The 68976-nt window shown below is 41.4% G+C and overlaps 6 protein-coding genes, 1 long non-coding RNA gene and 1 other non-coding gene across 10 annotated transcripts; 3 read left to right on the forward strand and 5 right to left on the reverse strand.

Annotated features, from left to right (window-relative positions):
* Window positions 1–456: 456 nt before the first annotated feature.
* On the forward strand, window positions 457–10774 carry LOC103376054 (guanine nucleotide-binding protein G(I)/G(S)/G(O) subunit gamma-2). Its single transcript, XM_008306402.1, has 3 exons — window positions 457–559; window positions 6950–7071; window positions 9777–10774. The coding sequence occupies exons 2-3, from the start codon at window positions 6985–6987 to the stop codon at window positions 9903–9905; spliced, it is 216 nt and encodes a 71-aa protein (XP_008304624.1). The 5' UTR covers window positions 457–559; window positions 6950–6984; the 3' UTR covers window positions 9906–10774.
* Window positions 10775–12333: 1559 nt separating this feature from the next.
* On the reverse strand, window positions 12334–12416 carry trnal-cag (transfer RNA leucine (anticodon CAG)). The gene has a single exon. It is a non-coding gene; the product is annotated as a tRNA-Leu (tRNA).
* A 180-nt stretch (window positions 12417–12596) lies between these two features.
* LOC103376055 (dual specificity protein phosphatase 23-like) lies at window positions 12597–15271 on the forward strand. 2 transcript variants are annotated; one of them, XM_008306403.1, is made up of 3 exons: window positions 12597–12648; window positions 13774–14053; window positions 14862–15271. In XM_008306403.1, the coding sequence occupies exons 2-3, from the start codon at window positions 13784–13786 to the stop codon at window positions 15045–15047; spliced, it is 456 nt and encodes a 151-aa protein (XP_008304625.1). In that variant the 5' UTR covers window positions 12597–12648; window positions 13774–13783; the 3' UTR covers window positions 15048–15271. The 2 variants fall into 2 exon arrangements, with proteins under 2 accessions (XP_008304625.1, XP_008304626.1); XM_008306404.1 differs by lacking the exon at window positions 12597–12648 and adding an exon at window positions 12814–12897.
* An 87-nt stretch (window positions 15272–15358) lies between these two features.
* afdnb (afadin, adherens junction formation factor b) lies at window positions 15359–30390 on the reverse strand. Its single transcript, XM_008306409.1, has 23 exons — window positions 30295–30390; window positions 28579–28771; window positions 27911–28017; window positions 27656–27777; window positions 27459–27562; window positions 27252–27293; window positions 26909–27114; window positions 25912–26057; window positions 25254–25348; window positions 24869–25140; window positions 24457–24600; window positions 20722–20920; window positions 20537–20628; window positions 20375–20461; window positions 20193–20258; window positions 20016–20089; window positions 19107–19225; window positions 18869–19027; window positions 18637–18731; window positions 17545–17703; window positions 16599–17459; window positions 15755–15806; window positions 15359–15489 (listed from the first exon to the last, which is right to left on the reverse strand). Exons 1-23 carry the CDS (start codon window positions 30388–30390, stop codon window positions 15374–15376), a joined length of 3606 nt encoding a protein of 1201 aa, XP_008304631.1. The 3' UTR covers window positions 15359–15373.
* Window positions 30391–40904: 10514 nt separating this feature from the next.
* LOC103376060 (uncharacterized) lies at window positions 40905–46590 on the reverse strand. Its single transcript, XM_008306410.1, has 9 exons — window positions 46482–46590; window positions 46197–46290; window positions 45979–46032; window positions 45676–45721; window positions 45463–45590; window positions 45271–45385; window positions 42900–43022; window positions 42678–42815; window positions 40905–41545 (listed from the first exon to the last, which is right to left on the reverse strand). Exons 1-9 carry the CDS (start codon window positions 46588–46590, stop codon window positions 41426–41428), a joined length of 927 nt encoding a protein of 308 aa, XP_008304632.1. The 3' UTR covers window positions 40905–41425.
* A 1719-nt stretch (window positions 46591–48309) lies between these two features.
* LOC103376058 (beta-taxilin-like) lies at window positions 48310–54784 on the reverse strand. Of its 2 annotated transcripts, none has more exons than XM_008306407.1 (10): window positions 54680–54784; window positions 52160–52427; window positions 51753–51844; window positions 51485–51655; window positions 50079–50273; window positions 49647–49766; window positions 49485–49559; window positions 49299–49391; window positions 48977–49072; window positions 48310–48898 (listed from the first exon to the last, which is right to left on the reverse strand). In XM_008306407.1, exons 2-10 carry the CDS (start codon window positions 52386–52388, stop codon window positions 48386–48388), a joined length of 1584 nt encoding a protein of 527 aa, XP_008304629.1. In that variant the 5' UTR covers window positions 52389–52427; window positions 54680–54784; the 3' UTR covers window positions 48310–48385. The 2 variants fall into 2 exon arrangements, with proteins under 2 accessions (XP_008304629.1, XP_008304630.1); XM_008306408.1 differs by having other exon boundaries at window positions 52160–52406; window positions 54680–54771.
* On the forward strand, window positions 54682–59041 carry LOC103376057 (uncharacterized). The gene is made up of 5 exons (XR_521280.1): window positions 54682–54757; window positions 57742–57744; window positions 58180–58185; window positions 58314–58318; window positions 59030–59041. It is a non-coding gene; the product is annotated as an uncharacterized LOC103376057 (long non-coding RNA).
* LOC103376056 (transcription factor HIVEP2-like) lies at window positions 57753–68423 on the reverse strand. The gene is made up of 7 exons (XM_008306406.1): window positions 68241–68423; window positions 61420–65332; window positions 60691–60848; window positions 60348–60523; window positions 59949–60047; window positions 59072–59859; window positions 57753–58287 (listed from the first exon to the last, which is right to left on the reverse strand). The coding sequence occupies exons 2-7, from the start codon at window positions 65230–65232 to the stop codon at window positions 57868–57870; spliced, it is 5454 nt and encodes a 1817-aa protein (XP_008304628.1). The 5' UTR covers window positions 65233–65332; window positions 68241–68423; the 3' UTR covers window positions 57753–57867.
* Window positions 68424–68976: the final 553 nt, after the last annotated feature.

Genomic DNA, 68976 nt, shown 5'->3' on the forward strand with positions numbered 1-68976 from the left:
TTTTTTTGCTTGGCGTGCAGCTTTGCACTCCACCTTTCTGGTGCTAATTTAAAAGATTGCACAAATGTTGTTGCATTTATTTTTGCAACCAAAATTATTCATGGAAACTGTGCAAGCGTTATGTGTTGAAGTTAATTTTAGTTTTTTAACATATTTTTCTGGCACCCTTGCTACCAGATTTTTCACTTTTTCTTTATTTTTGTAATTGATTTTTTTCAGTGCAGACAAATACAAGAATGATCTCCTCACCAGACTCTCAGTCACATTCTCGTGGCTCTTCCATCTCCCCCCGTGCAGCGTGTTGTGGTTGTTTCTCCGTCGGTGTTTTCCTGCGAGCAGAGTTTGTGAGAGCGAGCTGTGACATTCTGACACACAGTGATCAGAGCACAGAGGCTGCACACAAGCGCCTCGGCGTAATTTATCTGGAATGCAGGAATGAAAGCGTGCAGAGCTCTGATTCTCTCCCTCTTTATCTCTTCCTCCCTGTTTGCAGAGAGCGTGGCGGGACGCAAACTGCTGACTGAACTGCAGGCCGAGCGCGGAGGAGAACGTAGACGAGGTAAGTCGAAGCAACAGGGCTGCTTTCTCAACACGAGCGGTCGGTGGAGGCTCCGCAGCCGCACAGAGTTTTCGAACAACTCATGACGGCGCCTATAAAGTTGACGACAGCTGAAGGCCGCCGTCCATCCGAATGCATTATTTATCAGGATGTCACAGTTATCAGCGTCTCGTGCAGCATCTCGGGATGGTATTTCGAGCAGCTGACAGATAGGAAACGAAGGAAAAAAAGAGGATTTATGACGCAGCCGAGCGGCAGTAAAATTCTAAAAAGACTTCTAAAAAGAGACTCTGCTCATTGTTCATTGTAAAGCCTTTTAGTTGCCTTTAAGGTAGCAGCCTTTCCAGCAGGGGCATCTGCTACATGTCACCGTCATCTCCTCACCCCTCCCTCCCTTTGTAGATAAGAAAATGTCAGGGTGGCATTTTCACACACTCCAACGATAATAAGCAGGAAAGCGACTTTGTGGACACAGTGACAGCTCGGCTAAATTGCTGGTTACCTTTTCTTGTGTGTGTGTTTTCGCATGCAAATCTCTGTTTTTTCCTCAGTTTTTGCTTTTTTTTTCAAACCATGCAAGCAACGTGGCTCTCTGGTTTGTCCATTAGCATCCTAATACGCTAAATTAAGACGGTGAGAGTGGTCTTTTTTTTTTTTTTCTAAATTGAAGGTTGGGGTGTCTCGAGAGAAGGATGTTAAGTATCTCGGGATCTTGTTCATGAGTGACGGGATACTGGAGCATGAGATGGACAGAAGATTTACAACCTCATCTACTTTCCAACCCTCAGCTATGGTCGGGAGTTCCGAGTAGCGACCGAAAGAATGAAGTTATGGGTTCAGTCTTAGGGATAGTGAGAAGTTCGGACATCCGGAGGGAGACTGGAGCAGAGTCGCTGCTTATTTGCGCCCAAAGGAACCAGCTGAAGGGGTTTGGGCTTCTGATTAGCATCCTTTGAAGGTTTTCCAGGCATCTTGAACTAGGAGACCTAGACTAGACCAATAACTCCCTAAAGAGACTACATATCTCATCTGGTCTGGGAACACACCAGGTAGAACTGGAAAATGTAGGAAAGAACGTCAGTAATGCTCCACTTATCACAAACCGACAACAATAAATAGAAGAAAATGGACAGAAACCAGTAGCGATTACATTTAGTAAAACCCAGCATGTTGCTTATGAGTTTGTGCTGCTCGTGTGTCTTTCAGATAAGGAGGGTAAGGAGTTCAGACACCCTGAGGGAGATCAACGTAGAGTATCTGCTCATTTGTGTCAAAAAGAGCCAGTTGAGGTGGTTCGGCAGCTGATTAGGATCCTTTGGAGGTTCTCCATTCATTTTGAACTGATAGATGACCCAGAGCTCGCTCATGTTGCCTGGGAAATTGGGGATAGGTTGCTGCCTCAAGAGAAGGACTTTAAGTATCTCAGGATCCTCATCATGAGTGACGGGATACTGGAGCATGAGATGGACAAAAGATTTACAACCTGATCTACTTTCCAACCCTCAGCTATGGTCAAGAGTTCTGAGTAGTGACCGAAAGAATGAAGTTATGGGTTCAGTCTTAGGGATAGTGTGAGAAGTTCGGACATCCGGATGGAGACTGGAGCAGAGTCGCTGCTTGTTTGCACCCGAAGGAACCAGCTGAAAGGGGTTCGAGTAGACCCAGAACTCCCAAAACAGATTATATCTGGTCTGGGAACACACCAGGTAGAACTGGAAAATGTGGCTGGGGAAGAACGTCAGAAATGCCCTGATTACCACAAACCGACAAGAATAAAGAGAAGAAAATGGATGGAAAGTAGTAAAGATCACACTTTGTGTTGCTTGTGAGCTTCGGCTGCTCATACGTCTTTCGGATAAGGAGGGCAAAGAGTGAAGACACCCTGAGGGAGATGGGAGTAGAATAACTGTTTATTTGCATTGAAAAGAGCCAGCTGAGGTGGTCTGGAAGCTGATTAGGATCCTTTGGAGGTTCTCCATTTATTTGTAACTAGTAGAAGACCCCGGGGTAGAACTCACTAGAGGTATTACATATCTCATGTGGCTTGGAAAATTGGGGGTAGGTTGCTGCCTCAAGAGAAGGAGTTTAAGTATCTCAGGATCTTGATCACGAGTGACGGGAAAATGGATCATGAGATGGACGGAAGAAATACAACCTGAACTTCCAAAAAAAATGTTTCTGCCAGTGGGTGACTGGGTTCAGTTTTATGGGTAAGTTGGACATCCAGAGGGTGATTGGAGTAAAGTCGCTGCTTATTGGGTGGTTTGGGCATCTGGTTAGGATCCTTTAGAGGTTTTCCAGGCACATTCCAGTGGTAGGAGACCTAGACTAGACCTAGAACTCCCTGAAGGGATTCTATATCTCATCTGGCCTGGGAACGCCACAGGAGGAACTGGAAAACATTGCTAGGATGAGGAACGTCAGAAATGCCCCGCTTCGTATACTGCCACCAAAAACTGACCCCAGATAAGTGGAAAAAACGCAAAAATGGATGGAAAGTGGTAAAAATCAGCACATTGCTAATGAGAAGGTTAGCTTCTAGCTCTAAAACAAAGCCTCACAGAGTCGCTAGCATGGCTGTAGTGTCAAATGACTTTTACCAGCGTATCTGTTGGATTTGCAGGATGAAGACTTTAACCAAATGAAGGCTTACAGAATGGTCTTGTCAAACAAAATGTCGTAGAGGAGATTTAAAACAGACACAACATGTAAGAAAACCCTCAAACATCTGGTAACTGAAGGAATTTTGCAAAGGACAATTACGCAGAACACCTACAAGAAGCCAAAGAGTTCAGTGTTAGCTTCTGATGCCAAAGGTGTGGTAACGTTTCCACTGTGATTTAAACCAAAGGAAGTCTTCGCACAACTATTTCACAAGGCAGGAGAAAGTTTCAATCAGACTCCCGCTCACTGTCAACGTGCAAACGAAAGTAAGAAAAAGTGAATCTGTCCTTGGTAGTTTTCTAATCGCTTCTAGGTATTTATCGAAGACATCACCTTTTCCTCTAAACTAGGCTATTGTACCACAGTATTTTATGTTAAAAAAGAAAAAAGAAAGACCTACTTTTATTACATGCATCCCAGAAACCTTAAAGAGTGACATGTATCCCTATCAATAGTCTGCTGATAGGTCGGCCTGTTTTGTCGTCTCCCCTGAGTGTTGAAACAATATTATGGCCTTGATACGAAAGACACCGAAAACTAATTTCAACTCGTCAATCACGGCTTTGTGGTGCGTCTCTGCCCTATTTTTATTTTGGCGAGGGACTGAAGTGAGTCCTGAGATATTTATTCATAATTCACAAACACTTTTTTTTTGACGTAGGAATTTATTTACTACTTCTAAAAGTGTGGATTTCTTCACTTCTTGATTTCTTGATTTTCAAAACCAAAACTGTTTAAATCATTAATTTCACATCACGTAACAAGTTTTAAAATTCCAACACAGTAACTCTTTTCATAAAGAGCACCACTGACAACAATAGATTTTGTTCTTCGAGCTGCTATGGCCCTACAAGGCGACGTTCTCCTCCACAAGAACAGAACGACCGGGATCGCTCAGCTGCAGCGACTATAAAACATTCTGTTTACGTTTCACTGTTAATACTGTGCAGTCTGCTGGAGGTTGTGCACATAAATCCTCTTGAAAATGTCATTTCGTTTGCACTGGCGCTGTTCAGAGATGTTCCAGCTCGGTGCAGAGGAAATGCTTCAGTTTAGGGGGGGAAAAAAAAAAGGGAATTAGTTAAATACTGTAGATCGTCTTTTAATACTTTTTATTCCAGTAAATCAAAAACAGCAAAAAGAGACACTCTTGTAGTCTGTTAGCTTCCAATTTGAGTGTAGAAACACTTTTTTGTGTCTGTAAAATGGACAAAAAACTCCTTAAAAGTTCAGGTAATTTATAAATTCGTAGATCAACACATAGTTTTTATCAGCAGTCTTTCCGATTGCGTTAAATTAAACTTTATTGGCATTACAAGTACAAAAACCTCAGGTCATTTAAGTCATTTTTTGAGCAGAAAGTGTGGAAAACAAGCCGATTAAAGCTTCTTGCAGGGTTTTTTTTGCATTTTTTTCCCCATATATGCAAAATTCTGACATCACATTGAGCTCTTATGGCTTGAGATGGACATTTTCATTATTTTCTGCTGCTTTGTAGATGAAAAAATCATTACAAATAAAAAAAAAATAACTGTAGAATCATGTCACATTACTTCAGTTGGTGCTTGCAGTGTATTTGTAGGATAAACATCTCTACCTCTGGAAACTAGCACAGTTTTTTTTAAAATGGCATCTTATCACATTTTGTCACATGTAGCCAGTCGATGTGTTTACAAGCTCTTTCAAAAGCAGCCCAGCGTTAACAAATCTAATTCTTATGTAAGATAACCTGTGACTCTGTGCCGAGCTTTTAATTGTGGCAGCAGTTCACCGGCCTGATGAGCAGATGTGCCACCGCGGAGCATTAATATTCATGATGTGCTCCAGAACCTGACTGAGATCAGTGGTGACGCCACGCTGGGTCGCACCGCCGCGCAAACAGCCGGATGACGGAGGGACGATTGATCACACGCAGAGGATGAGTCTGTTTTGGAGCTGGATGCATTTAATCAGAGAGGTTTTAGGAAGCATCTGAGGACGCTAAATTATAACTCAGACGACAAAAAGTGACAAATATTAGGAAGAAATGGGCGAAAAAACATAACGAATGCAGATCTCCGACATTGAATCATCCAGTGAAGGAATATGTTTGTAAGAAAGGTGTTTGGTTGCAGGGATTTATAGAATCAAAGCTGTTTCTGAAGCATTTAAATAGTTTAAAATGTATGATCCCAAAACAGTAATCATGTGACACAGTAGGACTTTTTCAATGTGTTTGATCCCTTCAAACAAATGACGTGAAAGATTTACAGATTAGTCACGTGCAGGTACATTTATCACACCTTCACACGAATCAAGTTAGCTTCAGGAGTTCCACATCAGGCCAACAATTACAACAGATCTTTTATAAGGAGTTTGGTGTCATAATGCCAAGATCTGAAGGCCTTCGGAAACAAACGATGTGGCTATCGATGAGTCTGGCAAGGCTTTTATAGAGATCTCCAAGTGAACTAAAATCAAGCATTCCACTGTTAGAAAAATTATCTACAAGTGGCGTAGACTTCCAGCGGTTGGTCCAGGACTGTCTGAAAAAGAAACCTTTAAAAATATTCTCCATGAACCCTGAAGTTTCATTACAGGATCTGCTCGTAGCTCTGCAACTGTTCTGTCAAAGTACTACGTCTACAACTAGGAGGAGATTGTGATTTGCTGTCCAAAAAGAACATGAGAGCAAAGCTACAGTTTGTCAGTGAACATACAAGCTAAGCCTTTTGGAATAAACACAGACAACAGACATATTGGAGCAAAAACAGCTTATCAGGAGAAGAACCTCAAACTAACTGTAAAGCATGGAGGTGGAAGTATTATAGTTAACAGTCTGCAGTCATTACTTCAACAGTGAGTCAAAGCAAAGAAGGCTTGAAGATGACGTGAAGCCATCTGTCCAAAAGTTGAACCCGTGTTCGACCTTTCAGCAGGATAATGATCCTAAGCCCATGAATAAATCCACCAAGGAATGACTCCAAAAGAAGAAATGGAGGGTTATGGAATGAAAGTAAATGTCGTTTAGGGGGGATTAGAAACAGACCCTCGAACATCTTGTAGCTGAAGAAATTTAGCAGAAGACTGGTGGATAATTCTGCAAAAACATCTACAAAACATCTGCTAAAGAAGGCAATATTAGCTTCTGATAACGAAGGTGGTGTTACTTTTAAAAAACATGAAGTATGTTGATATTCGTTGTTGCGCAAATGATTGAAAAAAGCTCATTTTGCTTGTGTTTTTATTCTATACATCGGCCTTTACCTTTAGGCTCAGTATTAAAGATTTTATTAAAATGTTTTCAAATATGAAAAAAAACAGTTTTTTGACATGACTGCACATCAAATTATTGATTTATCGTCCTTCAGGTGAGACACAAACTCTGCTCTTATGTGTGACTAAGAAGTGTCAATAAGTACGTTTCCGTCAGAAAACCACCACCATCGCTGCAAAATAAGCGCTTTTATCTCAGAAACCAGCAATGTTTCTTATCCGTTTATCTATTTTAAATATAGTGCCGGACAAAGCGCCGCCCCCACACTCTCCTCCCCCCCTTTACTGTCAGGGGCTGCCTAGCAACTGACACCATAAATAATACGCTTGTGTGTGTGTGTGTGTGTGTGTGTTCACAGGCATGTGATAATAAACAGGGTATCTGTTACTAGCACTCCCCTTTGAATGCCTGTTACAGTATATGACAGGGCTCATCGCTGAACTAAGATGTCTGTCGCCGTCCTCCTGCAGACAGAGCACACCAGACCTGACCGACCACCGCGCCCATGGCGAGCAATAACACGGCCAGCATCGCACAAGCCAGGAAGCTGGTGGAGCAGCTGAAGATGGAGGCCAACATCGACAGGATAAAGGTGGGCCGGCGCGTTGAGGGTCACGTTTTACAGCCGTGGTTTTCCCTCCATTAACTTGCAGGCGTTTCGTACAGTTCCAGGCAGCTGCTGTTTTCAGTGATAGTGCCGATGATCAATGATGATCAACGTTTCATCAGCTGTTATCTATTTACTTTGTCAGATTTGATATGAACACCATATAAAGCAAGTGGGAGGAGGTCCAGTTTGCTTGTTATCTGATGTTTTTGTGGGTTTTTACATGTCAGTGAGGGCGTAGTGTTAAACTGAGGTCAGCTTAACATAAACTGTAAATGAAAAACATTTATCCTCCAACTATGATCTCAGTCATGAACTAAAACCTTTAAGCAGTAAAAATGGCCTCATAACCACCAGAATCTGTGCAATTATTCTTCTACTTTTGGACAAATCTGTGCAATATTATCACTTTTCTGTCAGTATTTCTACTCATGAAAGAATCAGTGCCATTGATACGAGGTGTGTCAGAAAACTTCCAGGATTGGTGTCACAAAAGATAGATTTCAAATCCAAACTACGAGTTTTCCCCTTCCAAGTAATCCCCCTGGAGTCTAACCCACTTCCCCAGCCTCCTCTTCACGCCGTCATGCACTCCTGGAAGGATCCTCCGCAGCTCCGTCGTCACAGCCATTTTGATGTCGTCCAAGTCTTCTAAACGGGTCCCCTGATGACCCCCTTGAGCTTGGGGAAGAGTAAACAATCCCACAGAGCCAGGTGGGGTGAGTAGGGAGGTTGCTCCAGCACAGAGATGTTCTTCTCAGCCAGGAACTGTGGGATGCTCAGGGCGTTGTGAGCAGGTGCGTTGTCATGGTGAAGCAGCCACGAGTTGTCCGGCCACAACTCTCACTGCAAACGCTGCAGGATCTCAGACGTGTTGGTTGATCGTGGTTTGAAATCTATCTTTTGTGACACCAGTCCTGGAACTTTTCTGACACACCTCATATGTTTTTATTGTTTATTGTTTATTCAACCATTTCCCTGAGGTTCTACCAAAGGGATCAATAACCTTCTATCTATCTATGTCCATCTGGACAACCTCAGCTCGTCCATATGTGTATTTTTTGTTTATAATATTCCTTCAATGTGTGCTCTGTTTACCGTTTGCTGCCGTATCAATGCAAATCACCCCACTATGGGACTAATAAAGGCTCATATCGTATAAAATGCAAATTATTTTTAACCAACTTCCTCTTGTATGAGTTTCTCCATCAGCTCAGTGTTTATTTTAGCAGCTTTAGAGGAGTGAAAGTTGCAGAATTGAGCTTTTTTACAGATGTGGTTTCCAGTCTGATTCTTGACTTCGGGAAAGTAGCTCAAAGATCCAAGAGTGGAAAACACGACATTTTATGCAAGTAGTAAAGGATAAATGATCACATGACAGCAGCTGTGGTTGCAAGTTTCAGTTTTCTTGCTTTAAAATGAAGGTTAACACAATAATTATTTTTCCTGCGTATGGTTTGTCGCTGGTGACCGAGATAAGACAAAAAAAGTTTTTTTATGCTATATTTGCTGACCTCAGTTTGACACCGTGCTCCTCGTGTTGCTAATAACGCTGATTAACATTCACAAGTGTGTCGTCCAGGACCTGGAACGTCAAACTGCAGAACTTAGAAAAGAATCATTCCATCCATCTGTCCCGGATGTGCCTGAATTTTTTCACAGCATAAGATATGGACGTGTATAAAGATATTTATGAAATTTGAGCTTGATATATTAAATACTTTCCAAGATGATATTTTTAAAAACTCACTTTAAGCATGTTTTTTGAATGTTTGAACGTCAAAAACTCAGAAACTATTAAAGTGAAAACAGTGAGAATTTCAAGATTTTATCTTCAATAGTTCCTGAGTTTCAACTCTGAAGATACTTAAAGAAAAAACTAAAAGTTGGTCAACGGGCGATCTAAAAAATATGTCCACAGTTTATGATTTTAAAGAAAGTTTCAAGCAGTTTCAAGTCCAGCAGAAGATGATTTGAGATGGAATAAAGTGTGTGTGTTTCTCCTACTATGATAAAAAATGCAATATGTCTGCTGTAAAGAAAACGTCTGCTCAGACTTGATATTTGATGCTGTTTGTTATGAGACAGCAAATGACATGAATCAGTGTTTTAATGTCCATTTACCATCCCTCACATCTGTATTTGGTTTAAACCACTGACCATGGCTCCAACTTTTCTCAGCATTTTAAAAAGAGCAGGTTTGGTGAAATGAAATGGTACTTTGGTTTGATTATTAGGTGGTTATTAAAACGAGACACGTAGAATAAAGTGATTTTGATGATTTTAATCTTGGATTTGGTTACTTTTCTCAGTGGAACACGTGATTTGTTCTGTTTTTAGAGTTTGCTGCTCTGATAAATGGTACAATTTGGATGATTTTTTAAAAAAACGCTTAAGACCTGAGCTCTGAGTTTAAACATTAAAACAAAAAAATTACAGCTGTGGCCATATAACCCAAGTTGTGATGTCTATGCATGTGGACACCAGGGCTTAAGAGGTTAAAGATAACATGCATTTTAAACCACAAACAAAGTTAAGTGAGTATTTACTTTGTGGCTGTGGTACATGTTTACTGTACAAACTTGGAGCAGCACAGGCTCTTCTCATCTCTCTCTGAAGGGAAATTAAAACCTTGTCTTTGTCCGTCGGCATGTACTCATAGATACGTGTGTGTTTGTGTGTGATCGCAGGTGTCCAAAGCGGCGGCGGACCTGATGTCGTACTGCGAAGCTCACGCCAAAGAGGACCCTCTGCTATCGCCGGTTCCAGCGTCAGAGAACCCGTTCAGGGAGAAGAAGTTCTTCTGTGCCATCCTGTAAACTTCAGCATGGCCCTTCAGCAGCCTGCTCGGTGTGACACTTTGAACGTGGACGTTCAAAATACGTAGAAATCTTCTAGTAGGAGGGCACGGCGATTATTGCCCCCTTTGTCGAACGGCACCTAAAGAGTGCACAAATTAAAACCACAGAGTTAACATGTAACCATTACAGGGGTTGTGATTGCTTTTTTTGAGGGGTGTGCGGCATGTTGAGGGGCTTTTAGATGACACTAAAGGGATGATGATGATGATGATGATGATGATGATGATGATGATGTGACGTGTGATGATAACCACCCAGAGAACTGATGGACAACCAGTCAAGTCTTCAGGTTGTGATGTGTACAAACAAACAAACAAACAAACAAAAAAAATAGATAAAATAAAAAAATATTTTGTGGTTCTTTTGGGACTTCCAGATGTTCTGTTAAATGGTTTGTGGTCGGCTCGAGCACCGTAGGACAGCAAACAAAAGTACGCCTACCACTAGACGCCACCTGATTATTGGAATGTTTTTTAAGTTGTTGTTTATTTTGTGTTTCTTCCGACTTGACCTAGATATCTTTCTATAACTGTACGTGAAGTCTCTCTCTCTCTCTCTCTCTTTTTTTTTACACCAACAGGTTAGTGAAAGCTTTTTTAATGGGATGTTTGAAACATTCGACTCTGTGACTCTATTTACACCTTTACCTTTCTGAAAAATCAGTCTCTGTGTATCGACATCTTATCTGGCAAATGTGATGCAGTTTGTCTCCTTCAGATACGAACCCTCTTTCTACTCTTTGTATAAAATGACTAGCAAGTAAACTGTGCTGTGCTGTGAGTTCTGAATGTTTGTGTTTGTATCATTAACTATTGCATGAAAATGGACAAACGGTCTTCTTCTCTCTTTTCCTTTCATGTGGAGATTGTATGGAACAGGGGCAGCCTCGATCTGGAAGTGAAAAAAAGAAATATTAAAACAAGAAATGATTCAATGCAGACTCAACAAGGACATCTCTACAGTATAAAGAACACCGGGGACAGATTCAAAACGGCATTTTCACAATCTTACAGTAATTAGATGTTTACTGTAGCTGCAGAAGGGATCAAACTTTTTGTGTCGATTGTTTGAAGTCGTAAATACAAACTAAACACCAGTTTAAATCTTTAGAAATCAGCCTGACATTATCGCCTCTGCATGTTCTGCTCAAACTTTCATACCTTTATCTTACCGTACTGGCATGCAAATACCATTTTTACACTTTTTAAAATTGTTGTTTGTGCCATTTTTGGCATCTCAAACTTTAGACAGTTTTAAATCAATGTTGAAAAGTGCTTGGTTTCCCATTCTAGGTTTCTAAAAATGGCTGCAGCAGTGCATCGAGCAGTTAATAATCAACTGCCCAAGCATTTGTTTTCACTATTTATAAAGAGCGTTGCCCCCTAGAGGTACTTGAACGCAACTGTGTGGAGGACGCGTACTTTCCAAATATCATTTGGTATTTTAAATGTATGCAGGAGCAAAAATATAAATGCAGCATGCAACATTTTGTTCAGTTCTATGGGAATACGTATTTGTTGTTCCAACACTCGGCATCTCGACGGAACAAATGTCATGAAACAACCAAGTACGCCCTGTATTGTAGTGATAATGACTGAGAGTCCAAATCACAAGTCAGTAACAAGTCACACATCTGCCACACTTTGAATTAAAGCTGCGCTTCGGTGCTGGTTTGCAGAACACCGTCCAATTCTTCCTGAAGGACTCGGGGAGGTTGACAGACCTTATTAGGGGACAGGGTCATGTTATCGGACATCAAGAGCTGTGCCAAACTTCTTCTTAAAAGACAAATTGTGGACCTTTAAGTGTCTGGCCATGACTCGCCCAACATGCCAACAGCCTTGAATCATTTGAATAAAGCTGCACTTTTAGGTTGCATTCTCCGGTAGCCAGCAAAGGTCGTGTCTGTATCCTGGTCATGCTACCAGCCCTGTAAAGCCACACCTGATGATGGTGTGAAATATCTCAATGGTTGAGGATTCATCACCAGTTGAGTACCTGAATATTAGTTTGTGCACAGTTGGATAAATTGAACCCTTTTCGAACAACTAAAATTAGATTTTTAACTTCTTTTTTTTTTTTTTTAATCTAAAAAGAAAACCATTTGCATTCTGCGTTTGTATTATTCCTCCTTTTAAATGTTAAATAAGAATTATTAGGCAGTAGCAAGAGCCTGTCAATTTAGACTTGCTGTGCCCAACAATGAGCACCATCACCCCAGTGGAAAACAAGTATTTTTGTTGATTGACCTAAACACACAACCATATTATAATAATAGTGGAAGGCACAATAATAATAATATCAGGAATGAACCAGAATTTTAAAACCATTTATTTGATTCATGTGCCATAGACTGAAAAACATGCAGGGTGTAAAAAAAGGTTTATGTCAGAAGTGGGATTCGAACCCACGCCTCCAGGGGAGACTGCGACCTGAACGCAGCGCCTTAGACCGCTCGGCCATCCTGACTTGTTTATATGCTCTCCCAGGCTGTCTTATGTACCATATCACCACAGACATATTATTTTTAAGATGATTTAGTTTTGTAGATATGATGTAAAAAAAGAAAAATACATGCGAAAATATGAATGAATGACGTTCGCTAAAACAACCATTCATCCGAACATGCTGTTCCGGGGTCATGAGGGTCTCCTGTCTGTCTGCTAACCACCACCAGTTGGCTAACTTTCCACCACTTGAAGTAAGTTGATTTTGCTTCACAGAATCTGATTTGCAATGACAGCTGTTATCCATCAAAGGCTGATGGATTGGCTGACACTGCCACACCTCAACGTGCAACAGACTCCAGCCTGCCTCGGTTATATAACATCTATACGTTGCTTTACTGTCGTAGTTAGCACGTCGAAGTAGCTAGCTAGTTAGCAGCTAGCTTAACCAACCAGCTAGGTGGCAGCGCGGTTTGACGAGAGCCTCAGAAAAATATTTATAGGTAATATGTGAGGTACTAATATTATTATTGCTGGTAATAGAGAGGAAATGAATGTTTATAGTCAAGCTGGCTCGCATTAGCAACGTTTACGAAGCTGCTAAAAGGCTGCTAGGTTAGTTTGTGTGTACATTAACTGAGCTAGGTGCTACCTTCATGTCTTGTTTTCTAACATTTCTATTAAACAGTGTGGTTTTTGGTGAGGCCTGCAGTGTTGTAACACCGAGCCTGTGTCTTGTTGCGTTGAAATATTTACTGCTGTCAAACTCAAGCTTCAGTGAACCGTCGAGTCTAACCTGTGGTGCTGTGCTAATGTTTACCAGACTAACACACTGACACTGTGAGACACTCCTGCTCATGTGTGTCTGTTTTTTACACCTTCCCACAGCTCTTAGATGCTTTGTTTGCATTATTAAACAAGGTCATATTTGCTGAAAATGCTGAGTACAAGATGCAAAACTCTAATTTATTATCAGTGTCTCCTGACTAAGCCACAGCTCCATGAACTTTGTGGTGCTTAAAAATGCAGGAACTGTCTATATTTTGTCTTTTTTGTTGTCTTATTAAGCTTATTGTTGCTTTTATTGTTTTATTAGTAGTTAATAATATTGAAATAATCCATTTTGTAAGTGTGGCCTGTTATGATCTTCTATTAACTTTATCTTAATTTTGCTTTACTTTGTTTTTCCTTTCTGTTAACTATTATTTTGCCTTCTATGTATCCTGCTTTTATATTGTCTGTCAAAACCCTTGTCTCTAAAAGTAAGTCTATCATTAGAACTATTTCCTGATCCCTTTATATATTTCCTAAATCCACCTGTGCTTTATCTAGAGATGTTGTATGAAACTGACTTCTCCGTCTCTGTTTCCTCTCCCCAGTTCGACACCCATGGCCTCCTCTGCTCCACACAACTTCTCCTGGGTGGAATCCGGCAAACTGGCCGGCCTGGCGTTGCCCAAGATGACATGTGAATACCAGTACCTGCTGGACAATGGCATCAAACACCTGGTTTGCCTGTGTGAGAGGAAGCCACCTTACTACGACTCGTGTCCAGAGCTGCAGCTTCACCACATCAAGATAGTCGACTTCACTCCTCCTTCACCGAGTCAGATCGACAGATTCCTCTCCATCGTGGAAGAAGCCAACTCTAAGGGGGAGGTAGGATCTCAGATACCGGCCAGCTGTGTTTGATGGATGTTTATGTAGTATTTTCAGAACTCTCCAGGGGTTGCACAGCACTGTAACCTAAAACATCTGGCATCAAGTTTACTTGACATTCACGAAAGCCCTGAAGCAGTAGCAGGGAAGGAAATATTTCACAACCTCCCTCCAAAGTCCACAAGAGGAAAAGCTTTAAAATAATTTATCATGATGGGATCTGATATACGTACATTTTACATTATTTGTGTCGTTTTTAAAGGATTTCTGATTTTAAAGGTTCCTCTTTAAAACAAAAAGCATTTCAACAAAGTTATTGTGTTGGAGTTGGTGGTTTTCTATATTTTGACAGCAAATATTTTATAATGTATATCAGTTATCTGTCTCCCTGATTACTAATAATTAGCATCACTGTCAGTCCTACAAAAACACATCAGTGAACCTCTAGTTAGAACACTAGCCTGCATACTATTTGTGCAACTTTCACAGAAGCTGTCAGCACCAAGATCTGCACAAAGCTCACCTGGTTGTATTTGTTTCTGACATAATTTTGTCTGACAATTATTTTTCCCATTTACAAATTCATCAATTGTCCCATAAAATGAGAGAAAATACGTCTCATGGTTTCTTGTTTGGTCTCATTAACAGTCTAAAGACCAAACACATTCAGCTAGCACACAGTTATGACATGAGAATGATTTCAGCTCTGTTTGTAAAGACAAATGCAAATATCTGTCTCCTCACTGCAGGATGTTTGCTTTGCTACAGTTGACTGAAGCAAATATATGCGGTCCTTGTTTGTCGTCAGGGCGTGGGAGTTCACTGTATGCACGGTCACGGGAGAACGGGGACCATGCTGGCCTGCTACCTGGTGAAGACGAAGAAGATTTCAGGGATCGACGCGATCAACGAGATCCGCAGACTGAGGCGAGGTTCCATTGAAACTCACGAACAAGAGAAAGCAGTGGTGCAGTTTTATCAGCGCACAAAGTAACTTTAATGGAAGGAAGTTTAGCAACATACAGCAACGATTTATACAGTAAATAAGCATAAAATAATATTAACTATTACTAAATTAAAAGTTTATTATCTGGAAAATATGAAAAACAATGTTTAAACTGTTGACAAATCTCCAAAAATGATTTTAACAGACAATACTGATCTTGAAATGACTAAGTCACACATTTCTACCATAAATGCATTCTCCTGCTGCCTTTTCGTGTGGTGCTGTACATTTGTTCTCCTCGCGGATTGTTAAATTTCTTTATTTAGACATTTTTTCTGTTCGGAGGTTTGTGCTTCCAAGGTTTTAGGCTTGTTTTACGCACTGGACGCCAGAGAAAAGAGATGCTGCCGCTCCTTGAAGGTGAGCTTTTCCGGAGCAGACACTCTCCTGATTTCCTCCCGCTGATTACTGCAAACACACAACAGAAATACTTGAATTTAGTTTCTTATGGGGACACACGCAGCCTGTGCTGTTTTTTAAAATATATTTATGCACGGTCATCTGCAGATTTGTTGTACTCAGGGATGTTCTTTCAAATTCTTTTGAAGTGTTTGAAAGAATTAAGATGTTTTCTTGCACATGGACATTTAAGCATCATGGTATGGAAAAGAAAAAAAAAGCTGCATAAACAGCCGAGTGTTCAGTCAGATTTAATTTGACTGTTTAGCTTCGTGTGCCATAAACTGTAAACTCACTCTCTTGATGCCACGTTGGGAACATCCCGACTTGGTCCACTTGGCTTTTGATCTGCAAAAAACATGGAAACGAAATGTCAGATGAACAAAAGCTGTTTTGAATAAAAGAAAATCAGCTTAAATTTTTATATTTTTTAATGTGTTCATTTATTATTACCTGTCTTTGTTTTGTCTTCGTTTGGGGAATGCTGAGCTCCTGCTTGCTTTACCAGCTCTTTACACTCCCTGTTGTTGTTCCCGCTGAGACTTTTCTTGTTCTAAACATGGAAAAAATACTTGGATATAGATTACTGTGTTTTATTTTTGAATATCTGCTTTAAAATCCACCGTTACAGAAGCACACGGATGAAATGTTTTATATGCTTTCCTTACTTAATATGTACATTTTCTAGAAAATCTTTGCTGCTAAGGTCATAAAACGATTCTAACGTAACATTTTAAGCTACTAATCACTTAATTATGTAACTTTTTGGTGTATTTTTCATAACGTATTGCAGCATTAGGTTGCAAAGTACACAAAAATCTAAATGATTTTTTTAAATCTCAGATTCCGTTCTAATATAATAATAGAAGCTATTATATGTGTAAATTTAAATGGAAAAATCAGAGCCTGTGTGCTTCTGGTGTTGCTCATAATGTTTTGTGCTTTTATAAGTTGTTTGGATAAAACTTTTATGCAATTTCCTGACTCAATATGTACATTTTCCAGATATTCTTTGCCACTAATTGAAGCACCTTTAGTATCACCGTCTTACGCAGGATGTTGTGAACTCAAAATCTACCCAAAAAACTCAAGCGTTGCCTCTATTCTCTCTTTAACCTCGGCCCGTGAGCTGCACTTCACCTGAGCTCTTTTCTCCAGCTGCTGCAGCGTCACCATCATGTTCAAATCTTCATCCTCCTCCTCTTCATCCTCTCCCCTCTGCTGAACCTCCTGCAGCCTCTTCTGAAACTGCCACTCCAGGCTGAGCTTCCGGAGTCGGTCGCTCTCCTCCGCCGTGCGCTCTGCTTTGGCCTGGAGCTCCTGCACCTCCTGCTCCAGCAGCTCCACCACCTGAAGCCTCTGCTGCTTCTCCAGCTTCTCCTGGGCCTCCCTCCTCCACGGGTCGGGCAGCTCCCGGGGGTCTTTCTGCTTCACTGGGCCTGAGCTCTTCTTCTGCTGACAGGGAGGCTCTTGGAAGGAGACGTGCTTTGTAGGAGTGATGCTCACTTGGGGTTTGGCTGCTTGTGGTCTTTGTGTGCTTCCTCTCTGCTGCTGTGATGACAGCGAGGGCTGAGGTAGCTTCTTAATCGCAGGAACTGGACACGCATATATATGAGGACTCTGTGTCTGTCCATTGACTTTCAGAGTTTGGCTCATCTTCTGGAAGGTGGTGAGTGGAGGATGTGACTGCGTGCTCACTGCTCTGGTTATGGGGATGTCGATGCGTATCGGCTGGACTGAAGGTGTCGGTGTGGAGTGCTGTGAGAAGGGGGTTCTCCAGACACCGGCGCCACTTGTGCGACTGCCCTGCTGCTGTTTTGTGGGAGAGCTGCTGTCAGAGAGGATGTCGTGGGTGGAAACGCTCGAGCGAATCGGGAAAGATGAATAGTGGCTGGCGGTTTGCTTTGCACCCTGGTCCTTCTGCACCCACGTGTTCTGCCTTTTGTCCAGCAGGGGGCCTCCACTGTCCATACACAAGTTCTCCTGCGACAGGGCTTGGCGCTTTAGAGGGAATACAGAGCGTTTAATAGCATTTACTTGGCTGCACTTGAATAATTTTTGTCTAAATGTTGACTTTTATTGCTACAGAGACATTAGGACTTACCATGAAGGTCCTCTTACTGGATCTCTGTCCATCCAAAGGTCTCAAAGACACTTTAAATGTTTGCTGCGGTCGGCTGGATTCAGAAACATTCTTGTTCTGGGATTTAGGGGTCGGAAGTGTCAAGTATTCCCTGTGAAGTGTCTGAATATGAATACAAAAACAAAAAATTGGTCCATTTGTGACACAAAAGCAGTGTATTTTTTACAATTACACCATCTTTCCATTCACTGTGAATGTTTAACAGAATCATAAATTGTATTTATTTTCTTACAAAATGTTTAAGCTACAGTCCAAAACATCAAAAGTGGAGCGGGAAAAAAAAAATCGCCTTTTCTGGAAATATAGACTTTTCTGGCAGTGTGTGAATAAGACCATGGCAAATACAGTATTTTTAAAGAGCCCATATTATGCTGTTTGGGTTTTTCTTTTTCTGCCTTTTTATAGCTTTTTTGTGCCTTTTAAAAAGGTCTGTAAACCTACAAAGTTATTCTCTTTCACAGAAAACACTGCTTCTTACCTGCCTGAAACACCGCGTCTGATGTCCAGGGTTTTCTTCCGTTACTTATTTACATCACCACGTAACGCATTTGCATAACTCCTTTAAACAAAGCGCAAGCAGCTTTATCGTAGTCTGCCATTATTGTAACACTAGAGCTCATTCTGTTCGGGCCACAGACCAATATGTAAAGGTTGGGGTTACAAAACATAACCACCTCGCTTTCGTCAACCCAGCCGACCCATCAGAGCAAACTGGCCGTTTTGGTCGAGGGGGCTTTAAAAGAGACAGGAGCTAAAACTGAGTGTTTCAGACAGAAATTTAAAAGAAGTGAAGAAGTAAAAAGAATTTTTTTTTCTTGAACATTACAGCATGTAAACAAATCCGAGTGGACCCTGATATAAAATTATAAACGTGTAAATGGGCTCTTTAAACACTGACAATGTGGATATTTTGGAAAGTTGGCAAAAGTTCCAATTTTTTGAGCTCAATGAGTTGAACTCCTTGGTGTCAACAAATGATTCTTGATTCTATTTCTACCGCTTTAGTGTTTCGCCACCACAAACTGGGGTCCTCACATCAGTGCAGAGGTTGATGCTGGAAACAGAAGCGTTGTGGTTTCTTCTAACAACAGGGTCAGCAGGTTCATCTTCATCCTCCAGGCCGATGTCTGCTGGAAGAAGGAGGAAGAATCAAAGTGCTGGAGCTGTTCTCATGACTCACCCACAAGCTTTTAACTGTATTTCACATTAAAGCTGAGTGCTGTAGGCTCCCAGCAGCAATAAGTGATCAGAACACTAGTGCACCCACCGGCCATGTTGGGGTTGGAGCGATACAGTTGTCTGTTTCTCTGCATTATCAGGTCTTTCTGCCTTCTGCTGCCTCCGTGAAGCTGCTCTGAGTGTCCAGGATCCATGACACCGTACAGCACAAGCGCCTTACCGTTTGGCTTAGCGTGGCCTTGATCGCCTTGTGACCCAACGAGAAGTATTAATTAGGGCACAAAGGGAAAAAAAACACAGAGATGTGGCTTGTGGCGTATTCGTACCAGTGGTTCTTTCTGGAGTTGGTTCACTCAGCAGAGCCCCCAGGCCGTGGTAGCTCGCTCCGAACTTGGCAACCTGCAAGGTCACAACGGGGCCGGTTTGCATCATGATCGCTGCTGCCCTGAATCAAAAGATGAGTTAGAAAAGCAAGAAAAGCTCAAAGATAACGTCGACCTTGGACTGAAACACTCTTTAAAGTAAAGAACGCGTCACTCTCAACCACCTACCTGCAGTCTGCCTGAAAAAAGGTTTTAGAACATTTTCTGAAAAAGAAATACTGCGTGCTGTGATTTAAGATTTTGCATGTTATATATTTTAATGTTTTAGTTCAGTAATTATGTGCAATAGATGTAAAACGTGATGGATTATTAGCAGAAATAAAAACATGAACCGAACATGAGAACCGAAAGATGCAAAATGCCTCAAACTTGTGTTTAATCTCTTTTTAAATTGTGCAGCTTTTGAATTCTCACAAAAGCTGTCATTGTGTTAAGTTAAATAAAGTAATAATAACAAATAATTAAGAAAAATTCAAACTAATAGGACCTTTTAATAAACTACTTCTGAGATTGAAGTAAGAGCAGCATCATTACACATTCAAGTTAAATAATAATTTTAAAAAAGCTAAAGGGCAGACATGATCTATATATAAAATCGCAGCCTTTGTGATTTGCTATTTGCATTGTTTTAAATGATTTTAATTTGAAATGGATTAACTGTAGACGAGACAAACACAACCTCACAGTGGTACGAGAGGAAAGATCAGAGATCAACAATATGATTAGGAATCCATGAGTATCTGGACTATATTTCATAGCAGCCATCTTGTAGTTGAGACATTTCATCCCTACAAAAGGATAAAAACGTCGTCTTTTCTCTGTGAACTGCGCTCGAGGCTGCTGTGTTTCTACCTTTCTTGGCTGAGTCCGACCAGGCTTCGACCGTCCACGCTGAGCAGCTGATCTCCAGCCGTCAACCTGCCGTTCTGCTCAGAAGAGAGACACGCGATGTAGTTTCCTTGTGCAGCTTCATAAAAAAATCATTTCACATCTCGAGTTCAGCTGGATCAAACAGGCTTTATCTCTCACCATTTCAGCCGGTCCGCCCCTCACAATAGATTTAACATAGATGCCAAGGTTAGCCTGGCCTGCTCCCTGCAGCAACGACAGAAAGACGCTGATCATTCACTGAAACACTTTACTGGTGGTTTCATGTTTGAATAGGTGCAATTAAGAAGAAATAACATTTTGATGGGAGTTTAGAAAGCCACCTTTGCAGCCACAATGCTGACCCCCATCCCACTGTTCAGAGGCTTGTTCAGTGTGATGGTCACAACCTCTGGCTGTCTGTGTGCTGCCTGTTCACAAAGATAGAAAGAACATGATTAACCTGAGCTTACAGCATATTTCAGCACATACAGGGTTTTATTTACCAAGTACGTTCTCTCTTCAGAAGCTGCAGATTCACTGAAGTGCACCATCCAGTCACCTTTAGGGTTCAGCTGGGATGTCAAAGAGCAGAGACCTGGGAGACAAAGATGTAAAATAATTAACCAAGAATTAATGTTAGGTTTTAAATATCATTCACCCCTCGCACATGAAGTCAGGATCCTTTTACCTTTCTGGCAAATTGGCTCCATAAACTCTGCAAACCCTTGAGGGATTCCTCTGACGGTGTCACAGGAGTATCCTCCCTCCGGCAGCAGGAAGGGCAGGTGGAGGTCGAGGCTCTCCTCCAGCTGGATGTCCCGTCCTTCGCTGCGAATCAGGTTATCTGCCGAGGCCTCGGCAGCAGCCACTACGGCATCGATCAAATCCTGCAGCGAGGACGACAGACAGTGGATCGGACAGCGGAAATATTTCAGGAAAAGGTCGATCCAGAGCATAGAGGAGATGGGCATTTGTCATCGTGTGACAAGGCTTCAGGGGAGGTTCATCCGATCTGCCTGCTGCGACTCCTGAAGATGATCCTGAACTCTCACCTCCATGCAGACGCAGCAAAATGTGAAAGCGTGACACTAAAGTAATATTATAACAACGACCCTATAAAGCCAGTGGTAGTACCAGCTGTAGAGACAGTCGTAATAAACAGGTTGAAGCAGACATTGTAGTTACAGTGAATAGCCATACTTGTGTTGCTTGAGTTGTTGCATTTTGTGCTACTTAATACTTTACTTCTATTGCATTAAAACTGAACTTGCACGACATTTATTTAACTCCTGTAGGCTAATTGTAAATACAGTATAGATATAAGCCATAGCCTGTTGCAAAAAAATCTTGGGGTGTGGTTTGATCATAAAAATATGCAATCCATCTTAAGTTTTGAAGACACAGAGAGCATTTTATGCACTTTTTACCTGCCTGAACCAAAAATGTATTGACTGACTGGACAGAACTCTGCTGCCAGACTTTTAACCAGAACCAAGAGAGGTAATCGAGTCACCACTGTTTCAGTGTCTTTACACTGGCTCCCACTATGTTGTAGGATAGAGTTTAAGATTGTATTTAAGGCCCTTTATGGCCACTCTCCCAATTATATATCTAACTGCAGCTCCCCAGCACTTGGAATGATATGAAATCAGGATGGCTCAGTCACTTACGTGTCTTGTTATCAGTGAAGCTTTCCTGAGTTCCTTTTACTGAAGTTTTAGTTTCCTTTCTCGAGTTTCGAGTTATTGTAGAATAAAGACACGTGTATCTTGAAGTTCTAGTGATCGGTGAATCAGTACTCCTGACTATAAGTATACCATGAGGACTAAAGAACACCCCAAGCAGCTTAGTGAAAAGGTTATTGAAAAGCACAGGTCTAATGATGGATACAAGAAAATTTCCAAGTCACTGAATATCCCCTGGGGCGCAGATAAATCCATCAGCAAGAATGGAAGGAATATGGCATAAATCTGCCTCGAGCAGGCCGTCCTCAAAAACCGTCTAAGAAAGATACAAGTGAGTGAGGCCACCAAGACGTCTACGAGTCCTCTGATTGAGTTACAACCCTGAGCGGCTGAGATGGGAGAGACTGCGTAAACAACAAGGGTTCTTAATCAGTCAGAACTGAATGGGAGAGTGGCACAGATATCTGGTGAGACCAAAATGGAGATTTTTTCGGCATCAGACGACCAAACACCAAACACACCATCTCCACCATAAAGCATGGTGGTGGCAGCATTATAGTGCAGGGATGCTTCTCAGTCGCAGGCCCTTGAAGGTTTGTGAAGGTACACAGTAAAATGAATGCAAAGTATAAGAAAGTATGGCAGGACAGCTTGTTACAGTCTGCAAGAGAACTGCAACCTGGGAGAACATTTGTTTTTCGGGATGAGAATGACCCGATGCAAACAATATGAATATTATGGAGTCAGAGGCCAGAGCTTAATCCAACTGAGAATTTATGGCTGGACTGGAAAACAGCCCTGATTGAGCTTGAACAGTTTTGCAAAGAAGAATGGTGTAAAATTGTCCAGATGTGTACGGCTGACTGAGGCCTGTCCGCTCAGACTCAACGCTGTAATTACAATCCAAGGTGAATCTACTACATACAGACTGGAGGACGGTGAATATTTATGCCTTCATGTATTTTACATTAGGATATATATTTTAAAATAGGTAGTTGTATGTACGGAGGCAGTAGTGGTGGCAGTTGTAGTTGCCATGGCTACAGTAGCCATGGCAATAGGGATGGAGACAACTTCACAAGTGCAGTTTAAAGTTGCTGTGCTATTATTTTTTTGCCTGCTTTCCCATGTTTTTGTTGCAGTACTGCTCGAAGTAATACCTGCAGTGTGCACCTTAGTAGTACTGTAACAGACAAAGTGGGAGAAATATTTGACACTAAATTCAGAGAGCGGCACATTTAAGTTGAAGCCGCAGAAGGCTCGTTCCGTTAGCCGCTGGTTAGCCGGCTAGCCTTTCACATCAACAGACACGGATGGTAACTTTACTTCGGATTCTGGATGTTTATGTTCTGTCGAGGACAGCTTGGGGGTATTGCTCAGTGTTTTACTTCAGGAAGGTAAGCATTTGCTGCTATGTTTTTATTTTTTCGGCTTATTTCACAGTAGTTTGTTTCCAGTTAGTGTTTCTGTGCTAGGCGAAGCTAGCTTCATGCGGCTGCTAGCATAAAGAGGCGGCTAACGCTGCTCTGTTTTGGTCATAACAGCTGAATTTATGATTTTGTGTAAGTAAGTGTTTGCTATTTTGTATTAAATTTGTAGTCTTTTTTTTTTTTTTTTTAAGTAACACAACAGCTAATTTGTCCTCAATTATTTTTACTGTTTAATAGCCTCCAACTAACTCACCCTAACACTAAAATCCTGCAATAAATCGTGTTTCTTGTTTTTTCTTACTAATATACATGCAAATGGTCTTGCAAGTGGCTGAAATAGCACTTCTTTAAAATGTTTTAAAACAAAAGTCATTGCTGTGTCTGTGTTATCTCATTCAAACAAACAGAAATAAATGCATCTCTTGGTTGTTTATGTGCAACACAAGCCAAGTATGAATATAAATGGATGCAACAGATGTTAAAGCAGATAAATATTGGTTAGTTATACATTTTAAAAGTCTGTGAACTTTGGTTGTGATTGATAAAAGAGGTGCCTGATTCAAACTAGTGGTATGTATTGTTAAAGAACTTTATGGTTTATAGCGATTGCAAATCTCAAATGCTCATAAAAAGCACAAACTGAAGCTGCTTTGGCTGATGTGTGATGCTTTCATGCTTTTGATATTGATAGTGATAAAATACAAGCACTGATCTTTGGATTTAGGTGTTAGAGACAAATTTGGGTTGGCAGCATATTCCTGGCCAGGTTGTGGTTGCATTTGTTTTGCTTTTTTTTCATGGAAAAGATGTTTTTCTGTTGGGTTATTACAATCCCAGCCTATATTGGAGTCTCAGTAGGTAGTTGTACGCTGCACATTTACAAAATAACCTCCCTGTTGTCTCAGTGAGAGGTTTGATATTGCTTTTTGTCACATATGGGACGGATATTCACAGCAAGCATTGTTCTCCACACCTCACATTCAGCAGGATATTAGAGAAATATGTCACGCCCAAAAGCAATAAGGTAAAATGACAACTCACTTTACTATTCTTCAGATATTATTAATCTTTGTTAATTATTCATACCGTTAAATATATTCTGCTGAAGCTCCTGCTCCCTTCACAAGCTCTCACTGCAAACCTTAAGCTTATGTCTGTGTTTGACACCAAATGGCCCTTAAATACCCAAAATATTCGGTATAATCAGTTGCGCCAGTATTTCTACAGCCTTTTTTCCTTTTTGCTGTCAAAAATCTCTTTGGCTTTGCGAGTATGAATGGAGTGGAAGAACAGGCTCAGAGTACTCACAGGGGGGATGTGAGGCTCATTGGTTGCATAGAGGTAGCCGGCGAGCAACGTCTGCAGCTGCAGTGAGTTCAACTTGAAACAGGTACTCTGGATGTCCTTCGCGTCCTGCGTTGAGTACTTATTCATGGTCAGGAGCGTGGTTGCCTAGAAACAGGCAGGCAAAGCTATTTTAACAGCTTGTACCAAATAGAATGTGTGCTCTGACACTGTAAATGAAATCTCAGAGGTCAGAAATGTATTATTTCACCAAAAAAGACATAAAATAGTTGGAGAGAAAGCACTTGATTCAGATTTAGTTTATTTTTTGAGGTAGAAACTTGTAGCATTTGGGTGGTATAAGACGCCGATCACCTATTTCTTATTAAATCTTGCTTTTCCTGTATTCTGACATGCACTGCAGGTAGCTACATACCTGGATGATGTGTCCCAAGTGGCAGTCGGCAGCCAGCTCCAGACCTTGCCGCTCTGCCCAGGCTTCGATGGTGGTGAGCCTCTGGCGGAGAGCAGCCCCCCAGTAGTGGGAGCGCAGGCCTGGAGCGCTGGCCTCCGGGCTCATGAGCTGGTTGAAGAGCCAGGCGCTGATGAAATGGAAGAGCTGGGAGAAGAGCTGGATGGTGAGGGCTGGGTTGACCCGACAGCGGCGCAGCAGAGACATGGCGTTCATCAGGGTGTTTAGCACCATCTCTGTCACGACACAACAAAAGAAGGTGTTTGGAAACTTCACAGCTCTTCCAAGGCTAATGTACTGAATATAATTATATCTGCCGACTTTATGAAGTGAATAATCAAATATGTACCTATACCAGCTGGCAGCGGACCGTGTTGCTCAGGATCGATCAGAAAAGTTGGCAAATGTTTCCTCAGCTCATTCTGTAGACACTGAAGCAGGTAACTTTGGGGAATAAAAACAAAATATGGTACAAATATGCAGAAAATACATCAGATTCTGCTCATTTTATTCTTGTATAAACATTTTTTCACACATTTCAGACACTTTTGACTTTTCTGTAGTCAAAATTCTCATATATATATATATATATATAAACGTGTGTACATGGAGTAAGTAAATTATTATTGTCAGATTTATAAACACATCTATTGACAATGTGTACAAAGTAGGAGGAAAACTGCTCGATAAAGTGACACAGGACTGCAACTAAAAACTGTTAATCTATTGCTTATTTTTGGATTTATTGATTAGTTGTTTGGTCTCTAAAAATGTTCTGAAAATATCTTTCAGTGTTTCCTGAAGCCCAACAAGACATCCTCAAATGTCTTATTTTGCCCACAATCCAAAGAGAATCACTTTATTAGCTTATTTAAAAAAAAAAAAAAAAAAAAATCATAATCAACTTAGCTGGCAATTAATGTACTAGCTGACATCTAATCTATTGATCGGTCCACGTTGAGGTTTTGGGATGATCCGTTGAGCGCGTGCTGGTCTGCAATCTGTACCTGTAGGCTTTATGAACCAGGTGGGACAGGTCCAGCTGGCCCTGCTGTGTCAGTGGGCCGAGGTCTTTGTCATGCTTGAGGAAGTTTAGCAGCTCAGAGGCGTTGGCCATCCAGAAGGCGAGAGCCCCGGCGATGGTCTGCTGCCTCTGCAAAGGCAGATACAACACACATAGCAGCGTCGTGTACACTTACAGAACATCTGCAGACAGGACTTTTTGCTCTGATGACGCACAGTTATACTTCAGCAGAGTTAGCTAGCAGCTCATTTACATCTGTTGTCCTACAGACAAAAAAACCACAACAACCATCGAACTACATAGAACAACGAAATATGTCAAAGATGATTATTGTATCAGTGTGGTAAATGCCATAAGTATGAGACAGTTATTGGTGCTGACACCTCTTTGCTGACTTGTCATGAAGCCTGAGGCCAGTTTTCAACGGCGCAAAGCTTCCTGAGAAAGCAGACTGATTGAAGGCTGTTTTTCTGAATTGCGGTTCCCCATCAGCTTAATTTAAACATCAGGCGTGCGTCTGAGCACAGTAGAAAGCTCTCAAAATTGAGGAAATTGTATGTTCTCAGGATATTGCAGCGATGATGATTGCTTGACTGCTATTATTTAGTACTTTATGGATTTGTTTATAGAGCGATTACACAAGCTTGAGTGCAGTCACACCTGCCTTTGACCAGGTTGTACTGCAGTAAGACAGATGAGGAAAAGCAAAGTGTGCACAAAAAAGCTTTGCTGCAGATGGCAACAACTGGTGCCTGATGCTTATAATATTATTTAGATTAAAGATAACATTGCTGACTTGTTGTTTGAAAGACAGGCTTGTGTAAGTTCGAGTGTCTAGATATTTTGCGGATGTCAAAGGTGTGACAACTTGTCAGTGTTAGTATCTGAAAAGTGATTTCTGGACAGCTTATTTGACTATTTTCTCATGTTGTGATTCACTTTCGCCCTTGCAGATGTAGCACAAGTTTTCCCGGACTTGCCTGGATGACCTTCGCTGTCATGGCCACCATTTTGTTGGTGATGGAGGTTACACCGTGCGTGCGTCCTGAGGGCGGAGAGCTTCGGCTGCGATGGCGCCGCAGAGCGAACCGGCCGGCGGCATAGAGGATGTACGCAGGTGAGAGCTTGAAATGAACCGTGGAGCTGTTGGTGTAATTTATGACTGCAGACAGGAAGGGCTCCTCAGCTGAAATGTAAACACGCCAGCAGGGGGCAGGAGGACATTATGAGAAGGGAAGGCAGTGAACTCACAGCTGGCATGTATCAAACTAAAAAATATCACAGTGGAAGGAAAGCTTTTTTGTTTGTTTGTTTCATACTCACAGTGATCACAGAATTTGATTCCAACTGGTAATCCAGGTTGATCTGAAAAGTCAGGATGAAACAAACAGAGAAATGCAGCTTGCATTAAATCATTATTTGATTTATGTTATATAATGTTGACCTTAAAACTTAAATATGTTGTCCTGTGTGTACTGAAAACACACAGTTATGTTCATGCACTCCACTGTACTGTTTACGATAACTTACCCACAGCAGCCTGCTTCTGCTGCCTTTTACATTCTGTGCAATGTTGTTGTGTCTCAGGGCTACACAAACAAATGCTGTTGTTGTTCAGTAGATTCTCAGCTGACCTGGATATTAATTTAAAAGGAGGGAATGTTATTTTGATGGTTAGGTACAGTAAGCCAGTGACTAGTAGTCTGAAAAATAATGAAAGATTTTACCCGCTCTCATCCTCTGACACCTTGTCAGCCCCGTTAGTTTTCTCTTTCTTCTTTCCTTTTCTTGACAGCGTCCTCTTAAAGTTTTGGATCACGCCTCCTTTCTGTTTCTCATGACAGTTTTCCTTTATTGTTTCAACACATAAACAGAGTATAAATAAGTTATATGTGGTGGAAGAAGTATAAAACTGCACCTGAAATCATCGGCCGATTAGCATATTACTTCAAAATTCAAGGTATTGTGGATTTTGGGGTTACCTCCAAACTGTCCTTGTCTTTCTTCAGCACAAAACGTCCCTCTCTGTTGTCCGAGTTCCAGTTTAGTTGTACCACTAAAGGCTTCTCATCTGGATGTAATTTGCGTTCTTATTCCACATACAGAACACATAAAAAACAGCAAGAGCATATTGTTAAATCAGCTATGCAGCTGCGCGTGGAACAGCTGGACAACATGTACTGTGTTGATCTTTTACATATTTGGTTAGAAATGCAATTGACAATTCTTTTTAATGCTGAGTAAACATCAGAAGGCTTTCAGTTCTTGTTTCATCTCTAAAATGTCAGAAAACAAGATAAAATAGTCATCACAAGTTCATTTTAGATGTTTTGTTGTTTTTCAAGCAGCAGTTATGTTTTCAATATGTGCATAAATTCAATATATATTCAATTTACTACCCTAAAAACATACTTAAACAGGAAATCTTTACGTTTTAGAGGCTGAAATCAGCATTTTACTTGACAAATAACTTCAACAATTTGATAAATTGTGACAAATGAAGCAAAGTACCACAATTACATAGCCTCATTAACAATATATAGTGAGAGTTATTACCTACATGTCCATCGAAGAAGCAAAGCAGCCGCCAGACGATAATCTAAATGCAGTTTCTTTAACCTGTATTCAACATCATGAATAAAGCGCTTACCTTTGTTGGTGTGGATCTCATACAGGGAGTAACTAGTCGTCAGCATTTTCATGTCAGGCCTGAATTTCTCTGAGAGAGTTTCAATGACCTCATGAGTTGGCGAGTTGCTGCAAACGCGCAGACACTTTGTGGCAACGTTGCCTCCGACATGATCCTCGAAGTAGAAGCGCATCACGCCGTGAAACTCCAGGTTCTGTCAGAAAACAGGCGACAGTTTTTAAGTGTGTTTTCTCAACCGTCAATTTATTCGTTTTTCCTCTGTACAAAAACACACTTCTCTATGTTAAAGTGTTCTGAAACCACTGAGCTGAATAGGCTTGGAGAATGAATAGGCCAATCTGCTCTTTAGAAAGTGCTGCAGTGGATTCAGGAATTTAGAAAGCTTTTAAAATGTCCCTGAGAGATTTTCCTGCTGCGCTTCCTACTTGTATTAAACCAAACAATAAACCGTTTACCGAGCTTTAAATCTGAACTTAAAAACAGAAATGCAGTCGATACTATGAGAGGAAATCTGTTTGATGAGATTAGTAGTTGGGAGTCGTTTGGCAGCTCAGGTTAAGAACATTCATGTTTAGTTGAGGGCTGACTGGAACACAGACAAATAGAAACTATGGCAGCACAGCGTGAGCCAAAACTAAATGTGTATTTCATTACCAAGGCCGGCTTTAGCATTTTCAGGGTCCTATGAAGGATCCCTATTCTGAATCTCACCGCACCAGCACCTAACCTGATGTAAGATTCCAAAACAGTTTAGTCCATATTTTTAGATTAGAGCCTTACAAACAAAATCCAAACAGAGACCCACGAGCAAACAGATGCAACACAAAAACAAAACAGAGCCTCAAACCAGGAGATGCTCAAACTGTGGAGCACCACATGCCAAATTAGAGGGGCATGGAGGATGTACGCTGTAAAAAAGTTTATGTTTTTAACTGTTTTTAATTGTAGTCTTTGTAGAAAATTACAGTTATAATAAATATTTCCTTTACTTACAAATAATAACTTGTAACATCACAGAAAAACATGAAATTACAAGTTACAAAACTATAAATAACATCTGCATCAAAAATCTGGATTTTAATAAACAGTTATTTGTTCTTTTACAACGCTTGACAGTAAAATAACAGCAAAAAATATTGTTTTCAGATTTTTGCCGTGCTTTGGAAGAAAAATTGTCTATACTACAGATTTTTTTAAAAAATGTGTTCTAATTTATTTTACAGATTTTATTATCTATTCCAACCACAGACAAAAAGCATTAATTTTACACTTTAAATGTAAAACAAATATATTCAAAAAATCCACATAAAAAACTGTATTTTAAAAAATTGTAATCTTTCATTTACAATGTGTGACTGTAAAATTATACTGTTGTACTTTATGCAAGCAACGTTTATTTCTTTAGCGTGGCAGCAGCATGTCACCAGCACATCCTACCACTTCAGAAGCTAGAACCTGAAAATCTGGTCAAGTTTACACTTTTTTTCCTTGAAAAGTTGCAAAACTAACTATCTAAATCGTTGAAGATTATTTCTCTGTCAGTCGGCTAGTTTAATTTAACTAATTTTAGCACTAAAATAGCATTCAGGTAACAATAATAAAGTACATTACAGCAGTAATTAAATGTCGTTGGATGGTGAAAGCAGCTTGGTGGAAAGTACAAAATCGAAGGTTACAGACGTTCTGTGTGATTTATTGATCATGTCTACAACCCACCTCATCAGGTTGGCTGATTTCAAACAGGTCCAGTCTGTTGTTGTTCCACTGTCTGATGACTTTGGCCAGTTTCTCTCGTTCTTCCTCCTCTGGCATTTTTTCAACTTTTCACCTAAAAAGTTTGAGTCTCAACTTGCTTGTGCAAAATTCCTCCAGAAAAAAAAGACAGAAAGAAATATCCTGTGACAGAAAAGTTGAGAAAATGTGTCCTGGGCGTTGCGTCTGTCGGGACCCCGCCCCTTCTTCAATCTATCCCCCATTCGTTATAAACTCATTGTCCTCTGCAGCGAGTCCTTAAACATAATTGCCTACTTTATCCTCACATCCTCATCCCCTCTTTAAGCCCCCACACCCCTCTGCCCTCATTTCACAGGTCAGTGCATCTTTGTTATGTGAGGCAAACTGTTTCCTAATCATACATCTGACACAAGCAAGTGATTCCCATCTTTCTAGTCCACTGCCAAGTTCAATCTGACATTTTCACTTGAGTTTCTCACAGTGCAGGATTTGATTATTCAGAATATATTTTTATGAGCACGATGCTGACAGCGTGCAGCAGTCCCAGAAACATTTTCACTGTCACCAGGAGAGATTTCCATCCTCCTTTCCGCGGCGACACGGGTATTTACGCTTGAGGGAATCCTACTTCTCATGCATACCAGTGATTTTCAGCACAATTTATGGTTACATGTCTTCCCATTCAGTCAGCGCTATGTATGTGGGGCAGCTTTTGTTGGCTGCTCTGAAGGCTTTCTGGGTAAACCTACAATGGAACAAAAGCCTCAACAAAAACAACCCTCAATTAGATATACAGTATAGCATTTTAAAAAAGCAAACAATCAAGGGTATTGTTGTCTGGATGTTGGGATATGCAGAGAAGGTCCTTCAGTGGGAAAAATATTGTAGTTTCTAATATGATGGTCCATTTGAGAAACACATACAAGGCTGCAGTCCATCAGCATAATTCTGATTCAGATTTTATTTGCACTTCAGAGAGCATAACTCCCGTCAAGGTTACATAATCTTCAACATTTTTCCATTTTTTTAAATAAACGAAAAGCAGTTTAAAAATGATAAAACAACATACAAATCCAGGTCTGCACCAAAGTGACTGATGTGGCCATGATTTCTGAAGGACTGCATCTAATTGGGGGGGAAACAGTAACATTGGTTGCATTTAGGAAGTTTGGTGGAGGCTGGATGAAATTTGAAAAGCAGTGTAATAAACAGAGAAAATATTAAAAATAAAATTAAAATAAACAGCCATATTTCCCTTGAAGAAAATCAGTGTCCCTCTAGGCATTACAGTTGAGGATTAATCTGGACTTCCTTTAAAAACAGGTGGTGGATGCATACTTTCAATTTTTTAAATCATTAATCATTTCATAAAACAGCTGCAGTTTAAAGCGAGTGTTACTCAAACTGGAGAGAATAGTGCATTTGTTTTGGAGTATTTTTATTTGCAGATACTGTGAACTAGTGCAGCAGCACTGACTCAAAATAAAATACAGCTTAACAAAGGAGCATGTCAGTGTTTACCTCTGTGTGCCCCACTGATGGGTTTTTAATGGCTCTTAGAGAACAAAGCAGCTCTGTGACACAGAGGTATAAACTATATAAGATTCTTTTCCTCGGATTTGTTGACAACAAGAAAATGTCGCCTAACTTATTCTTCAAGAATCCAAATATAAAGTGTGTTATAAACGACCACATGGTGGTGAAATTCAAATTGAATGTGCATCTGTAGAAAAAAAGACCAACCATTTGCTACCAGTTGCTTTAAAATGGGTTTTCAAGCTCTCCTGCCAAGTAACAGACATACAGCTGTAGACAAAAGTTTACATCCACCTTTTTTGTGACAAAAGCAGTGATTCCATCAAAGAAACTGAGGAGTCATAGGAGTCATTGGAAACTTAAGACTGCCATGATATACGTGATCTTTACACGTTTATCTTGACTTTAGTTCACAACTGTAAATAAAACCAAAAGGCAATGAAAACATCAGACAGATTTCTGCTGTTGATATCGCACAGTCTAGATATAAATAACTTTCAGAGCTGAAAATTGGCACTGTTGAGGTGAGAGGTGCAAAGATGTGCTTCATTCCCTCCCAGTGCAAATCACCAGTCAACACCCCATAATAATGTCACAAGTGTGTGATAACAGTTGTTCTTCCAGTAATGAGCGGGAGACAATAGGACATCGTGTGCAGCGTAAACACAGAGCATCTCTAAATAATCCACTAATGTTCCTGCTCTTCAAGGCTTTCATCAGATCATCAAGACGTTTCCCTCCTTTGATTTTTCTGCCTTCCTGTCAGAAAAAACACAAACACACAAAAAGAAGCATTAAGGATTCGAGCATGAATCTTTCTGCTCTTCCAGTTTTGACTTTTTCTTGCATTAGCTTTCTCTTTTCTATTATCTTTAAGATTTTTTGGAAAACAAGGAGCTGTCGTTGTTTTGTGGCCACCCATCATTTTTAGGATGTCATTGTTACTCTTACCACCCAATAGCATCTGCTGTGGATTAGAATGTCGCTTAATAGTGACAAACGTAGATTTCATCGTGTAATTTCAGTAAAACCCAGTTACCCTTTCAAATTCTCCACATCCTCGATAGTCTCTGGCAGCGCGACTCCGCTCATCTCAGGCAACATCGTCACCAGTGCACTGTACAGCACCGACATCACACCTGCAGCAAATATGGCAGGTTTTTTTTATTCTCAGAGCTCAAAGGATATGTCAAATTAGCATCTTTGGATTCTATTTAAACAACCAAATATATTCAAATGAATGGTGGCAGGTAGAAGAGAGTTTTAAGACTCACCATAAAGAATAAGAGGCAGCTCCATCCAGATACTGGCCAGTCTGTAGAGCAGGAACGGGGCCACGATTGCTCCCATGTCGCTCGCTGATGAACACACTGACAGACCCAGATTCCTGTCAGAAAGACAATGAAAATGAAGCTGGTATGAAGTCAAACAGAATTGATTTTTTATGTATGCTTGGTTCTAAACTCGACATTGATTTTCAACATATTTGACTTTTTCAGACCAATTTGCTGTTCATTTGCAGATGTCTCCTGTTTTAGTGAAATCCCTCCAAAAAAGTAATAATTTACATGTTAAACTTAAAAGAAGAACAGTTTCTGTTTTACTATTTGTTTTTCTCAAGTTTTTACAGGTATTTTGTTAGAACATTACGACCATTTCAGTAATAGATTAATTTTATCGTGTCAAATTACAGATTTGATATATTTAAGGTATTTTTCTGCTTAGCCTATTAGCTTCCATTACATGTGTGTCATTTAAAGTTGGCGGCTATTATATAGGAGCTAATTTTGTGTTTTAAAAGAAGTATCTGGTTTTGCATGTTGGCATGCTAACATTAACGAGCACTAATTCCATTTCACAGCTGAGGCTGATGGAACTGTCTGTAGATTTACACATATATGGTCATAAACTAACCACCTAGACTAGTTTAAACTGGAAAATGAAGCCTGATGAGGGAGTTGTTGGATTACCAAAGTTATTTCATTGAAAAATGAGGAGAGCATTAATGTGTTCACCACATATCATGGCAATGTGTCTAGTCGTATGAGATAAAGTCATTGAGGAACCATCAGTGTAAAAACTTGATAGCAATCCATGAAATACTTGTTGAGGTCTGGAACAAACAGGTTCACAGACTGAACAAATATACATGGAAATCAGATTTTAAAAATGAAAGGTGTGTGTAGTAAAGATGAGTGTTTTGTTGTTGTTTCCATTTTATATTTCCAGTAAAATCTGGTTCCAGTGTACTTGCTGGTACTTGCAGTCGGTATAAATGTTTGTTTTGTCTCCTCAACTGCAGAAGCTGCTTTTTCCCTTTGATTTGAATATCCTCTTAAATCTTGCGTCGGCAGAAACACTTTTCCTCTCTCCGTGTTTGTGTCGGATGTGCACATCCAGTACAACTTGCTTATTATCTTTCACAGCACATTTTAAAACATCCATATCCATCAGCGCTACATGGTTTCACACCTCAGAGGTGTCGGGTACATCTCTGTGTTTGCAAAGTTCACAGTCTCGAATCCGATGGCGACAGCAAGCCTCCCGATGATTGCAATTAACTTTCTTGAACGGGAAAAATCTGCAGGGAAGACAGAAGAATGAAAACAGGGTCCAAGTAGAAGCATCATTTCTATTTTATTCATTCATTCTACCTTTACCAGCCATGAAGCTACAGCTGCACCTACCAGTGGACAGGAAGGGGACGACGAGGCAGGCTACGCCAGCAGTGAGGTTAGCGAAGGCCATTAGAGAGCGTCGACCGACTCTGTCAACCAGCAGATAGAAGATGAAGCCGGTGGGAAGCTCCACCACAGCAGAGATGAAGAAATCCAAGAAGAGATTGCCGCCTGTGATCCCCAGACGCAGGACCAGGCCTTGAAACACAACAGTGCTCGTAAACCTGGAACAGAGGAACATCACATAAATCCATATGGTGTGTTAGCATCATGTAGTGTATAACAACCATATAAAATCACAATAACTCACATCAACGTGACTTACCAGGCATAAGTTAGAATTACTGTGTTTTTTCTTATAACCGGCGTCCTAAACAAGTCCAGAAATGATACCGGGTGTACCTCCTTCTTTTCCTCCAAGACAGTTATCTGAAAAATATCATAATGAACACTTGGTAAATTCGATTTCCAGATTTTGCCTGATGCTAATCACAACTCCTACAATTATCACTACTCTCAATATTTCAAAAATATTGCTGTACCTCTGGAAGATTTTGTGGCAAACATCTCCCATTGCATTTTGCGATGTTTGCAACAATTTTCATGGCCTCTCCGGCTCTGTTTTGTGAAAACAGCCAGCGTGGAGATTCGGGAACAAGCCTTTAAAAGCAGACACATCTTTGTATTAGATTTGGAATCAACATTGGTGCTTTCATGAAGGCAGAAACTAAACCTGGCATATGTGCGACAAAATGTGTTCGTACCAGTGGTATGAGATAAACAGGAGGCAGGGAAGACTCATGGCCAGCTGCAGAGTCCTCCAGGAGGACAGATAGTAAGCCAGACCAGGCAGGATGACCATTCCCATGGAGTAGAAAGTCCGACTTACCATGGACACAAATTTCCTGTTGTCGGAGCCAAAGAACTCAATCACTGGGCAAAAGAAGAGAGCGTGTTTAGCAGACGAGCTAACTTCATCCATGTATATTTGTCATATCAGGCCTGGTCGATAAAATAATAATGTTTTTTGGGGGGGAAAAAATGCTCTGGGTTGCTTGTATTTCTTTAAACCAATCACAGTCGTCGTGGGCGGGGCTAAGGGCAGGATGTAGCTTTGGTGTTCCTTCAGTGTTGTGGAGGAACATTTACTTGCAGAAAGATGAGCATTGTGGGTAAAAAAAGATACTGCACTGAAAAAACTAGCAAGGCTGCCTTACTGTACGCTGAAATTTTCAGTGTGGTATGTTGTTGCTCGGAGGTTGTTGTTGTTTACTGTTGCGAAGAAAACAGCAGAAGGGGTAAATAATGCCTCTAATTTTCTTGAAACTTTCTTATCATAAACTGTAAATGGCATCCATGAAATTTTGGATCGATATATTAAGTATTGATGGAGGGGATCTTTCTTTTCTTGCAGTTTAGCCCGTTAGCAAGTTTTTCGTTGAAACTTGAGATTACTTTTGAACGACGTGTTACGAACTATCAAGGAAAGTAAAAGTTTCTCTGTTATCTTTCATCGTGCTACTGATTGGGATTTTATTAATAGAACTGAACTTTGCACTTTCGCTGTTGTCCTTCATTGCGGTTTGTATTTGATGCATTAAAGGGAAACAATCGTTTTTTGTTGTATAATTTCCACGTTGCTGTTCATGGATACATATTGCTGTTTGATCTTTCCGGTGAATAAAATCCCAAGTGTGCTAGCTGGATTTTATCTGCACCAGCTGTACAAACAAGGGAAGGTCACCTCAGTCACTGGTATGTATTCTGATGCTTAAACTTACCGAGTACGTAGCTTGCTATCCATGCTCCCTTTCCGCAAAACCCTTGCACAAAGCGAAAGGTGAGGAGCAGCGGGTACCACGGTGACAGCATGACCCCCACACCTGAAATACCCATGCCCAGCATCGATGCAATGAAGCACGGCTTCCTGCCAAACCTGTGAAAAGACCAAGGAGTGTTTGTTACTGTTGCAACCTGTATGTTGGTAGAAAGAAAAAAAGGTTGATACTTATAGGTGCATAACTAACCTGTCTGCCAGGTAGCCATTGATAAAAGCTCCAACAAAAAATCCACATGCCAGGGAAACCTGATTCAGATCAGCGAGCCAGGCTTTCCCACAGACCAGTGAAAACTAGGCGGGAAGACATTTCATCCAGAACCAAAATTAGCAGAGCTGTTCTTGTGGTTGTGAAGTTCCAGAAACACAAATGTTCAGCCAACTTCAAAAAAAAAAAAAAAAAAAAAAAGAGCCAAATTTTGAAGTAAAAGTGACAAAAAATGTACGTTTTCTCTAAAAATAGTCATTGCAACACAGTTTGTTGTTTTCAGCTACAGATCAGGTCCATGTGACACATATGAACAATATCTCATGAACATTAACTGATGTGTTGCAGCAAGTTTCATCTTAAGTAGGCAGTCAAAAGATTAAAGCCTACCACAAGAGCAACTGCAGAGTGTATTTATAGATGAATTATCTACTGATAGCAGCCTCCTATTTCTGACTTTTAACACAGTTTTTGTAGCAAGATTGAACAAACTGTACCCACCTCAGAAACAGTGGTGCTGTGGCTGTTGTCAAACATCCACCTGCTCCCACATGGCACTAGCTGGGTTGCATTAGAAGTCTGCCACCAGTCGAGTTCATGGCATTTGTTCTGGCTTTTGCTCCAGTCCACTGCAAATCTCTCACATCTGCTGAAGGAACCCGACTGTCCAGAGCGAGGAACAGTCACTTTCTGCACTTCGACATCCGTCCAGCCGCATTCCTCCCGCAGGCGCTCGGCTCCAGGACTCCAGCACCAGTGATCCGGAGTGTGCCCTATGAAAACAACACCAACAAGTACAAAAGCAAAAAATATCAACGGCAATGAGCCGAGCGCGACAATCCTCTTCTGGAAAGGCCCAAAGTCTCCGATGTGTTGGATGAGCTTGTCCATGTTTGCCATCTCTGCTGATTATCTAAGAGTGTGGAATGACGCGCTGCATCTGTTGTTCAAGCAGCTGCATGCTGACAAAGTAGCATTTTTAAAGAGACAAGTGGGGCCCAATGTTGACCAAAGTCCCTCTTTCCTCTCATTCTTCAGTCAGTTTACTGGTCATCTTTTCAAGGAATTGAGCAAGCTTATCATGTCATTAAAAGCTCAGCACTAACAAGCTTTCTGTGTCCGTAATTTATGGACTCTGTTTACGAGACTCCAGGGGCCTCTTTTTCCTCTTTTCAGCTTTTTTGCTGTCCCTCTTCTAATCAGCTAAAGAAATTAGATTTCTCTCTGGAGGTCACTTTTTGCCCCACACTTCTTTACATATATATATATATATATATATATATACACACACACACATATATATTTTATCAGGGGCCATTTTAATGAACTGAATTTATGAAGCTTCAAAGAATTACATTCGTAGCACAAAGTCGTGTTTTATCTTCCAGAAACTCTCCCCAAATATTAGGTATATGTAATATCTGAAAAATTGCTTTGAAACTCTGCACGAGCATTCATGATCCCAAGAGACTGAACCCTAATCTGTGCACTTTGCTTTGTGACTACTAATGGCATTCCCATCAGAATGAGCTGGACTTTGTATTTAGAGGTAATTAATCAATGTTAGCAAGATAACATACTATGTGAAGACTGTATATATGATGAACATTATATCTGTTAAACATTGGCGTGTTAGAATTGTCTTTGTGAGAACATTAGCTGGCTGAGATTAGCTTGTGAAGTGTTGTGCCAAAGCAGAGCCTAAAGTCCCTTTCAGAGATGCCCTCTTTTCCATGAATCTGACAGACTGTTGGCTGAATGAACGACCTGGTCTCCCTTATGTAAAAGTTACAACACCAGTCTTACTAGGTCAGACCTAGAAACAGTTTACCTTTAACTGGACACAAGTCTGACCTGCATGTCGTTGCATTAATGGACTTCCATGTACAAGTGATGTGCTCGGAGTATGAAATGCAAAAACATTACAGAGAGCGCAAAAAGCACAATTTGCCACCAAAATAACAAAAAACAGAATTCTCGTTGACTTTTCTTATCTACTACAAACTGAAATGTGCATGGAAATCAAACTTAATAGCAACAGAGACTGTAACAGGTCAGTTTAATAAGACTCACCTTAAAGAAGCTGCCTCGGTTGTTGACAAAATGTTAACAGCTGATGAGGTCTCGTTGTCGCTTCCAGCTGTTTGTAGGAGTCTCTCCTCTGAGTTTATTGAATACCTGCTGCATCAAACAGCAGCAGGATCCATATGAGCGTCTCCAAGAGCAAGAGGCTATTTTAAAAGTAGCTGCGTTACCAGTTCATTCTCAGTGTTATTTCACAATAGGGGAAAATAAATTCTCTAGAGTGCTTGTATTTCTTGAAACCAAATCATAGTTGTCGTAGGCGAGCTAAGTGAAGTAGTTACAGCTGTAATTGTTGTGGTGAAATATTTACTTGCAGGGAGGCGAGCGCTGTCATTAAAATGGTCAATTCACCCTAAAAAAATCTATCAGGGCTGCCTCACTGCATGATCCAAGTCCTTGGAAAAACTTTACATTTTCAGTGTGGTAGATTGCTCCTTGAAGGTTGTTGTTGTTTACAATAGCGAAGAAGACCTAGCAAGGCTTTGAGGCTTGTTCTTTTTTGACTTTAATGTATAGTGACAGTAGTTGTGACATTTGCAAAAGGATTTCTTTAACATTGCCTGCACTAGATGCGTTCTTTATTCAAAGTTTAGGGTCCTTTCCAATCATTACTTGAATTGGTTTTAGACGCCACCTTGATGAATCCATTAACAGGAGCAAAGATCTGTGAAGCAGGACGAGTTTTCTGTCACCAGCTCTTGGTGAAAGCATTATGATTTTGGGTTGTTTGTACATCGGCCCCTTTCCTTGCGATCATAATACATCAGGAACATCTTGAGGGAATTTCTTCAAATTTGGTGGAAGCATTCACTCAGACTTGAGGATGAACTGATTAGGATTTGGTGGTCAAAGGTAAAACACGTTGTTGGCTATAACTCAAGGATTCAAAAGCAAATTATGCTGACTTCTAAAATTTCAAGATGAAATGGTGAAATGATGATGTTTTATGTCCATCCATCCATCCATTATCTATACACTGCGTAATCCTCACTAGGGTCGCGGGGGGCTGGAGCCTATCCCAGCCGACTTAGGGCGAAAGGGGACACCCTGGACAGGTCACCAGTCTATCACAGGGCTACACTTAGAGACAGACAACCAAGCACACTCACATTCAAACCTACGGACAATTTAAAATCACCAATTAACCTCAACATGTTTTTGGACTGTGTGGGAGGAAGCCGGAGAACCCGGAGAGAACCCACACTGCACGGGGAGAACATGCAAACTCCACACAGAAAGATCCCGGTGCCTCCACTGGGACGCAAACTGGCAACCTTCTTGCTGCAAGGCAACAGTGCTAACCAACTGTGCCATGTTTTATATCCAAAAGGTCAAATTCATTGTGATATCAGAACACTGTAACTCAGGACCAGAAGGACAGATGAGGATGAACTACACGTTTGTTGGGATACAGATTTGGTGGAACTTGTTTTGGGTTCCCACCCTGACACTCTAACACTCTACAGTGCTGCCCTTGAAGATGTGTGTGAGGCTTCACTGCAGCCACATTCTCATTTGAGACCATCTCTACTGTCATGGTTACAGCTATGTGCTCAGGTCATCAGAAACAGATTTATGGTCAAGCATGTGAACAAATACAAGGAACTGGACTCTTGTTTCCTTCAGTGAACTTAGTATATTACACAAGTCTCAACAGACGTGGGCTTAACTGCAACGTGAGCGGTGGAGGCACAGAACCACGAGGCTGTAATTCCAGTTTTAGCCCATACATTTCCGGTTTGCCTTATCGAATTCACTAGATAACGTAAACATCAACCATAATGTCAGCACTTCAGAGAAGCGAGATTTTCTATGAACCCGGTTAATGAATGTTTGGTTTTACAGAATCTAAATGTTATGTTATGTAGCGATGCTGTGTCATTCTGGGACATAACTGGTTAGACAACTTTCCTGTTATTTGGTTTTCAAAGAAGCCACTGCACATTAACCCATACGCTGAGCATTACATCACTGACAAATCAAGCTACTTTAGCTTTTTCCTCTTTTGATGCATGCATTTTTCTCTGTGATTTTTGTTTGTAATATTATTTCTTAAACTTGTAACATCATTCTTAGTAAAGAATACTGTTTGTTTTCACACTTCCAAGATATAGATAACCATGAAGTGTGTTGTCAGTGAAGCTAAAGCAGCATAATGACTGTAGAATGTAGAAGCAGATTCTTTATGAAGGCAAGATAAGAAACAGTGAATCTTTGCACTTCCATTTGTCGTGCATCATTTCTTCTTTGCACTTCATTTAATATTTTGCTTGATTTTATTTCATTCTTATTTTTTCTACTTATATTCCATGTATGTACAATATTGCCTTTGCATGCCAGGCGTCTTGGGCATAAAAATGCCCTCACAGGTGGCTAAAGTTCAGTTATCTCTAGTGTTGCATTGACAATGTAATCTAAAGGGAAATAATTTACCCAGCTGAAAAGAACAAAGGACATGGCATGGGATGAAACATTCATTTAACTTTGAATATATACTCTATGTACTTACTTATAGAAGATGCTGTGTGCTTTTTAATCAGTGTCACATAACAAAGTTGGTTTAATCAGTTTTGTTACAAAAGTCAGACTGGAGTAACTCCACATTTCATCAGATGTACTGATTTGTTACTTTAAGACTTCCAAAACTAAATTGTGTGCAATTACTTAAAGATGACCCTCACAGTATTCGTCATTTAACAGATCAGCTTAACGGTCACTATTATCCTAACAAAGCAGGCATCAGCTGACATCACCTGTTCCTCTTTTCCTTTAACTAATCTCTGCTAAGGAGTTTAAAACGTCCACCACCAACGGTCGGTCTATCGGACTCTGGCAGCGGTGAGAGAACAGCACTGTCCCATGTTCGTCCAAAACAAAGTCGCCTCCCAGCTAAAACAAAAATGCAAAAAATAGGACAATCACAAAGACTTACTTAGAAATGTTAATATTCTTTTCTCTTGGGAAAAATATGTGTAACGTTTTGATATGAGTTAAAACCCCAACTGGTCTATTTCTGCATATTTACTGTGCATGAGCCATAAATTATTTATTTTATTGTGAAAGAACATTATCATTAGCGACAGATAGAAGATTTTTTCCTCCATTGTCACATAGTTTCACACATGCACTGTTTGTATTTATGTTGAATGACAAAGTTGGACTTTAGATGCGTTCCACAAACACTTTTTACGATTTACTGATTTAGATAAACTTGTTAAGTTGCAAACATAGTTTTGACAAATTCAGTTGACGTTATAAAGTTTGTAGTTGGTTGGTAACTTGATATTTTGTTTAATTTCTGCATTATCCATCCATCCATCCATCATCTATACACCGCTCAATCCTCACTCGGGTCAAAGGGGGACTGGAGTCTATCCTAGCTGACTTAGGGCGACAGCAGGGGACACCCTGGACAGGTCACCAGTCTATCACAGGGCTACACTTAGAGACAGACAACCAAGCACACTCACATTCACACCTACAGACAATTTAGAATCACCAATTAACCTCAACATGTTTTTGGACTGTGTGGGAGGAAGCCGGAGAACCCGGAGAGAACCCGATCCGGCGACCTTCTTGCTGCGAGGCAACAGTGCTACCAACTGTGCCATCTTGCAGCCCATTTCTGCATTTGTAATTTTTAAAATTGAATTCAAGTTGAAGTAACTTAATGAAATTGGCTTTGATAACTACATTTTTCTTCATCTTAAGGTCAGAAATTTAAGTTCCCTCCAATAACTATTTAACACTGAGGCAACTTGTGCGCTGGTAATTTTGTACATAACACTTAAAACGTACTTTTAAATAATAGTGAAATGCTGATTGTAGCCACTATTTTTATTAATAATCAACTCAAGAGCTAGGCTTAATGATACCAGTTATTAAGTAAGTGTAGTGGAACGGCTAATTTCCCTGACTCAATGCCGTTTGTTGGTTGAACACAATTTAGGTAGAAGCTGTTATAACTAAAAAGACTGATGCAAACCAAAATGTTATTTATTCGAGTGAAGGCGTCTTTAACCTGAAACATGTCGTCTTGGATGGATGGAAGCCCTCGTGGAAACTCCATGTTGTCCGCTACATATTCGGCGTAGAGCAGCATGTTCCCGAAGTTCAACACTTTTTTCAGAGACGCTCCCAGACCAAAGTCAGCGTACATCTGCAGTACCCAACACAGAAGTTATTTATTCATCAATCAGACGGAGAGTAGAGTGTCTTCTGCTGCCTGCTGTTGCTTTCTGACCTTTCTGTCAGGGTCCAGCAGCATGTCGTACTGACAGACTGTGTCCTGCAGCCAGTGTGAAGCTCCTTCCTGACAGCCAAATGAAACCACCACCACTTGAACCGAGGCTGCATCCAGGGATCTCTGCAAAATTATGTCACAGTTAAATGTAGAGCAGCGCCGGTTTTATTTATTGGAAATTTCTAAAGAGTTTTGAGAGATTATGGTCTCGGCTGACGGTGTCTACTCTGCTTTTTAGCTGTTTTCTGGCCGCCACAGGAGGAAACGTGACTGGAAGCTTTCCAGTTTCTGCTCTCTGATTATGTTAGCTCTAAACTCAATGTGCTGGGTCTGTCTGCACCGTCAGAGAGAATCATTTATTCAGAATTTATGGAGTCATAAACGTACAGCATGTAACAGAACATCCCGTCAACCTCCAATCGATATCCAGAAGAGAGCGCTCCAAAGTCACATTAAATGATTAAAGCGGTGACCTTCGTATGCGTTTATTTATGTGAGAGACAGAAAACAGACTAAAACAAAAAACATTAAGACAAGCACATCCTTATGTTGAAACTATAGACAGAAAGATATGAAGCTATTTGGTATAAACCTTTATCTGGTGCTGATGTTTGCCACCTCTGACCATCAACAAGCCTCTGCAGTGACAGCAACTTCAGACAAGGACTGTCTGTAAAAACTGACATTGTGATGTTTTTGTTCTTCTGCGATATGGAAAATCATACATTTTCACCAGATGACATGAATAACTAGTTCGAAAGAACTAATACCTCTAGAACGACTGGGGAGATTTTGTAGAGGGAATACATCTGCATTGATATAACAAATCATTTCAAAAACCTTAAGAAATTACTTTTCTGTGAGGACTGTTTATAGGAACCGTTGTTGTTTGGTGTAAAACTGGCAAAGACATCTGAAATAGTTCTTTGCTTTGGATGTCATTCAGATCTGAAAACGCACTCATAAAGAGGTTTTTGCTGTTGAATTAACTGGTCAGACTAATTTGCAATTGACAGATTGTTAATTGTTGCCTCATGTGGTGGCAGAACACCTAGTTTTGAACATCATTCTTTCTGTAGCTGAAATATTTCTATATCACTGACTGGGGTTGGATTATTATGGCCAAAATGATAATTAGGATTATCCATCCATTATACACCGCTTAATCCTCACTAGGGTCGTTAATTCACCTACGGACAATTTAGAATCTCCAATTAACCTCAACATGTTTTTGTACTGTGTGGGAGGAAGCCGGAGAACCTGGAGAGAACCCACGCTGCACGGGGAGAACATGCAAACTCCACGCAGAAAGATCCAAAGTGTCCTCACCGGGACGCGAACCAGCGATGGTAACCAGGCAATGGTGCTAACCACCGAGACACCTTGTAGCCCTAATTAGGATTATTCCCATCGATATTTCAATAAATCACAAAGAGCCTAATTATTACAAATATTCATTGACTTTAGAGACAACATATTGGTATTGCACTTTTACATTTAAATAAACAGGGAACTACTTTCACTTCCATGTTGAGCTAGGTTCCTGTTAATGTTCAAAACTGCACCGAAATGGGACTTTACTTAAATTGTGTCTCCTAGAAGCAAAATATGAACAAAACTGTATCCAAATACTCGCTTACTGAGCATTTGCTTATCAATAGATGCTATTATTTTCAGATATTCCTCAACGCCTCACATGCAGGCTACAATACAAGCTAGCTAGTTAACTGTGCACAGAGAACCTTCTAGTCTCCACCCAGTTACTGCAGGACAGCTATTCAGGCAGGTGTTTGACCAAAAGTTACTTTGAAAAGAGTGAAAAAATAAGTAGTTCCAATGTCAGACTTACTCTGGTAGAGGAAGAGTGGTTTGCTAAGTGAGTTAAGAGTGGGGTGCACATTTTAAACATCAGTACTGCAGTAAATCATGTTCATTTAATTCTAAAATTACAAAATCGTTATCGTAAAATTGTGCCACCCAAAGACTGCTGTTGTGTTTCTTATTCACAACCAAATCATTCTTTTTTAGTATTTTTTTCCTGTTTCCTTGCTCATTTTGTCGTGAACATGTAGAGCCTGCACGTCAGTAAACGCTATATCTTGTAAGTAAAGTTAATAAAAATTAAAAAATCGTCTAAGCACGCTTAAATCTGAGTAAACTATCTTCTATCACACTGACTTCTCTTGTAGATTAATAGAATTGTGCGAGTTTACTGTATTAAGCAGCAAAAAAGTTTCCCTTCATACTGCACAATATCGATACTGAAAAAATATGTTGTGTGCCCCTAATTTAGTCAAAGGCAATTTTTAAAAATGGAAATCAAAATTTGCCCTTTTTAGAAAACATTAGGATTTCAGTGTGTGGTATTTACCTGATTCTTCTCCAGATCTTTAATATGCAGACGGCAGAGCAGGCACGAGAACTGGCGGATTAACACCAGCAAAGTCTTTTTACTCCTCCCAAGATATTTCTGCAGGGTCACTGTTCTGCAAAACACAAAAGGGGCACAACAGACAACGCTAACGCACAGATATTTAGCCAGGTTTCCAAACTCTCTACTCACTGTCCTGTTCTGGCGTCGACGAGAGGCGTATCTGGTGAAATACGTTTGGCCTGATGGTCGCCGTCCAGCAGTTTAGCGCTCAGTTGTAACTCATCGTCCTGACGCTGCAGAAAGGCATCCCACTGCACCTGTGTTGCATTGGCCGCACTCAGTAAAAAATACGGCCTTGTTGGGAATGTTTTTCAGATTTTATTTTAAATTTCAATAACTCACTTCTAGCTGCTCAAAGTCTCGCACAGCATCCCTCAAAGCTGCACAGCTGGACACGTCATGCAGCAGAGTATTTAGGGTTGTTTCAGTTCATCAAAGCTGTGAATTTCTGTACTTTGTGATCAAATGAGTGGATGCGTACAGATATTTATTAATACAGGGTGCCAGTTTGGTGTCCTTAGTGGGTCTAGATTGAAGTTTTATATAGCTATACATATTTAAAAGCCATAAAAATCTAATTTAAAGGTGTTTATTTGTGATGTTCAGCCCCATACTCAGGTTTTGTTTCTGTTTTTTTGCCCTTACTGATTGTATTTTCTCCAGAGATCTTCTGCATCCTTCTTCCTCTTCACAGACAGGCTGTGAAGTAAACAAATATCAGTATAAAGCTGAATATGTGGTGCTACGAGGCTCATAAATCTATAGTATGCACTTTTCAACCACGTGTTTCAGCGGCAACAGTAAAAGTATTAAAAGCTTTTACGGTTACAGGCTGTTTATATGCTGAAGGTGCGACTCAGGACCTGCTGTACAACGCTGCACCCGCTTCAATCAGCCCCAGCAGCGACTGTCTGTTCTCTATGCGGATTTTCTGCCTGATGAATTCCTGGCGAGAGACTGCGTTACAGAAAGCACATACAGTTAGTATATAACAGTCTGCAAGGGTTGATTCTTTATGTATAATGATTGACAGGCCTCCTGGCGGCTCCGCTCGTGGTGCGACCATAAATCGCCTGCCAACTGCAGAGCGTGGTGTCTGCACGTCTATTTTTATGTACACTTGTCTGGCCTCACAAAATGCTGCCTACCTTCCCCGCTCTCCTTCTCAGCGAGGTCCAGCAGAGCTTTTCCATTTTCAACAAAAGCCGCGAGAGCTTTCGCACAAGAGACTGCGGTCGGCTCTGGACCGTCAGTCATTTTCTGTTTGTACTTTGATGAGATACGACTTCTTATCAGTGACCAACGTCTGCTTTCGAAGTCCAGCCCGAGCAAATTTAGAAACAAAAGAATTCTGCTGCTATTTAAAGGGGCGCTTCACTGATTGAGATGCCTGTGACAACATTTGTTCGCGTAATGTTCTTCTGTGGCTGTAGAGGAGCTTTTCAGAGTCGCAGACTATTTCTTCAGCATACCTGAGTTTAGCATTTAAGATTAGGGCTTTATCAAAGAGCTATGCCAGAGACAACAGAGGGCCTGCATTTGTGAAGACACCGCTGTTGACGGGGAGGCTGGTGGCAGCAGCCAGTCTACTTGTCCCGCTGCTTCTCATTCACTCTTTCCAGCTGTTCTAATCAATAAACACGAAAAAACTAAATGAAACGACACAAATGTGAGCGACATGTTTTCCATTTGAACGAAGTGTAACAGCATGGGGTAATGGGACATCAAGGGACGATTGTTTTTCTGCCGGTTTGGACGTATGAGTCTGATCAATACTGTGCTTGTTCACCAGAGCGCTGTATCTATTAGACTGCAGCATGTTTCCTTTGACACCAGACTGTGGTTGATGTGAGGCATTCGTGTTTGCTTCCTTTTTGCTCCTCTACTTTTTAGTGCAAAGCTGGATTAATCAAAGTCTCATAACTGGGTCATTCCATTTCAAATGATCACATTTTCAGAACAGTTTCTATTCGACCATCTCTGATTTCCCGGAAGTTTTGATTGCATAAAATATTAATATCTATAAAGATATTTATTAAATTGTAGCTTGATTTATCAAATGCATATCCTGATAATTTTTTTAAAAATTCCCCGTTGACCCACTTTTAGCACACTTTAAAATGGAAAGAAGAAAATACTTTTTAAATGGGCATATTTTTCATTTTTAGACTCCACTTTGTAGGCTGGTGACAGAGGGTGAACCGTTACCTATTATACTTACTGAATTCACATAGTTGTCGGAGGACGGCGAATTAGCACGTCACAGTATTATTGTTATTATCAGTTAGTGACTATTAATATGTGATTAGCTGTTTTGCCTTGGAGAAGCAAAATTCTGTAGCTTTGATCAGAGATTGAGAGCATATCGATGTTTTAAAGCTGCATGTGTGGCTCTTTTCCTTGTTCCCATTACAAATTTATGGTTTAATGATATTCTTAGTTTTATTATGTGTAGAAAACAGTGATTGATATCGTAGTAATGTTATTATTTTGACGTTACTTCTTAGAAATCATCATTTTCTGTCATCAGTTTACTGTGAAAGTGTAGTCTACATACAATACAGACGAGCCTCGACCCTGCCAGCGTTAAAATGCTTTAAAAAATGTTGTTGTTGAGAACAAAGTATGACATCATAGCTGCCGAATTCTTTCAAAATTGACAGAGAATCCTAAAGTGAATTCATGTATTAGTTGACAGTTTTCTTAACAAGGTAATCTTAAACTTTAACAGCTAACGTGAGAGATGTTTGTCGCTGAAAATGCTACTCAAGAGTCATGCCTGTACTTGTTTAAGCCTCAAAATGACGTCTAACTCTACTCGCCTGTGTGTAGAAAAAAGAGAAAGGTGTCATAAGTTCTTTTCTTTTTAATCTATGTGTTAGAAAATCCATAAAAGTGCTCGGTTATAGTTGGCCTGTTGCAAGTGCTAAAATGAACCTCCTCTTAAATCTTGACATATCGGGCTCAGACACTGAACACAAAGCCAGCATTTTTCTTTTTATTGCTATTGCATCTCACATGAACCAGGTTTCTTTTCGCGGAGGTCTCAGCATTAATCAACCGACTCCATCTCCAGATCTCTCTCTTCTTGGTATCCGTCCTGATTGATTTCCTGCTGTTTGCTCTCCTCCGTGTGGTTCTCTTGTGGCTCCTGGACGCCCTCGGAGAGTCCATGTGATTGGCTGGCGTCTGTTTCTGTGGGTGTGACGTGAGAGATCGTGAAAGAAGTGGCGATTTCCTTCAGAAGGGCCTGTTCAGCCTTCAGTTTAGCCAGTTCATCGGTCAGGGGAGACGTCGGTGTCCTGGTGGGAGCTGCTGGAGCTGCTGGAGCTGCTGGTGCTGCAGTGGTCTGGACGGGTTGATCCTCTTTGGGGTCTTTGGGGGTCTCCTGCACCTCAGGAACCTCCTTCTCTGTCTGCTCAGCGGTGTTGACTTCCTGTTGACTGCCAGCTCCCTGTACCTTCTCATACAGACTCTTCCTTTCCTCTTGCAAAGCCCTGCACAGGTTCTCCAGCTTCTGGTTCTTGATGGTGAGAAGCTCAAACTCCTTTTCCTTGATGGCTTTCTGTTGAGCATTAAAACATATCGATTCAAGTCTCATCTAGTAAGTGTGTCAGATTTATTGAAAACAAACATTTCTTACATCTGCCACCATGTCAATGAGATTCTTGTTGCAGCCATCAAAGCGACTCTTCCATGACTGGCACTCCTTATCCAGCTTTTTCATTTTCTTGGCCATCTATGCCGCAAAAAGGAAGAAAAAAAAATCATGTTACATTGCTCACAGTCAAAGCATCCTCTAAAATTAGCTGCAACAGTGGAGTATAGGATTATAGTTTGTCAGTTTTTTGATGTGTTATTGAGGAGCTCATGGGATTCTTTGCTCTCATCATCTTTGTTTTTGCAGATAAACAGAATAATCTAACTAATATCTTGAAGCCGACTTCAAAAAACACCATACTTACTTTGTCCATGTCCTGTTTGAAGCCGCTGTAGACACTGTTACTCTTTGATACCGTGCCCTGGAATTCATCAAACTTCCTGGAGTACATATCGAGCTGAGGTAGAAATGGTGACAAAACATTATACGTGTCTCCAGGGAGGCAGAAAAAGCAGCCAATTTTTTGCTCACGACGCCCCTGTTACTGTACCTGGGTCTTCATATCGATTTCTTGCTCCTTCATGACCTTCACTTGCAATTTATACTCCGCCGTCTGCTTTAGCAGCTGTGGAACGGGGAAACGTTACATGAAAATGAGCTTTCGGGGGGATTGTAATTGCAAGTGTTTTTGCTAAAAATGCTCAAAACCTACAAGCTCTTTCTCCAGCTTGTGCTTCTCCTCCGCCTCTTTCAGGAACATGTTTGCCTGCTGGAGTTTGGTTTCCAGCAGCTTTTCTTTCAGGTCTCTGTGCTTGAAGACCTTTTCCAGGTTCTGGAAGACATTCAGGTGAATTTATGAGTCGTTTTCACACAGAAAAGCTGTTTCATTTCTCGCTCAGGGGAGCTTTGGCTACATAAAACTGAAATAGTGTAACTAATAAATGTAAGACCCCGGTGAAATTTGCAAATAATTCATGGGCACAGATGTGTAGGGGAGTTTGCATAAGTGCAGTTCATCCCAGGTCTAGTTTGCTTTGGGATGACTCATTGACTTTCTAATGTGTTCCTTTAACTACTCCTAACCTTATGTGACTGTCTGGTCTAAACTAATGTCTGCTCAGTTTGTGGCAGTTAGGATCCATACCGCCTCTCGCTGGTCGTACTGTGAAATGAGTCCCTTCAGTTTTTCTGCCAGAGCGCTGTTCTCCTGACACAGCTTGGTGTTGCGGCTGCTGTGCTCCTCGATCTGGGCCTGAATCTCACTGAGCGTCCCCTGGAAATGGGTGGTGATCTCTTTCCTCTTCAGGTCGTCCTCTCTGCACCTCTGCAGGGTCTCCTCCTGCAGTTCAGGCACAAATGTCAATGCCAAAACCACACTGCACTGCAAGATCCATTTGCAGTTACAACACAGTTTAAGCTTGTGTAACCCCCACGAGTTGAGGAATTTTTACTCCGTCTTAAAAAAAACATGAACATCTCGTTTTGTTTCATTGTTTTTGCAGCAGTGTCAGCCATACAGGAGGTTAGAATTTGGTCAGAGCTGACTGTCTGATACCTTCAGGTGACTGTAAATATGAATGTGCGCACTAAAGCTTCATATTTATTCATAGCTGCTAGAGCTGCAACGATTATTTGATTCACTGATAGCAAGAAAATTCATCTTCAGCTGTTCAATTGATCAATTAAGGAAACAACTGTCAGGTAATTCATTCATGAAAAGATGAAATTAATCATTTTCTGTTATTCTTTCACACCTCATCAGAAGAACTGCATCAGAATGTGTTAGCAAAAAGAACAACCCACTGTTGCCCTCTAAAGTCTTATTTAATGTAGAAAAGGGTGATTGATAAAGTAGTAAAGTCACTATTTCTACGTTTCTTCCCAGAAATCATTGTTTTGTTTCATCAGTTTGCAGTAGCAGTGTTGTCAGAATACAAAACCAACAATCCTTGATCCTGACAGTTTGAAAATGCTTTAAAAATTTTTGCTGTTGTGAACAAAATATGGTCTGATAGTGTTGAATTCTTTCAAAATTAACCCAGAATCCCAAAATAAATCCATAATAATTGCAGTGTAATCTTTAGCTTCTGTGCCCCGCTAGCAGCTCATGTTAATCGTTAGCAACGACCAAACGGACAATCTGCTTTTCTTTCAATTATAAGAACTTCTTTCCGTGTTACTTGCATTAAATCTGAATAAACTGTAGATGTCGTGCGTATTGGGTTCAGCCGCATATGTGGAGAAATCTTTGAAAACTGTGATGTCCGCTTATGTTTAAGATGAAATTCTGCCGGTTTTGAACAACACTCGGCTTCGCGGCAGGAGTTGTGGGTGTGGTCGCGTAAGAGGTCAAATCTTGAGCTTTGACATAACGGCTGATTCTTGGTGCCAGCTGATGTCATCTCCTGTAGAGCCGAACATATGGTGACGCCACCTGGCACTGCAGCTCAACTAACAGCAAACGGCAACTTCAGCAACTTCGATTAGACGCCATTTTTGTGTAGTCGATGTTAGATCCTAGTGCGACTTGTCAAGGACTAACATCAGTACCTTTAGAGTCTTGTTGTGTCTCTGCAGCTCTCTGCAGAGCCCTTCCAGTTTGCTGCGAGCCAACACCGCCCGGCTGTGCTCGCTCTGCAGCTGGTCCTTCTCCTTCATCACTTGGAGCAGCTTCTTCTGCAGAACCTTCATCTGCTTCTGATCGCTGCGATGCTCCTCTAGCTGCGAAAGCACACACAGAAATGTCTTTTCCCTGGAAACAGCTCAGGAGAGACTTCTTTCTTTTATTCCTGTTTGCCTTCATTAATCATCCACTCACCAGCTCAGCGTGCTTCTTGATGATGGCCTCCAGTTTCTGCTCAGGAGTGCCGAGTTTGTTCAGACTTTGCATCAGCAGCATGGCTTCCTTCCCTGAACAGCCACAGAGAATTTCAAGTTAAACACCATCCGTCTGGAGCAGATTTCTAACAGATATTATCTTGGAATTTGATTACATACTGTGAAAAATCATCTTGGCATCTGACACAAACTATAAAAGGCATGTGGAAATACAATTTCACCTGCACGTCTGCTGCAGATGGATGCTCTTACACGTGTTACGGCTCTGCTTACACGCCTATCGCTTTCAGCACGACTTTTCGCTGACTGAGCTGAATCAAACCCACCTCAGCTAAAATCAATGAAACATTTTGAAATAAAAAAAAAAAAAAAAAAAAAACACAGCACCTAGGTTTTTGAGCATCTTCTTCTCCAGTTTCTGGTCCTTGCGGGCGTCTGACTCTTTGACGGCTGTGACCTCCTCTGTGTCCTCTGGCTCAGCTGGAATCTCAGCACCCTGGTAGGTGCTAATGATGTCCTCCAGCTGTTGGCCCAGGTCCTCTGTCAGGTCAATGTGGCGGTCCTCGGCTGGCGATGGACCCGTGGGTGCAGGGCTGCTCTCCTGACAAGCCTCCATTGTTCTGATTCTGTAGTGCTGAGAGGGAGACAGTTGGTCCTGTAATGGAGGAGTGAATAAACTGGGATTACTCTTATGGTAAACTCTGAGGTGTTTGAGTTAACATGCTAAGCAACATGCCAAAGTTGCCATGAGCTTGTCTTAGTTACTTTATATTGGATTTTTGAAGGCTAGTTCAGAACAATAATCATTCCAAAGTCTGTTTAATTGAAAACAGATTTGCTACATTCAAAATGTCTCCAAATGGTTTTACTATAGAACTTGTCATAGTAAAAGTCTGACTAATAGTTTCACCAAAGGCTCTGTTTTAATTAGGGATAAATATACAAATATGTTTTTTCAGCGCTGATGCTGATTATTATTATTAATCAAGGTGACTGACTGATATTTGGAACTGAATGTATTTGTAGTAAAAATCAACATCTTGGTGTCAAAATTTTGAATAATTCAAAATCCAATACAAAACTTTATTGAAAAGACTGTTTATCATTTAGTCTTCAGTGTTTTTTTGGCTGTTAATCGTGATGCATAGCCAATCAGATCTTGCTGTGGGCGGGACATTGCTTGAACCTACAGAGTGGTGACTGCATCAGAGCCAAAGTAGTGCATTTTAATATCAATTTATTTGATCAGGAATCTGTTATCTGACCAGTGAATATTTGAGTCTAATTTTAATCCTGTGTTTTAGCATTGAATTGACATGAACAATACAAGTTGTTTTTTTTTTCCTTTAAATGTTTTTCCATTAGCTTTCCAAGCCAATATATTATCTGATATTAACTTCCAGCAGATACATATTGGTATCATTTGTATTTAAATACGTAACTACAGCGAAACAAAGGTCACATTTCAACTACAAAATGTCTCAGTTGGTGTATTGTGTGGACACTAAACAAAATCCTGTATTGGTCTGGATATACTTGTAGTTATTCATATTAAGATCAAAGCTACAGCTCATGATTATTTTCATTATTAAGATACCTGCTGACTAGTTTCTCCCATAATTCTCGTGAAATGTCAGAAAGCAGTGAGATGTTCTAAAAATACGTTGTTTTGTTCAACCAAGAGACCAATTTGTTCATTAATCAAACCAATCCTCACAGTTAATTACCGTGGAGCATATTTGGCACTTTGGCTTGAAAAATTAGCAAAATGATTAATCACAATAGTTGTCAACGCTTTGCTGATTGACCGTTTAAATAACTGACTGATTGTTTCAGTTCAAATTGCAATGCGCTATGCTCTGCTGCTGCTCCTTCATGAAAGAGGTTTGGCGATAGACTACATTTGTGCGAAAACTGGAGTCACACTCAGCAGCAGATGTGACACCTTTACCATCACCCTCAGCAAGTACCAGGATGCTGCTTCTGAGCAAGGCACCTATAAACTGCAGTACACTCTGTCCAGATGTGGAAAATACTGCATGCTTTTTCATAATTGTAGCTGCTACACACAACTAGTATTTTCTTGGTTTCTAGAGCTTTTTAAGGCAGCCAATGTGGAGAAAATGGATTTTTTTTTAAATGGCAAAACATTTGACAAAGTATCAGATAAAGTAGCAGCAGAACTTCACAGTCGACCAAAGTGACTGAATCCGTAATGTAACGCCTTATGGGCCGCTTGCGTCGGTCTTGCGTTGTACAGGCTCACAGCCAGAGCCTGTTTACGTGCATAAAATTAGTGCAGCCTTCACACTGCCTGCGCTTTCACAAGCAGAGCACATGGCACCTGTTCCAGACCCACGGGCTATTTTAAGAACTTCTTAATATGGGCACGTTATTTATTTATTTCTAATCCACTCTTATTGATGTCAGTGTCAGTGGTTGTGTGCGAGAAAGCTGCGATTTTCAACTATTAATATTCAGTTTTTAAAAAAATAAAAACGCATTAATGTTACATAAGCGAGGCCATCTATATTCAATATTTTTGAAGGAGGCACATATTCAAATGGAAAATCGCCTAAAAATACACAACTGTATTGAAAAGACATGACTGATTTCCTTCCTGCACAACTGTAAAATGTTATCTTTTCTCCAACAAAGTGAGTCTCTTTCCAGTTTGTTAAGAAATGACACAGGCAGGTCTCGCTACCGTTAACACCTTCTCATCTTCAGCTAACTTGGCAAGCTTCGAGCAGCCGTCAAATTCAGAGAAACACTCATTAGTACGTGTAAGTACGAGAAGAGGTTTGGAAACCAGCACAAGATTTAAGTTTTGTTTGGGTTTTTTTTACGCTAATTCAAGTGTAAATGTCCCCGAAGAAGCAGGGTAATGAGCAAACAGGGTCTTACCGGGACCAAGGGCCAGAGGGGGAAAAGGAAGAGTGTCGAGGGGGCTTTGGACAGGCTGCCACCACAGATACAACAGCTGTGATAAGACCACCTCAAAATAAACCAGAGGAGCACGGCTCACTCTGAGCAGAGAGAGGGAGGAACTCTACAATACGGCTCTGTCTCAGGACACCTCACTTTAGAAAAAACAACAACTCATAGGCCTCCTCTGATTGTAATCTTAGCAGGAATTTACCTCCAGAGAGCCTGATACAAGATACAGGAATCTTCTAGTAAGATCCCAAGCAGCCATTTTATGTGATGCCTTTGCCGCTTTAAACCATTTTATTTTAAGCTGCTGTTAACAGCCATATAATTATTCTAACAAATGGGCCTGACAAGCCGAGTGACTGAGCAGGAGAAAGGAAAAAAAAAAAAGAGAGAAAAGATCCAAGTCTCTGATTGGCCAGAATTAGAACAAAACCTCCTTCCCGAACGAGAGGGGAGCGTCAGAATAATACGCCGCAAGATCACTTCCTCACTTATTTTATACTCAATACATGCAGTATTTTCTTCCACTGCTTGTGCTGTTGATACACAGCAGAGAGGATGCACAAAACCTGAACTTGATTCTGTGCATGTTTGAATATTATCCACAAGGTGAGAACTATTTTTGGAAGCATTCATTTATTTTTCCTGTTCCATGTTGTGACTGCAGTAATCATTTTTCACCAGAGGATGTCACTGGTAGGAGATTCTCCAGTTTTTCACTCCAGAGATGGGTTTTTTTTTCTTTCTCCACACTCCCCTACAGATAGAATGTGAATGATTTCATCTGAAAACCTTTTCATGTGAGCTCTAATTTAAACAGTGGTGAATTATGCAAGAGTCGAGTCGAAAACCACGAAATAAGCTGCAACACACATCCTTGGGTTAGAAGTATATTCTTTTTAAAACAATTTTGAATTTAATCTGAAAAAGTAGAGCACCAAACAATAAATTCCTCATAGCATAAAAGAGGCACTCCGTCCTGACTAACCAGTTTTTGATGCAAATAGCTAAACAACGGATTGGCTACTGAGGCTTTTTCCCTCAAAAAATCTTAGCTGAGAGGTAAAATGATTTGTCCTCTGTGTGTTTTACAGGGAATTTCCATTGACATGAGAGGCACAATGCAGTTCAGTAAATATGAATACACAATAAAAAACAGAACACAAACACAATCTGAATACATACTGTATGCAAAAGCAAAATAAAAGGCTTCACTTTCCCTTCACATTTTATGAGCATTCTGCACCGGTATCACGACAAATAAAATTTACACAACCATGAAATCAAAGCTACATACACCTTCAGAAAGGGAAACACAAAAATTAAAGCAGTGCACCTTTTAAATTTTTTATGTAAACATGAGTGAACAAAGTGTTTTTTTTGATTTTGAAATCCATTCTCAAACTGATAACATAACCACTTGAAGACGTGAATACATTTTTTTTTCTCTTTTAAAGATGAGACACACCGTGTTAGCGATCAACACTGTGCTATTTTCGCCCTCATTAAACCTCTGCCATTACAGCAACTGCAGACATTTTACCTCTTAAAGAGATATAAACAATCCACATAAAAAGTTTTCAGAATTCAACACTGCAAAAATAGTTTAAATCATAAAAATACACATATATATACAGAGAAGAAGTAATGCATTTGGTGAATGATTACTTACATTTTGAGCTGAAGCACAGTAATAGTCAACCAACTCATGCTGTTAACATCGTTACTTTAGTATTACTTACAGTAAGTGATATTGATTTTATCCAGTTACACTTGAAATGCAAGAAAAACGTACTATTGACTGATCATCATAGCCCCTTGGAGTTGTGTGCAACATGTTTCACACAATGAGAAACGTGAAAAACAACTGGAATGTTTCAAAACCACAAGAGAACGTAACATGTTTTTTTTTTTCTTCTTCTTCTTCTTTTACTCCTCCATTTCCACTGACCACGTCAGTTAAAAAACATCAAAGATGAAAGGATGAAAGTGCATCTTTAAAAACTCATAAAATGCTTATGGTCATCTGTATAAGCCAGAAAAAAAGCCATCTGTTTAATCAAAGCAAAGACATGAGATCAAAAGCGAATGCCAGCGTGGCTCACTGCATAACTGCATCACTGCTGCATAAGTACAGATATACCATATAAATAGTAGTCAAATATTTACCAGTATCAATAAGTGCTTACGTTCTAATATATAAATACATCTTACAGTATTCATAATTACATAATTACTTCCTCTATTTTTGTGCAATAGCAAATCCCATGCATTTTTACCAAGATAAAAACCACAACATTAAGAAAAAATGCAACATAGGAAACATTTTTTTAAGATTGTTTCACATAAATCAAGCTGCATCCGTCTGTCAGCCGAACTGACAGAACCAAAAAAAGAAAGAAAAAGCTTTTCTTTGAGCAAACCTCTCCGAAAGCGCAGACACTTCTGAGTAAAGAGTACCTCGACATGTTTCCTTATTCGACAACCAACTTTTCGATAAAGAAATGATGAAAAGCAAAATAAAGGCACAGACCCTTGCCGCTTGATCAGAAGCACCAAACTGCACAAGAAGCGTCTACTTAAAATTTGGTCAGACTGTTTCATTATACACATACTTTTCCCCTTATAAATAGTCTTTATTTACTGCACTACTGCATCACACCTTGATATGATTACATAAACAACAGTCTATTTTCAAAGTACACACAGTAAAATACACTGTTTGTATGCATCTAAGAAGGAGTATATGTTAAGGACATTTGTACAGAATCCATAAATATAATTTATGTGCAATTGTACGCAAACTACTATGTCAGACAAAGGCATATTAGCATAATATCTTTCCATATTGCACCTGCACCCAATAATGATTCTCCACCTCGCAAAAACATCCCGCTGCTCGTCCAACAGTTTCAAACAGCCTCTGAAGAGAAGAGCACATCAGACAGGGTGGGTTTCTTCTTCTTTGCTGTGAAGGTTTGAGCTCCACTCAGGTTTGAAAGAAGTTGTCTGTTGTATGTGCAAGACCAGAGGAAGTGTTATTATATTGCCTCTAATGGGATAAAGATGAGGTTATGTGCCTAAAGGGCTGAAGATGACATTGTGTAGCGGGGAGGCGCCTGGTCCTGGATCGAATCAAGAAGACGGAAACAGGGGTTTTAATGAGGGTCTTCTGTGGTGATCTTCAGCGAGGCGATGGCTTTCAAGCAGGTCTGGACGTTCTCCTCCTGCCTGCTGTCCCCGACTCCGGGTTCGAGGCTTTTCTCCTGAGCGGCTGGATGGCAGGACAGCTGGTTCGGGCCTCCGATGTCATCTCCTCCCGTCTCGGGCCCGTGGACAGATCCCTCCCTGCTGCTGCAGCGCTGGCCCTCGCTGCTCTGGGGGCTCGGCGCCGAGGAGGGGCTGACATCAGTGCTGGAGGAGGGCGGGGAGTGCAACATCTGGAGCCCTCCGACAGGAACGACGGGGAGCAAACTGTGGGCCTGCTGCTGGGAGTGAAGAGGGAGGTGGCTGAGGATGTTCTGCTGATGAGAACTGGCAGCACCGGGCAGAGTGGAAGCCAAGCTGCTCCTTTGATCCTGAAATGACATATTGGCAGCGTTAGCGGCAGTTTCACCATCCACAGAATCATTTCTCATGTGAAAATATATTACAAGAAATGTGAGTATTAAGTTAAAAAAAAAACCTGCACACCCAGAAAACAAAACTAATATCAGAATATTCCTTTAAATTTCCTATTTCAATAGAAGGAAATTGTAGAAAATATGTGTTTTCTTTATCCAGCAAAGCTCTTGAGATGACGTCTCTGCACCATGTTGGTCCCAACTAAAAGAGTACCACAACACTACATTTTGTAGAAACATTCCTGGTCCCCAGAGAATAAATGCTATTGACATTTTATCTGAAAAGAAGCTGACATTTGTGGTTCGGAGAAAAGTGTTTTGACTTTTGAATGGATTGCCGTGACAGTGCACAATCAGTTTGACTTATTTTGTGCAATGCTGAGCAAAAGTGCTTTCCAGTAGAGAGTAAGATTGGTTTAAATGTAAAGGTTAAGGCCCCACAATGTTATTTACTATATGAATTCACCTAAGTTTGGTTAAAACTGACCATCTTATATATAAAAAGCAGACTAACTAGACTGTCATCTTGTTTCATTTGGGTGCAGTAGTGTTACAAAATCCATCAACAGTTGTTACTAAATTTGCACCAAACTATCATTCACTTCTCATTATTATTTTGCCCATTGCATAGCTATCTAACAAAGTTGTCAGAGTTACATTTTTTTAGACACTGTGCAGAAAAACACAACCTAAAAAGCTCCCGAGCAGAGTCAAAGTCGCACTGTTCTGTGCTACGTACCATTTCCATTTCAAAGGCTCCTTGGTGTTGAGCCATCTCCATCTTTGCTTGGTGTCTGGTTTTATCACCGCCGCCTTTATGTTGGTGGGAGCCTCTGCGCGGTGAAACAGCCCTGAGCACAACCCTCTGCCTGCCTCTGACTGAGGACTCCCGTTTTCCGGCCAGCTCTGTTCCAGGAGACAAGGGTCGCTCGATGGAGACCGGTGAGGGGTGCTGGATGGGCGAGAAGCCGGGCGAGCCGGGCCTCAGTGGAGACGTGTCCCACCTGGGAGAGGAGCGACCTCGCGGGGAAAGCTCTCGCCTCGGGGACGGGTAACGCAGACGCGAAGGCGAGGGCTCCCTGATCGGAGACTCCCATCCAGGAGAGAGCAGACAAGAAGAGTAAGGGTCAAACAGGAAGCTGCTCTGGTCCGGAGACAGCATGGTGAGGGAGTCTTCATCCACCGACTTCTCTCTCTGGTCGGCTGCGAGGACGGGTCGATGATCGGAGCCCAAACGCCTGGTGGACGACTGCTGACGGACGTCGACTCCGGGCAGAGAGGTGAGAGAGCAGCCGTGGATGGCAGCCGTGGCTGTAACCGACAGAGATGTAACTCCACACGGCTGAGGACTCGTGCTTCTTGAGCGCAGCTTCGGAGTGGAATCGCCTTCATATTCATCATCCTCCTCCTCGTCTTCATCGATATCGTCGACTTCTTCCTCCATGCCGTCAGAGTCCTCGGCATCTGAGAACTGGTGTTTGGTCGTCACAGCCACCTCTGCCTTCGACTCTTGTTGGATGTCGTCCACTTAAAAAGACAAACACATGAGTTTAGCTGGATTTGTTGCGCTATGATGGCAAAAGTGCAAGATTAATGCCTCTAAATTGGCATCTTACCATGTTCCTGTATCTCTGTCTCATCCATCGTCACCGACACTCCCAATTCAAGACATTTCTTCATGTGCGCCTTTGACTTCATATGTTTAGTCAGGTTTCCTGTAGAGGAAAGACAAAATCTGTTTAAACCAAGCTTGCAGGAAGACTGGTCAGTTTTGTGAAAACCATGACCACCACTACAGAAAAGACTAACTGTGGCAAAAAATGAATAAAAAAATTAGGAGAGTGATCTGCTGATTCTGCACAATGCTGTAGTAACTCTAAATAGCAACACAAACTATGGAGCTTTTGCTGCAGGTGCAGATTGTATTTTTAAATTTGGATACTCACACCATTTTTGAACTGACTTTTTAGTGACTTTCTGCAAATTATTTGTCTATAACCCTAAAGAATACCTACCTTTAGTTTTAAAAGCAAAGTTGCAAACCCTGCAGATGTACGGTCGCACATCTGTATGGGTCCGGATGTGTTTTTTCAGCATGCTTGGCTTCTTACAGCGGATGCCACACTCCTCACAAATGTATTTCCCCCGTCCTCGACCTCTGACATATACATAGTCTTCATTGGACTTATATCTGAAATAGAGAAGCAGTATTTTATTTCTAATGAATAAATACATAAAATAGCACAGTTCTAAATGGGGAAAAAGAGCTTAGGCGCACGCACTGACATCCTAAAATAACTGTTGTATTTCCAGTCAGCAGAAATGACAAGTGTTATGATAACTAATATCTTGACTGACCCTCCCTCGAAGATCTTAATTCGTGTTGGCACTGTTTGGGTTGTGGAAGCCTCCCTCTCTTTCCACTCCTCCTTGGCAGTTTTCACTCTGCAGCTGATGTCTTTCACCTTCTTCCCGTAGGTGATGTCCACCTCTTTGGGCTCCGGTTTCCTCTGCAGCTGAATCAGATGAACAAACATTGTGTTAACATCCATTTTAAGTGGACGCCATATCGACAGTGTAACGCGATGCGGGCAATATTGTGTGTCACACATGGCATTACACAGCATGTTTTGCAAACATGAATTATGCTGCTGCTGGTGCTGCTGCCGAGGAAAAACCCAGGACAGCAACTCTCGTTTTTATGATAGAATATATTCATTTTATGCACCTAAATCCAGACAATCACAGTTTCAAGACTTAGAGTTGATTCATTTTATGAACAGAAAATGCAAAACAAGTGATGAATCAAAGTTAAATATCATGATCAGCAGTGGGCAGATGCTCTCTGCAGACACATGCCAAGGGAACAGTCTGCCAAATGATTGAAATGTGCAGTTTGCCAAACTCTGAGCGATAAAGTCCTTCAAACTTCACACATTTAAAAAAAGTCATATCTTGCTGAACAAGGTGAAAAACTTCCAAGTGCAGCTAAATGGAAGGACTTACTTTCTTTGTAAGAAGACCAATCAAATACACCTAAACTCTGAAATACCTCAACAAATGTTTGCAGTGGGATCGTTTTCTCACCTGTTCCATGGTCTGCCTCCACAGGATGAGGGATGACACCAGTTTCCCAGTGCCAGGCTGACACATGGCGGCCACGGTGTAAATAACCTTGTCTCCCCTCTGTTTGGACCGCAGCAGAGCCAGAGCAGTGCTGGTACTCAGCTCCAGTGGGTTCGGGTTGTGGGAACTCACACACCAGGTGGCGTACACGGAGGCGAACGGGGCGTTGCTGTGGGAGCAGCTCGGCTTGGTGTAGTTGAGATAACACCAGCTCACACCTGTCGTCGTGCGAAGACTTGGAAACTGAGATAACAGCCTCGAATGCTCGGTGTCTGAGATCAGGATGTCTTGACTGGTAACCAGCTGTGCCGCCATATCCATCTGCACCCGTTTCTCCATGCCAACTTCTTTCACTTCGCTGACTGATATCATGGAGTAAGGAGGCGAGCTGCTTTCCATAGCTGACTCGCCGCCGTGGTCAGTCGCCTCAGTCGCTTTTTGCTGAAGTGTGATAAATTTACTCCTACGTGAGTCATCCTGAGCATGAGGTGTTGATGCACCCTGCATCTCTGACCTGTGCCCCTTCTCTTCGCTCAAATTACATTTTCCCAGCTCCACAGCACTCAGCTCCTCTACAATCTGCCCAAACATTCTTTCCTCTTTCACACGTTTTTGCTGCTTGACCTCCATGAACAGGTCCAGGCTGCTGGCAGGGGACAGCATCCGTTTGTTTGCACCGCCACTGGAGGCGTTAGTGGTTGAGATGGTTCTGGAGGTCAGAGAGAGAGGGATGCCCGTCTTCAGCTTAGCCGACGACAAATCGAGGGCTTCGACATTGAGGGTGTGAGTCGAAGGCGGTTTTGTATAAGCCAATACGTTATGGGAATCAGGATTTCCAGAGAGTCGTGAAGTTTGATTCTGAAGGGTGGATGTTGTGGAGCTTACACTGCCGTACTGATTGTCGAAAATCTGCGACACTGAGGTGTATGTGATACTGCCATAGGACGGCACGTGAGTCTGAATTCTAACAGGAACCAGCAGGCTCGGATGTGACAGCTGGGGAAATGTGTTCCCTGTAGAAAATATTGGCAAAGTCTGCGGCAGAACAGTGACTGCAGTGAATGGAGGGGAGGTGCTGCTGAGGTACTGTGGAAACACTTGTGATGGGACTTGTGTTACTTCAGTATCCATATTCAATGACTCCTGTCGCACCAAGTTCCCCCTCCTTCTCTCCTTCACAGCGTTGATGTCCACGTGTCTAACTTTGGATGTCGGAGAAAGGCTGCCATAGTCAAATGATATGCTGCGTACCTCTGGGAACTCCTTGCGCAAGTTACACGGCGCCTGCTCTGAGGAGGAGCGTCTCATTTCATGTTGTTGACGCTGGTTGAGCACTGAGAGGGAGTGCCCACTCCCTGGCACAGCTAAGAGCTCGAGTGGTTTGCCAAATTCATCCTGCCTGGCTGGAGAGACTGACTTCAAGCTCTCTTCCCTGTCAAAAGAGAAGGTGGAGCTATAAGATAAGTTGCTGTCTTGGCTCGGGCTGCGGGAGAGACTGGTGCAGGCAGACTCAAAACTAGATTCACCAGAGGAGTGCTCGATATCAGCTAAGCGTAGCCTTTTCTTCTTTGGAGGGAGCTTTTCTGGAGGGAATTGTGCTAAAGTTTCACTCCGTTGAGGCCACTGAAATTCCTCCACGTGCTTCTCAGGCTCCTTCACCTGCACCTCTGGAGCTTTTTCTGGACTGTCAGGCTCTACTGTGACCCTGATTTCAGGGACTTGAATGTTGGGCTGCCGCACAAGCTTTGGCCCAATCTGAACTGATTGCCTTAATCTACTGTCACTCCGCTCCATCTCGAATGAGTCACTCGCCTCCATGGCTTGAAATGAAGAAATACTTTCCTGTCTCTGCCCGTGATATTTGTAAGATTCTGACTGCTCAGTGTGAGGCCTGTTTATTGAGTTTGTGTGCTGAATCACTGAAATTACATTCCCTAAGGTTTTTCGACCAGACATTTCAGGACTCACTGATATGTCCATGTCACACTGAGAAAGTCCTTTTCCTAAAGCCATAATGCCCACTGCAGCTTGTTTTACATCATAGTCCTTGCTCGAGTCAAACATTTCTTCACACTGTTCATGATGGACCTCATAATGACCTGGCAAATCCTCCTCTTCCCTCTTCTCTTTCCGGCGCTTCCGTGTTGCCAGTTCCATTGCATGTCGCTGATGGCTCATACTGGGCGCCGCAGAGGGGTAATTTTCCATTTCCAATCCTGAGGGTGAAACGCCGCCCTCACTCATCTTTCCGTGGCCGTCGGCATCTGCGTGGCCATCATGGGCGGATAGTTCGAAAGCAGCCTGCCGTCTGAGTCTCCTCATGCCCCCAGTGCTTGTTCTCTCATCAAACGAGTGGCTGCCTCTGAGGGCTTGAGGCATCGTCAGACAGACTGCCGAGGATGTTGGCATCGAGTTGCTTCTGATCAGAGGCCCCACATCAGAGCCAGCGTCTAACTGGGGTTCTTTAACCTCTTCCCTTGCGAATGACTTTGTGTTTATTTTGATCGACTCAACAGTGTCTTTCTCTTGGGTGAAAACGCGGGAAACGCCTTTCTCCGAGCGTTTTCCGGTGTATTCGCTTTCTGTGCTACAGGCCACAAAAGCTGTCGCCTGTTTTGGGCTTGGCCGATAACACTTCCCGAACATGATTTCTTGATAGGACTTTGCGTTGGTGTTTGGAGGCCCGGTCTGGTGCTCGGCGCTCTCAGAGCGCGAGAAGTATCCGGAGTCCGTGCTGCCCTTGCTCGACTGACTTGGGAGGGACAGGTTGTGGTCAGAGTCACTGCTTCTTTTTTCAGACAGCCGAAGTGCGAGCCTCTGTTTGATCGTGCAAGATTGAATTGCACGACTAGCCTCGGCAGCGGCAGGAGGTGCATTGATTTCTTGGGGTTGGGATGAACCATCCTGAGCTGACATTGACGTGGCTCCCTTTTTCTGAGCTATGAGATTTAGTACTTTTACAGCAGTGTTATCTGATCCCTCCATTGGAGAGTCCAGCAGCAGCAGCGGGTCATTAAGAGTGTCCTCGTCCGTGTCCGTGCTTTGCTCAGCATCAGAGAATAACTCTCCTTCCCCTTCAAAGGACCCCTGGTCTGTATTGGCATTGTAAGAACCAAGTTCTGAGAATGGCACTGTTCCAGCTTTGACCGAGTGAGCATGGGACTTTCTGTGTTTGTATAAATTACTCTTGGTTTTGAAGGAGAATCCGCAGGGGATGCATGGATAGGGCCGCTCCCCGGTGTGTGAGCGAATGTGCTTCTTAAGCACGCTGGGTTTGGCACATGCCCTTCCACAGTAATCACAAACATACTTCCCAGGTTTTTGTGGTTTCTGCTCCACCTTACCTGCTGTCTCTGACAGCTGATCCATCCCTGAATGGGAACACTGTTGTTGGACTTCAGGTGAACTGGGGGACTTCCTGTGAGATGCAGGTCCTGGAGACTGTGCAGAAACTTTCTGTCTGCCAACAGAAAGCGACTTTGTGGACTGCAGTGGATATGAGGACACCTCATAGTCTTGATGGCTTGTGGACTGGGTTTTGGAGTGCTGATCTTCTAATTGCAGTGATTTCCCTGAGTCAGACATTTCTTTGAAACCACATGTGTCTCTGCTGTGAGCTTCTTCTCGTTGTTGGTGCCACCCCTTTCCTTCCAGCTCGACTGATGGTCTCCTCCTAGTCTGTGCAGCCTCTGATGTGCATTTTTTCTGTGCAACATTTCTGTCCTGACCCTCAATGGAGCTTTTCACCCCTGCAGTAGTTTCAAGTGACTCCATGAATCCAATGTCACTTCCTTTGCGATCGATTTTCAAGGACAATATCTGTTATGTAACTGTAGTGATATTAACATACATGTGATTTGCAGGGAAGGGTCATCTGAAAGAAATAAGAAAGAAGTGAGAGTTAGACAACACAGCAGAGGATGCAGTAGCACAAACTAGGTCACATAAAGATGCACAAGACAGTTATCAGCACGCAAAAATGAGCATAAAGATATCCTGTGTGGTAAAATCTGAGTGTAAATCCACTGTTTGAAAGTGGGAGCTATTCAAGGCTGTTTCCCAAAAGTCCTCCTAATAAAGCTGCAGTATAAAATTCATAACGAGCTCCAGCACAGCAGGAGTGGAAAAAAAATGAGTCTCTTTACCGAGATACCTCATGTCAACCCTGGCAGATGCCCCAAATTTCCCGAAGCCTTGCGAACGTACATAAATGCGTGCAGTGGTATTTAAAGCACATGCCAGTGCTTCGGTATGTGTGTCACGAATGGTTGAACATGTGCATATGTTTATTATGAGTGTGTGCGTGTGCGTGGAACCGCAAAAACAATAATAAAACAACCTCAAAATTGACTACTTTCTCATCATGTGAAATGTCGCTTTTACTGGAATATTTTTAAGGAGATGTGACAAGTCTAGGTGAAATGATCTGTTTTGGAATTAATAAACAACCAGATATTATAATTGCTTTTTGCATAGCAACCACAGGGAGGGCAGCTTTTATTTTGGAAAGCTGCAGGCATTGTAATCTTAGCAATGCATTTGATAAAAAATTAGAAGTTTTATTGTCATACTGCAATGCAAGAAAGCAATACAACAACATTTTAAAAGCACTCTCTGAGTAAAATGTGTATAAAATAAAAAGACAGTCTTTTAAAAGACATAAAAACAATAGGGCATTTTAAAACTTAATAAATCCCCACAATATACTACTCAGATTCTTTCTCCATTCCATTATTCCAGATGCACCTTTTCAATTTCACTGTCAACATTTTTGGCTATTAGTAATAAATATAGACTTTGCTGGATGTTTGTATGCCATAAAAAGTTGATTAGGATTAAAATGAGAAGCTTTATTGTCATTATACTGCAGTGTAAGACAGTACAACGACATTTTGAAGCCTGACAGTCTATAAAAAAAACAGACAAAAAACAAAACAAAACTATAGGACAGTTTAAAACTTGCTAAATATTCATAATATACCAGTCAGAAACTTTCTCCTTTCTATATTCCCAATTAAATTTAAATGAGTGAAAGTCTGTCAACATTGTTGGCTATTCGGATAAAATATAAACTTTTCTGGATGTTTGTTTACCAAAAAAACAAAGTGAAAATGCTGCACCAAAATATAAAACTCTGCAGAGGATAGAGGACATAATGTCAGATACACACATTTTTATGACTATGGTATGTGTTAGATCAGTGGCAGTGAGGTGTGATGAGAATATCTGCAGTCTTCCTTTTTTTTTTTTTAGGAGATATTTACATGAAATGCCCAACACTTCTGCTCTTTTCATCCAAAGCTGCTACTGTATCATGTTTTGCCTCCCGTGGGATTCAAGCCTTTCAACCTGTCTGAGTTACTAGTGTCATAGTCTCCACGCTGAGCCTCATACTGCGCTGTACGTAAACATGTCAGGCTCAAACATCGCTAAAGTGAACTGGTTTGGCCGCTACACTTTCTCCCCCTACCACGGGGATGGGTATCTGAGGGCACGTCATTTCCATCTTCTCAGTATCAAATGCTGTGTCCTCCCTAACGAGGTTATGTAAGATTATCTGGTTCAAACCCTCTGAGTTCCCCTTAATTAGGACATCCTCCGACTCTCACTCTCTTTCTCTCACTCCCTTTCTTTCTTTCTTTGTTAACACACCACACACCGCTCAGGCATAAACCAGAGGATAAGGATCCAAGGTGACTCTGGAGATGTCGAGAGATGCTTGAAAGCAGCTGTAAGAATGATAATCTAGCCTTTGTATTCTTGTGCAAATGCCCATTCCCTCTTTATGGTTCAGTGGCTCCGCTTTCATACAGATTTGAAGGCTCCTTCCATAGTAGGATACGAGAAAAAAGAAAAAAAAATAACGAAGGCATATAAAAGATGGTAAGCAGGGGGGTGGCCTCGGATTGGAGCGATCCATGTTTCAACGGGGAGGTTTACAGAGGTAAACTAAGTGGGGTGCCTGGGGGTAACAAAATTCAGAGGCCTGGTAGGGAGCTCCCTTTCAAGGTCGATCTGACCTCATTGCTTAGTTTCCATCCTCTGTGAGCCACAAGAGGAGGGAAGGAGAATATGGGTGCAGAGTGACAATGAGATAAGACCCTCAGAAACAATGCATACCTTTGAACTGAGCACGATAGAGAGGGAACAGAGCCGACATATTCATTGACAAGTCGCTCGGCAGATTCGGACTTTTTGTGTGCCAGCGGACCTTTCACAGCAAACGACTCTGACTCCCGGCAACAAGCACTAACCTATAGAAAAATATATGACACAGCAGCAATGACGTGCAACAACAGGAGGCAGGTGGGTGGCAGTAGGTGTGTTTCAGGGTGATTGTGGGCTGATTGTGATACAGTATGTCCGCATGGATGGAGAAATGTCTTCGCGGAGACGTTTATTTGAACGGCACACATTCGTGGGGCACATCCCTGACTGCTTTCCGCACATGAGAGAGGACAATGAGCAAACAAATGCTGGCTACGGAGAGCATCGTTATGCCGCTGCATTACATCATTAGAGGCTAAGTTGGCCATTAAAGGGAACAGGCATGAAGTCTCACGCTGACAACAAATCCATAAATATCATAAGGAGATGACTGGCTTCAAAGAGGCTGGATGGTAAAACCCTGTTTGGTGCTCTAACAGCAACATAACACATAGCATGCAGAATGAATCAACAGCTGTGATCAGAATGACATAAAGCACACGGTCTGATGGGAAAAAAGCCTCGGCTCATACAGCAGCTGACATTCAGATATCAAATATAATCCTCATACAAACCTGACATTTGAATAGTCCCCCGTCCCATATCGACAGTCACATGTGACATTCCTCATGCTGCATAGTCCATTTCTCCATTCCCCTCATGTCGGGGCAACAATAATGAAAGAAATTAGCAAGGTAAAGTCCCATCAGTCATGAAGCTGCTGGCCGACTGGGTGTACATTAGAAGATCTATTGATGCGAGCTAGTCACCAGAGAAAATACCCAACCGTGACGTGCGGACCCAGGCACAAAAATAGCAAAGGGGCCCTGGGAGGGATTACACAACAGCCCACGTTTAAGGACGCTTTTCCTCTCTCTCGCTGTGTTTCAAAGCACAGCAGCAGCTGCCTCACTCCACACACAGAGTGGGGAGCCGGCTATCATGAACCACAGAGCTAAATACCACCATTCTGCATAGCCACACTTCATTCAACCTCAGATTCGGTCATTTCTGGTAAACCTGAAACTGTGTGATCTGGATGAAGTCGTGCATTCATTCTGGTACCTGCATTCATTGACTGTTTTTTTATCTGTGAGGATGCGTTGGACAGAGCATTACAGTATATGTAAAGCAGAGGAGAAATGCATTAAGTGCATTGAAAGACTCTAATCACATGGTGCAGCAGCTCTGAATGTACATTTCCTTCATGCTATTCAGCGAGTATGCTGAGAAAGAGCTCAATGAAAGATGTGAGGCTGCCGCTGCAAAAATTAGACATGTTCTCTGAATTCTGAGACACCCACAGCCTGT

The sequence above is a fragment of the Stegastes partitus genome, unplaced genomic scaffold (genome assembly GCF_000690725.1).
Source record: "Stegastes partitus isolate 25-593 unplaced genomic scaffold, Stegastes_partitus-1.0.2 Scaffold3652, whole genome shotgun sequence".
NCBI lineage: Eukaryota > Metazoa > Chordata > Actinopteri > Pomacentridae > Stegastes > Stegastes partitus.

Excerpts from the sequence above, each read along its gene's own strand:
- afdnb (XM_008306409.1), bottom strand. The coding sequence starts at position 30,390 with ATGCCAGAGGAGGAAGAACGAGAGAAACTGGCCAAAGTCATCAGACAG. Across the intron at positions 28,018-28,578 it reads TGAGATCCACACCAACAAAG|AACGCAAATTACATCCAGAT; the intron begins GTAAGCGCTTTA and ends ATGTGGAATAAG. Across the intron at positions 24,601-24,868 it reads ACTTGGGACACATCATCCAG|GCAACCACGCTCCTGACCAT; the intron begins GTATGTAGCTAC and ends GCCTGTTTCTAG.
- LOC103376060 (XM_008306410.1), bottom strand. The coding sequence starts at position 46,590 with ATGACTGACGGTCCAGAGCCGACCGCAGTCTCTTGTGCGAAAGCTCTC. Across the intron at positions 46,033-46,196 it reads GGTGCAGCGTTGTACAGCAG|CCTGTCTGTGAAGAGGAAGA; the intron begins GTCCTGAGTCGC and ends TTTACTTCACAG. Across the intron at positions 42,816-42,899 it reads TGCTGGACCCTGACAGAAAG|ATGTACGCTGACTTTGGTCT; the intron begins GTCAGAAAGCAA and ends TGGGTACTGCAG.
- LOC103376056 (XM_008306406.1), bottom strand. The coding sequence starts at position 65,232 with ATGGAGTCACTTGAAACTACTGCAGGGGTGAAAAGCTCCATTGAGGGT. Across the intron at positions 60,524-60,690 it reads ATTAAGATCTTCGAGGGAGG|ATATAAGTCCAATGAAGACT; the intron begins GTCAGTCAAGAT and ends TCTCTATTTCAG. Across the intron at positions 59,860-59,948 it reads GACAGAGATACAGGAACATG|TGGACGACATCCAACAAGAG; the intron begins GTAAGATGCCAA and ends TGTCTTTTTAAG.
- LOC103376058 (XM_008306407.1), bottom strand. The coding sequence starts at position 52,388 with ATGGAGGCTTGTCAGGAGAGCAGCCCTGCACCCACGGGTCCATCGCCA. Across the intron at positions 51,845-52,159 it reads GAAGATGCTCAAAAACCTAG|GGAAGGAAGCCATGCTGCTG; the intron begins GTGCTGTGTTTT and ends GTGGCTGTTCAG. Across the intron at positions 50,274-51,484 it reads GACACAACAAGACTCTAAAG|GAGGAGACCCTGCAGAGGTG; the intron begins GTACTGATGTTA and ends CCTGAACTGCAG.
- LOC103376054 (XM_008306402.1), top strand. The coding sequence starts at position 6,985 with ATGGCGAGCAATAACACGGCCAGCATCGCACAAGCCAGGAAGCTGGTG. Across the intron at positions 7,072-9,776 it reads CCAACATCGACAGGATAAAG|GTGTCCAAAGCGGCGGCGGA; the intron begins GTGGGCCGGCGC and ends GTGTGATCGCAG.
- LOC103376055 (XM_008306403.1), top strand. The coding sequence starts at position 13,784 with ATGGCCTCCTCTGCTCCACACAACTTCTCCTGGGTGGAATCCGGCAAA. Across the intron at positions 14,054-14,861 it reads AAGCCAACTCTAAGGGGGAG|GGCGTGGGAGTTCACTGTAT; the intron begins GTAGGATCTCAG and ends GTTTGTCGTCAG.